The sequence below is a fragment of the Macaca nemestrina genome, chromosome 10 (assembly GCF_043159975.1).
Source record: "Macaca nemestrina isolate mMacNem1 chromosome 10, mMacNem.hap1, whole genome shotgun sequence".
Lineage (NCBI taxonomy): Eukaryota > Metazoa > Chordata > Mammalia > Primates > Cercopithecidae > Macaca > Macaca nemestrina.
In genome coordinates, this window is record NC_092134.1 from 129138157 (window position 1) to 129199104 (window position 60948).

The 60948-nt window shown below is 43.9% G+C and overlaps 1 protein-coding gene and 2 pseudogenes across 1 annotated transcript; 1 reads left to right on the plus strand and 2 right to left on the minus strand.

Annotated features, from left to right (window-relative positions):
- Positions 1-11590: 11590 nt before the first annotated feature.
- On the minus strand, positions 11591-15224 carry LOC139356861 (small ribosomal subunit protein eS6-like; annotated as a pseudogene).
- Positions 15225-23903: 8679 nt separating this feature from the next.
- LOC112426613 (large ribosomal subunit protein eL43-like) lies at positions 23904-24182 on the plus strand (annotated as a pseudogene).
- Positions 24183-34378: 10196 nt separating this feature from the next.
- LOC105482093 (DEAD-box helicase 47) lies at positions 34379-51323 on the minus strand. The gene is made up of 12 exons (XM_071072185.1): positions 51187-51323; positions 50428-50521; positions 42741-42929; positions 42413-42484; positions 42057-42175; positions 41410-41481; positions 40798-40914; positions 40087-40233; positions 39431-39568; positions 38337-38407; positions 36968-37097; positions 34379-34937 (listed from the first exon to the last, which is right to left on the minus strand). The coding sequence occupies exons 1-12, from the start codon at positions 51271-51273 to the stop codon at positions 34806-34808; spliced, it is 1368 nt and encodes a 455-aa protein (XP_070928286.1). The 5' UTR covers positions 51274-51323; the 3' UTR covers positions 34379-34805.
- Positions 51324-60948: the final 9625 nt, after the last annotated feature.

Consider the following 60948-nt stretch of genomic DNA (forward strand, 5'->3'; position numbering starts at 1 on the left):
ATAAGAGAACTGTAGCAATCTTTTGTATCCTACCTCAGTGACTTGATGTATACACTGGGAACAGCACTCAGTCTGAGGAAGGTCAGTTGAAGTCCTTACTGTACAAGTCCAAATTTTAAGGAAAATGAGTCCCACGATGAGTTTCCTCATGCTTCGGCGGTGTGTGGACCAGTCAGCTTCCGGGTGTGACTGGAGCAGGGCTTACTGTCTTTTTCAGAGTCACTTTGCAGGGGTTGGCGAAGCTGCTCCCATCCACGTACATAAACACCAAAATATTGATTTAACTCCTGTAACTATCTGATTTCAAGCTTTAAATTGATCTGGTATTTCTTGTGGGGCTCCAATTGCATCTAAATAGATGTGAGAGTTGAAAGACCTACAAGGGGCTTCTCTCACTTTACGATGTCTTATTATTATTATTATATATTTTTCTGATTGATGAAATGCCAGGGTGAAAGGGACAGCCAAATGGACTAAAGCACAAGTGCCACTCTAGTTATTTGGCGAGTGCCTAGTAAAGGTCCACCACAATACTACCACACATCCACTCGGGGATGAACAAGGGCTGACTGATTAATAAGCTCTTGAAAATTCTTAAGCTCACTGCATCCCTTTAGGTCTCCAAGGAATGCTAAGTCTCCTCCTTGCCGTGAGAGACATGAAGTGAACTTAGTGTTGGGAGACGGAAGCTGGATGGCCCTCGGGGGACTTCGGGATATAGCAGAGAGAGCTTGGCATGACTTACTACTCCAGGCTGTAGGATCCTGGAAAAGAGCTACCATGCAGCCCACGCCTGGTCAACTGGAGGACCACCTTAGTGGAAGGGGACAGTCAGGGCCTCTGGCCTGCCATGTGCACAAGCGTAACAATTGCTTTTGTTTAACATGCAGATGGAATATTTGATCCATTTCAACCAGGCATTTGCATCTTGGTATGCTGTCTTAATTGTCAAAGTTTGTTTTAAGTCTTTAACTTCTATGATCCTCTAGTAAAATGAACATTTCCTTTAGTACCTATTTTTACTAGTTTTTTGACCAAAAAAAAAGCTAAACACCATTTTATATTTAATAATGCTTTTTATATGATTTTTATACCAGATAAGCTAAATTTTATCTTTACTATATTAGTGTATTATTAATATTAAACTTAATTTTAATAAAACCTTGTAGACATATTTATCCAATTTTTTATGTTTGACTATAAGGTAAGATTTTATAGACTCTTTTTAACCTTTTATAATTTTTGTTAAAGAGCAGGTTGATGCTTTAAGAAAAACCTGTTGCATTTTACTTTAACGTCCAGTTCACAGAAAAACTGGATACCTTTTTAACTTTAGCTAATATGTTTGCACACAGAATTTTCTTTACAATTAACATTTTTAAACTTGCTTAAACTTTTAAAACAGTATAATTTTTTAACCTTTTAATGTAGATTAAAAATCCACATTTTTATGCCTCCTTATAATCTTTTTACCAAAGGTATATTTTACTTTTCTTATACACCTTGCACATAACTGTTTCTTCAATAGTACTCAGGAGGCCTTATTACTTTTAAATTATACAACATTTTTTGCGGAAAAAGATTTTTTATAACTTTTTTCTTTTACGACTTTTGCAGACATTTTTTTGACATGTCTCAACTTTTTGACTTATTATAAACATTCTTTTTATATAAATTCAGTCTCCCTCCACTTCTTTTTTTCTTGAAATTTTTTAGCATAGTTCCCAATGGGGTGGGCTTACTTTACGCCTGACCCATGTTTTCCCAAGAGTAAATACCACGCTCACAACACACACACTCACCACAAACAAAGAACGAGTAAAGAGGGCACACACACACGTTTATCGTTTATACCAAGCCAAAATCAGAATACCACGAAATTCAGAATCCGAGTACCAAGAGATTTAAGCCAAGTCAAAACCAAAACCGAAGTATCCAGCAATTCAAGTCAAGTCAAAACCAGAACAAAAGTGCCAGTCCAGGCACACCGTGGGTGATCAGGCCACGCTTCCACTCAAATGGAGTGGGGCAAGTTCCAAAGACTAGTCTTACCAAGTTTCAGATGTCCGGACTCCAAGTGCCAGTTCCTTCCCGGTGTTCAGCCACTATGTTAATCCTCTGCGGGGGCCTGCTACACGCTGCTCTGATGAGGCGTTCCACCGGGACAATTGCCTACCCGCTCTTTGGATCGTGTCACTCAGGCTGGCCGGAGTCCCCGGCAGGGATGCTCCATAGGGCAGGCCTAAGCCGCCTAAGAGGCTGCCTCAGCCGTCCGTCAGTTACCTCGCTTCCCAGTCAGGGAACCAAGAAATGTAGCAGGACGAGCCGCAGACAAAACCTCTCAGACACCGAGTTGTAGAAGGAAGGGCTTTATTCAGCTGGGAGCATCGGGAAGCTACTGCCTTAAAATCCGAGCTCCCCGAGTGCACAATTTCTGTCCCTTTTAAGGGTTCACAACACTAAAGATTTCACATGAAAGCGTCGTGATTGATTTGAGCAAGCAGGGGGTATGTGACAGGGGCTGCATGCACCGGTGGTCAGAGAGAAACAGAACAGGGCAGGGAGTTTCACAGTGTTCCTCTATACAATGCCTGGAATCTATGAATAACATTGGTTTCTACGTTGTGAGTTGATTTTTAACTACTGGGTTTAGGCCAGGCAGGCCCAGGCCTGGTTTTGGGCCTGGCACTGGGCTGCCTGTCTTTGGTTTTGCTACCTTGTTTTTTTCTTAAAACAGGTACTGAGTATAAAACAATAAAAACAATATGAGAGGGTCTCTCTCTTTCCTCAATTTAATCATCAGAATAACTATACTTTACCCTAAGGGAAGGTACATGGTGAGACCAGCCTGGCCAACATGGTGAGAACCCGTCTCTACTAAAAATACAAAAATTAGCTGGGCGTGATGGGTGCCGGTAATCCCAGCTACTCAGGAGGTTGAGGCAGGAGAATCACTGGAACCCCGGAGATGGAGGCTGCAGTGAGCCGAGATCACACCACTGCACTTCAGCCTGGGCGACAGAATGAGACTCTGTCCCCAGCCAAAAAAAAAAAAAATACAGAGAGTTTACCCACCTACTGTGACATAGTCCACATGTAGCACAGTCACATCGTCAAGGACTTTTGGGTTCTGCCATCACCCTTGGGACTGAGCAGGATCTCCCCAGCCTTGTCTCAATTCCTCTGAAGTCTCCTCTACATCACCCTGCACCACAAGCAGCCGTGTGCTGCCCAGGTCAAGCAAGGGTGCATTCTACTCCACCTAGCTAATGGCTTAAAGCAAATTTCCTGAATTCCCCATTTGCTGTCTCCTAGCTAATTTGAAAAACAAGAGATAAAAAGAAGGGGCCCTCATCAGAAATCTACACTTCTGTGATGCAGAATGGCTCAGTGTCGCTGTTCTGCATAATAACCTCCTCCCAACCATTGGGATTGTATCATACAATTCCCTGGGTTTTTCTGGCCTCCACATTCCCACTGCAACCCCTGTAGCTAGGGACTCTGCTTCACGCTGGGCTCTGCACAGTACTTTGTGCATGTTGGCATCTGATAAAAGTTACATTAGAAAACCCTAATGTGGCATCACTGCATTTGTTTTGGCATCTATCTTGCAGGATCGATCCTCATTTTATGATCGGTCTCATATGCATTAGCGTTTTTGTTTTTTTTTTTTTTTTTTTTGAGACGGAGTCTCACGCTGTTGCCCAGGCTGGAGTGCACTGGCGCGATCTCGGCTCACTGCAAGCTCCGCCTCCTGGGTTCACGCCATTCTCCTGCCTCAGCCTCCTGAGTAGCTAGGACTACAGGCGCCCGCCACCGCGCCCGGCTAATTTTTTGTATTTTTAGTAGAGACGGGGTTTCACTGTGGTCTCGATCTCCTGACCTTGTGATCCGCCCGCCTCGGCCTCCCAAAGTGCTGGGATTACAGGCAACATTAGCGTTTTTCTTAATCAGGGTATTAAAAGGAAATCGAGCCAAGCCACTCCAAGGTGAATTGGCAGACAGTTGGAGAAGAAGATAAATGAGTATTGTTAGCATCAACTTCGGTAACTCTTCCAAAGGGAAGTGAGGGGGTCACACACCATTTAACATGTTGGCAAGTTCCAGGCTCAGCTTCAATGCCAACCAATTTGTCTCAGATTTACAAGATGTGGCAAAAGAAGATGCCATATCTGAAGACCTCAGTCGAAAATATCAGTATGAATTCATGATTCTTTTTCCTCTTTAAAAAATAATACGGCCAGGAGTGGTGGTTCACGCCTGTCATCCCAGCACTTTGGGAGGCTAAGACGAGCAGATGGCTTGAGCCCAGGAGTTTCAGACAAGCTTGGGCAACATGCCAAGATCCTATCTCTACAAAAAAATACACAAATTAGCCAGACATGGTGGGGCACACCTATAGTCCCAGCTACTCAGGGGACTGAGGTAAGAGGGTGGCTCGAATCCAGGAGGTCGAGGCTGCAGTGAGCCGTGATTGCACTACTGCACTCCAGCCTGGGTGACAGAGTGAGACCCTGTCTTAAAATAAATTAATTAATTGAATAAATAAAAACTAAAATACAAGACCTGGGTGCAGAGCCTGTACCTGTAGTCCCAGCTACTCAGTAGGCTGAGGCAGGAAGATCACTTGAGCCCAGGAATTGGAGGCTGATGTATACTATGATTGTGCCTGTGAACAGCCACTGCACTTCGGCATGGTCAGCATAGCAAGACTCCATCACTAAAAAAAAAAAGAAACAGAAAAAGAAAAAAATCAAGAAAAGGGAAAACAATAAGGACAGAAAGCAAATGGGCATGAAGAAACTTTTTGGTGTGACAAAAATGTTCTGAAACTGGATTATGGTGATGGTTGCCTAAATGTGTTAAAACTCTTCAAATTGTACAGTTAAAATGGGTGAATTCTATGCTACGTAAACAATATGTCAGTAAGCTGTTAATCTTTTTGTTTGTCTGAATTAAAACAAAAACAAAAACACAGCAACTAAATAATTCCCAGATCAGAAATGGCAAAGGGGTCCGGGCGCAATGGCTCACACCTGAAATCTCAGCACTTTGGGAGGCTGAGGCAGGTGGATCACTTGAGGTCAGGAGTGTGAGACCAGCCTGGCCAACGTGGTGAAACCCTGTCTCTACCCAAAATATTAAAAAAGTAGTCGGGTGTGGTGGTGCACACCTGTAATGCCAGCTACTCAGGACACTGAGGCAAGGACAATCGCTTGAACCCAGGAGGCAGAGGTTGCAGTGAGCCAAGATTATGCCACTGCACTCCAGCCTGGGCAACAGAGTGAGACTCCATCTCAAAAAAAGAAAAGAAAAGAAAGAAATGGCAAAGGGTAGGATGGGAGGCAAAGGGATGGGGAGGAGGAGCCTGCAAGAAAACCAATGTCAGCCTTATGTCCTGAAAAAAAATCAGTAAAAATTGAAATGCCCCAAACCATTAGAGAAATGAGTCATATTATATTATATTTTATATATATATATATATAAAATACCTAAATAATAAGCCATTTGTAGGCCAGGCGCAGTGGCTCATGCCTATAATCCCAGCACTTTGGGAGGCCGAGGCGGGTGGATCACAAGGTCAGGAGTTCGAGACCAGCCTGGCCAATATGGTGAAACCTCGTCTCTACTAAAAATACAAAAATTAGCTGGGCATGGTGGTGGGCACCTGTAGTCCCAGCTACTTGGGAGGTTGAGGCAGGAGAGTCGCTTGAACCTGGGAGGCAGAGGTTGTAGTGAACCAAGATCGCGCCACTGCACTCCAGCCTGGGCAACAGAGCAAGACTCCGAGAAAAAAAAAAAACCATTTGTGAGACAGTGGCTTCCAGGTTTTCCATCTCTTTGATATAGCAATTATCATTGCATCAATTACTTTTTAGTAATTTACATACTTAACTTTCACTCTCATACTCTAATTAGGTGGTCATCCCCTTAAGGGTAGAGACTGTGATTAACCACCTGTTTATATACTCCAAGTCCCTAGCACGGTGCCTACTTAAACTGAGCATATTCAGCCAATGAAGTATTTTTATATTATATTTTATATATATATATATATTTGATAGGTAAATGTATTCACACTGTTCAAAACTCAAAGTTACATAAGGATATATAAGGTCAACAATTTCCCTTCCTTAGCCCACTGAACACCTGGTTTCCCTCCCTGGAGGTATCAGTGTTACCTGTTACATAGTTCTTGTATACTTTTTGAGAGATAGTTCATGAATATTCAAACAAATATTTTAAATATACTCTTTTTTTTTTTCTTTTTTGAAACAGGGTGGAATGCAGTGGCACCATCATGGATCACTGCAGCCTTGGCTTCCCAGGCTCCAGTGATCCTCCCCTTCAGCCTCTGGAGTAGCTGCAACCACAGGCTCATGCCACATTGCCTGGCTAATTTTTGTTTGTTTGTTTGTTTTTGAGATGGAGTTTCCCTCTTGTTGCCCAGGCTGGAGTGCAATGGCATGATCTCAGCTCACTGCAACCTCCGCTTCCTAGGTTCAAGCGTTTCCCCTGTCTCAGCCTCCCAAGTAGCTTTGATTACAGGCATCTGCCACTATGCCCGGCTAATTTTTTGTATATTTAGTAGAGACAGGGTTTCACTATGTTGGCCAGGCTGATCTCGAACTCTGGACCTCAGGTGATCCACCTGCCTCAGCCTCCCAAAGTGCTGGGATTACAGGTGTGAGCCATGCACCTGGCAAATTTTTGTATTTTCTGTACAGCCATGGTTTTGCCATGTTGCCCAGGCTGGTTCCAAACTCCTGGAATCAAGCAATCCACCCATCTTGGCCTCCCAAAGAGCCAGGATTATAGGCTTGAGCTACTGTGCCTGGCCAAATATACTCATTTTAGCACCATGATAGTATATTATACACTGTTCTCTAGGTTGCTTGGACTTCAGGTAGTAACTGAAGTAAAAAAGGATATAAGGCAGGATGGGATTAATCCTAATAGTTTCTATGAGAAAATGGTTAAACAGCTAATAGTTCTCTGGGGAGGCTCAAGATGGTGAGGCAGGCAGAATTATGGCTTGAGGTTGGGGGTGATAATTATTATTATTATTTTGAGACAAAGTCTCACTCTGTTGCCCAGGCTGGAGTGCAGTGGCACAATCTTGGCTCACTGCAACCTCTGCCTCCTGGGTTCAAGCAATTCTCCTGCCTCAGCCTCCCGAGTAGCTGGGATTATAGGTGTGCACCACCACACCCAGCTAACTTTTTTATTTTTAGTAGAGATGGGGTCTCACTATGTTGGCCAAGCTAGTCTGAAACTCCCAACCTTGTGATCTGCCTGCCTCGGCCTTCCAAAGTGCTGGGATTATAGGCGTTAGCCACTGTGCCCGGCCGGGGGTGATAATTATACTAGAAATATGGAACTAGGTGACTTCCCTTACATCTTAGTGTCATGGCTAGGGGACGGATAGGATGATTAAGCCAGACTTGCAACTAACCCTAACAAATTAGCATGTAGCAGCTAAGAGGTTATGGTAACCTCAATGGTCAGCACAGGTCCTGGCACATAGTAGGCACTCCAGAGGAGTTAATTATTTTGTGAATAACTGTTCTCAACCCATCTCAACTGGATCTAATCTAATGATATAATTATTGCCTTTCATCTCTAACACTATAATATTGTCTCATATATATAACCAGGCATGGGACTGGTTTTGAAATTCATGTTGGGTGAAGAGAGTATCCCCACAGGAGAAGAATCTTAATATTGAGTACTGAAGCCCATGCAGAATTAGAAGGATGTCCCTGAATCATGGTGACCCCAAATGGCAAGTCTAAGCCTGAAAGGTTGGGAAAGCATCCATAGAGGGATGGGAGAAGAAGGGAGGGATGGGCCAGCCACAGGAGCTGGAGCCCAAGCATGGCAAGGAGGGCATGCACAGCGGGGATTGGACCGGCACAGGCTGTTGGAGGATCTAGAATATGAGGAAGGTGTCCCACACAAGGGCAGCATGGTGTGAAGGGTCTGAGTGAACGCAGGGTGATGGGGCATGTGTGTGAGGGTGGACTGGCATGGGATGTCGGGGCCCATGCAGGAGAGGAGGATGCCCATGCTATGGGATGGTCTGGCACAAGACGTTGGAGTCTAAGCAGAGTGATAAAGATGTTCCCATAGAAGGGTAGCCTGGAGTCAGGTACTGGAGCCTGAGCAGGGAGAGCAGGGCCACACCTAAGCAACCCGGGGTGACAAGTTAAGAGAGGAAATGGGATGAGCAAGGCATCCCAGCAAGGAGGCAGCCCAGGATGGTGTGTCAGAGCCCAAGTAGAGTGGCGAGACTGTCTATGCAGAAGTGGGGGTAGCAACAACTGTTGGTTATGTAGACAGGGAATGATCAAATAAAAAATTAACACGAAGGATAATAAAAACCATCGTTCTTGGAGAAGAGAGTTAGGAAAGGGGAGAGGAAGAAAATTAGAATAAACCCTGGACTGTTTAATTGGAATTAGAAATATTAAAGTTATGTTTTCCAATTTATTTATTTATTTATTTTTTGAGACGGAGTCTCGCTCTGTCGCCCAGGCTGAAGTGCAGTGGCCGGATCTCAGCTCACTGCAAGCTCCGCCTCCTGGGTTCCCGCCATTCTCCTGTCTCAGCCTCCCGAGTAGCTGGGACTACAGGCACCCGCCACCACGCCCGGCTAATTTTTTTTTTTTTGTATTTTACTAGAGACGGGGTTTCACCGTGTTAGCCAGGATGGTCTCGATCTCCTGACCTTGTGATCCACCCGTCTCGGCCTCCCAAAGTGCTGGGATTACAGGCGTGAGCCACTGCGCCCGGCCTATGTTTTCCAATATAGAGAGATAGATATAAAAATAGGTAAATGTAAATGTATGGATACATGTACGAGTGTATATTCATATGGACACAAATACATACATACATTCCCTAGCTCTGTCCACTGAGAGGGCCTAGAAGCAGTAACACCCCAACACCAACGAGACGGGTTGCCATGATTTGTAAAACCGGTGGCTAGATAACAAGCATAAAGGGATCTCTGTGCCCTTGCAGGTGTCACATCCTAAGCTTTGCTGAGGAGAACATCTTGATCCTGCTGTCAAAACATCTGAAGCCCATGGTGATCAGAATGTAACTAAAACTGCAAAAAAAAAAAAAAAAGCAACACAAAAAAAACACCCCAGGCTCACTTTAACTTCAGATTATACTATTATACTTATTCCGCTTCCTGTAGGATGTGTCCTTTATTGGGAGTAAATATTACTTTAACCTCTACTTTCCATTTTATGAAATGTGCAGCATAAATTTAAAACTACAAAGCACCTAAAGAAACAAGAAAATATGATCTATTATCAAGAGAGGAAATCATCAATAAAAGCTGGCCCCAAGTAGGCCCAGATTTTGCAATTATAAATGGGCTTTAAAATAACATTAACAAATATGACAAAGGACCTGGTGAAAAAGGGAAACATCTTCTATGAACAAACGAGAAATTTTAACAAAGAGCAGACACTTGAAGAATGAAAATACTAGGCCGGGCGCGGTGGCTCACGCCTGTAATCCCAGCACTTTGGGAGGCCGAGGCGGGTGGATCGCAAGGTCAGGAGATCAGGACCATCCTGGCTAACACGGTGAAACCCTGTCTCTACTAAAAATACAAAAAATTAGCCAGGCATAGTGGCAGGTGCCTGTAGTCCCAGCTACTCGGCAGGCTGAGGCAGGAGAATGGCGGGAACCCAGGAGGTGGAGCTTGTGGTGAGCTGAGAGACTGCACAACTGCACTCCATCCTAGGCAACAGAGTGAGACTCCATCTCAAAAAAAAAGAATGAAAATACTAGAAATAAAAAACATATCAGGCCAGGAGCGGTGGCTCACACCTGTAATCCCAACACTTTGGGAGGCTGAGGCAGGCAGATCACCTGAGGTCAGGAGCTCAAGACCAGCCTGCCCAACATAGTGAAACCCCATCTCTACTAAAAATAAAAAAAATTAGCCGGGCCTGGTGGCAGGTGCCTGTAATCCCAGCTACTTGGGAGGCTGAGGCAGGAAAATCACTTGAACCCAGGAGGCGGAGGTTGCGGTGAGCCAAGATCATGCCACCGCACTCCAGCCTGGGCAACAAGAGCGAAATTCCGTCTCAAAAAAAAAAAAAAAAAAAAAATCAGAGGCCCGGTGTGGTGGCTCACACCTGTAATCCCAGCACTTTGGGAGGCCAATGTGGGCAGATCACGAGGTCAGGAGATTGAGACTATCCTGGCTAACACGGTGAAACCCCGTCTCTACTAAAAATACAAAAAATTAGCCAGGCGTGGTGGCGGGCGCCTGTAGTCCCAGCTACTTGGGAGGCTGAGGCAGGAGAATGGCGTGAACCCAGGAGGTGGAGCTTGCAGTGAGCCGAGATCACGCCACTGCACTCCAGCCTGGGCGACAGAGCGATACTCCATCTCAAAAAAAAAAAATCAGAAATGAAGAAGTAATTTGATGTACAATAGACTGGACACAGCAGAGGAAATGAACAGTAAACTTAAAAGCAGATCAGTAAGAATAGGTCATGCATTGCTTAACAACGGGAATACATTCTGAGAAATGCATCATTAGGCAATTTTGTCATGGTGTGAACATCACAGAGTATATTCACACATACCACACAGCCTACTACACACCTAGGTTGCTTGGAATAGCCTACTGCTCCTAGACTACAAAGCTGCACAGCGTGTGACTGTACCGAATACAGCAGGCAATTGTAAATGGTAAATAGTTATGTATCTAAACAAATCTAAACATAGGAAAGTTACAATAAAAATACACCATAAAAGATAAAATACGGTACACCCATAGAGGGCACTTACCATAAATGGAGCTTACAGGACTGGAAGTCGCTCTAAGTGAGCGAGCAAGTGAGTGGTGAGTGAATGTGGAGGCCTCGGACATTACTGCATACTACTGCGGACTTTATAAACAGTGGACACTTACGCTACTCTAAATTTATTTTATTTTATTTTATTTTATTTATTTTTAAAATTTTATTTATTTATTTATTTATTTATCTATTTATTCTTGAGATGGAGTTTCGCTCTTGTTGCCCAGACTGGAGTGCAATGGTACGATCTCGGCTCACTGCAACCTCCACTTCCTGGGTTCAAGCGATTCTCCTACCTCAGACTCCCAAGTAGCTGGGATTATAGGCATATGCCACCATGCCCAGCTAATTTTGTATTTTTAGTAGAGATGGGGCTTCTCCATGTTGGTCAGGCTGATCTGGAACTCCCAACCCCAGGTGATCCACGCACCTCGGCCTCCCAAAGTGCTGGGATTACAGGTGTGACCCACTGCACCCAGCCACTAAATTAATTTTTAAAATTTTTCTTTCTTCAATAATAAATTAACCTCAGCCTACTGTAACTTTTTAACTTTACAAACTTTTTCATCTTTTAGCTTTTTGACTCTTTTAATAAGACTTAACTTCAAGCATACATTGTATAGCTATACAAAATATTTTCTTTCTGTTTATTCTTTAGAGTTTTTCCTTTTTTTTTTTTTTTTTTTTTTGAGACTGAGTCTCGCTCTGTCGCTCAGGCTGGAGTGCAATGGCACGATCTCAGCTCATTGCAACCTTTGCCTCCCAGAGTCAAGCTATTCTGCCTCAACCTCCTGAGTAGCTGGGTCTACAGGTGTGCACCACCATGCCTGCTAATTTTTTGTATTTTTAGTAGAGATGGGGTTTCGCCATGTTGGCCAGGCTGGTCTCAAACTCCTGACCTCAGGTGATCCACCCGCCTCATCCTCCTAAAGTGCTGGGATTACAGGTATGAGCCACCATGCCCAGCTGCTTTTTTCTTTTTTTAAAATTTGTTATTTATGTTTCTGCTTGAGGTTGTTTTACAGTTAACTTTATACATATATATAATGTAATGTTATATATACATGTGAAGTACACTCTAAAATAATGATAAAAGTATGTTATAGTAAATACATAAACCAGTAACATAGTCATTTTTTATCATTATCAAGTATTATATACTATACATTATTGTGTGTGGTATACTTTTATACAACTGGCAGCACAGGTTTGTTTACACCAGCATCACTACAAACACATGAGAAATGTGTTGCACTACAACTTTATGATGGCTACAACATCACTAGCTGATAGGAATTTTTCAGCTTTATTACAATCTTACGGGGCCAACATCATATATGTGGTCTGTTGGCTAAATATATGACAGTGGTCTTGGCTAAACTGTCATTATACAGCACGTGAGTGTAATCCAACTAAAACACAAATAGAAAAATGTTGGGGGGATAAAACAGAGCATCTAAGAACCTTAGGATGATAGCAAATGGTTTAACGTATTTGTAATTGAAGTTCCGTAAGGAAAAGAAAGATAGAGTGAGACAGAAGAAATCTTTGGAGAGATTGTAGACAAGAATTTGCTAAAACTAATAAAAGAAATCAAGTCACAGATTGCCTCAGCTCAGTGAACTCCAAGCAGAATAAATACAAAGAAAACCAACCTCAGATACATCATAGTCAAAGTGTTAAAAATAAAAGATAAAAATAAAGTATTAAAAGTAGCCAAAGAAAAAATTACGAATGATGGCTGATTTCTCATCAGAAACAGTAGAGGACAGAAGACAATAGAAAAGGTTCCCCACCCCCTCATATGGTTTGGCTGTGTCCCCACCCCAATCTCATCTTGAATTGTAGCTCCCATAATTCCTACATGTTGTGGGAGGGCCCTGGTGGGAGGTAATTGAATCATGGGGGTGGGTCTTTCCCATGCTGTTCTTGTGATAAAGTCTCACGAGATCTGATGGCTTTCTTTTTTTCTTTTTTTTTTTTTTTTTGAGTCTGATCTTATTTATTTGTTACTCAAAAAATCTTATTTCTGACTGGATTCAGACTTAGAAGTAGAAGCTCGCAGAGAGGAAAGTCTGTGTCTCTTCACAATTTGTTCCTGGAACTTCTCTTTAGCCTCTTTCATTCTCTTGCCCAAAAGTTTAGCATATTCTGCAGCCTCTTCCTTATTTTTCTTAGTATGCGGCATCTTCAGAGCAATATGCTGCCCTTTGTGCCACAGGAAATGTGGAGTAACAAGACGATGAATCTTGGGTGCTTTGGTCCTAGGTTTCTTACCTTCATTACAACATACTGGTGGACATCATCTTTTTCAGAGAGACTGGAAAGTTTGCGGATTCTGCTAGCTCTTTTGGGCCCCAGGCGACAAGGCACCGTAGTATCCAGTCAGTCCAGGAATATCCTTCTTTCCTTTTTTCCTTTTTTTTTTTTTTTTTTTTAACAATAACCAAGTTGAGAACGCTCAGATTGGCATCCACTATGCAACCACGAACTGATTTTCTCTTTCTTTCTACAGTTCTCCTTGGTCTGTAACAGGAATGCCCCTTACTCAGTAACAGGCGGACACAGCCATGGGTCAAGACACGCTGCATCATGGGGAAACCTTGTTTGTTGTTCCCACCACTGATTCGGACCACATAACCTTTCCATTCTTCACCCAGAGCATCAGCAGCAACTTCTGTGGCCATAAGCTTCTCATAAAAAGTACGAAATTTGCATTCATCATCTACCTTAATGAGTTTCTGGCAGCCAGTGACTGGGAAGGAGATGTTCAGTTTCATCGTGAAGCAGCTGAACACCTCTAAGACCTGATGGCTTTCTAAAGGGAGTTCCCCTGCACTTCTCTCTTGCTTGCTACCATGTAGGAGGTGCCTTGCTCCTCCTTTGCCTTCCACCATGATTGCAAGGCCTCTCCAGCTATGCGGAACTGTGAGTCCATTAAACCTCTTTTTCTTTATAAATTACCCAGTCTCAGGTATGTCTTATTAGCAGCATGAGAACAGACTAGTACACCCCACACCACCCCCCAAAAATAGAAAAACTTTCTTAAACAAATGGAAAAAAACAAGCAAAACCTGTCAGCCTAGATGTCTATTTATATTTCTTTTTCTTTTTTTTTTTTTTTTTTGAGGTGGAGTCTTACTCTGTCGCCCAGGCTGGAGTACAATGGCATGATCTCAGCTCACTGCAACCTCCAACTCCCGGGTTCAAGCAATTCTCAGCCTCGCGAGTAGCTGGAACTACAGGCGCATGCCATCATGCCTGGCTAATTTTTTGTATTTTTAGTAGAGACGGGGTTTCACCGTGTTAGCCAGGATGGTCTCTATCTCCTGACCTTATGATCTGCCCACCTCAGCCTCCCAAAGTGCTGAGATTACGAGTGTGAGCCACCGCTGCGCCTGGCCACATCTATTTATATTTCAACCTAAAGGTAAATAAGGATATTTTCAGGAAAAAGGAGAATTCATTTCCAGGAAACCCACTCCACCAGAAATGATTAACAGAAATAATGTCAATGGAAGCACAGATCTGTAGGAAAAAATAAGAGACCCAGAGAGCATAAATATGAGTCTAAATAGAAAAGAGAGCTATACTTTCTTTTTTTTTTTTTTCTTTTTAGTTACATGATCTCACTCTGTTTCCCAGGTTGGAGTGCAGTGGCATGATCATAGCTCACCACAGGCTTGACTCCTGAGCTCAAGCAATTCTCCTGCCTCAGTCTCCCAAGTAGCTAAAACCACAAGCACATGCCACCATCCTTGGTTAATTTTTTTTATTTTTCTATTTTTTAGAGAGAGGGTCTCACTGTGTTTCCCAGGCTGGTCTCAAACTCCTGACCTCAAGCAATCTTCCCACCTCAACCTCCTAAGTAGCTGGGATTACAGGTATGATCAATGCTCCCGGCTTATCTACACATTTAAAAAAAACAATTGGCTGCCAATACAATAACAATATATTTCAAAGTATGTAACATTTAGAAGTAAAATACAGGACAACAAGAGCTCAAAGAATTGGAAATGGGTAAAAAGAATTGGAAGTGGGTAAATAGAATTAGTGTTAGAACCACAAAAGAGAATAATTTGAAGGTAGACTGTTAAAGATATTTGTAATCTCAGCCAGGCATGGTGGCTCAGGCCTGTAATCCCAGCACTTCGGGAGGGTAAGGCAGGTGGATCACGAGGTCAGGAGTTTGAGACCAGCCTGGCCAACATGGTGAAACCCCATCTCTACTAAAAATACAAAAAATTAGCAGGGCATAGTGGCAGGTACCTGTAATCCCAGCTACTTGGGAGGCTGAGGCAGGAGAATCGCTTAAACCCAGGAGGTAGAGGTTGCAGTGAGCCAAGACCATGCCACTGCACTCCAGCCTGGGCGACACAGTGAGATTCCATCTCAAAAAAAAAAACAACAAAAAAAGATATTTGTAATATTAACAAAAACTACTAAAAATAAAAGATGTTTAGCTAAAAAGTCAATGGTATATTTAAAAATACTCAATTTGGCTGGGTGCAGTGGCTCACGCCTGTAATCCCAGCACTTTGGGAGTTCAAGGCAGGCAGATCAGAAGGTCAGGAGATCGAGACCACAGTGAAACCCCGTCTCTACTAAAAATACAAAAAAAAAAAAAAAAAAAAAAAAATTAGCCAGGTGCGGCGGCGGGTGCCTGTGGTCCCAGCAACTCAGGAGGCTGAGGCAGGAGAATGGCGTGAACCTGGGAGGCGGAGTTTGCAGTGAGCCGAGATTGCGCCACTGCACTCCAGCCTGGGCGACAGAGCAAGAATCCGTCTCAAAAAAAAATAAATACTCAATTTATTGAAAAGAGGGCAGGAAAAGAGAAATAGAGTATATTAGTCCATTCTTGCATTACTATAAAGAAATACCTGAGACTGGGTCATTTATAAAGAAAAGAGGTTTAATTGGCTCATAGTTCTGCAGACTGTACAGGAGGCATGGCGGCATCTGATTCTGGGGAGGCCTCAGGACACTTTTACTCATGGCGGAAGGCAAAGCGAGCAGGCATCTTACATGGCAGGAGCAGGACCACGGACAGAGGGGCAGGACAGAGGGGCGGGTGCCACACACTTTTTTTTTTTTGAGACAGAGTCTTGCTTTGTCACCCAGGCTGGAGTGCAGTGGTGCAGTCTTGGCCCACTGCAACCTCCACCTCCTGGGCTCAAGCGATTCTCTTGCCTCAGCCTCCCAAGTAGCTGGGATTACAGGCATCCACCACCACACCCAGCTAATGTTTGTATTTTTAGTAGAGATGGGGTTTTACTAGGTTGGCCAGGCTGGTCTTGAACTCCTGACCTCAGGAGATCCACCCACCTCAGCCTCCCAAAGTGCTGGGATTACAGGGGTGAGCCACCGCGCCTGGCCGGTGCCACACACTTTTAAATAACCAGATCTCACGAGAACTAACTCATTATCATGAGGACAGCACCAAAGGGGAATCCACTCCCACAATCCAGTCACCTCCCACCAGGCCCCACCTCCAACACTGGAGATTACAATTTGACATGAGATTTGGGCAGGGACACAGACCTAAGCTATATCACAGAGAAACAAACAACAGATGGAACAAGTAGAAAAAAATATTATGGGTTTTTTAAGATGTTAAAAGTAAACCTAAAAATACAAAAAATCATATTAAATACAAATGAGACAAGCCTGGGCAATGAAGTGGGATCCCACCTCTACAGAAAAAGTTTGAAGATTAACCAGGCATGATGGTGCACACTTACAGTCCCAGCTACTCAGGAGGCTGAGGTGGAAGGACTGCTTGAGCCCAGGAGGTCAAGGTTTCAGTGAGGCATGATGGTGGCACTGCACTCCAGCCAGGGTGACAAGAGTGAGAGCCTGTCTCAAAAAAAAAAAAAAAAAAAAAAAATTTGCTAATAGACTAGCCCCTCCAATTAGAAAATAGAGAACGAAAGTCTCAGGTTACTTTGTTTACAAGAAACACATTAGAAATATAAAGACACAACCAAGTTGAAAATAAAATAGTAAAAAATTATATATTGTACAAACACTAAACTTAAGAAAACAGAATTTGGGTTGTGCGCAGTGGCTCATGCCTGTAATCCAAGCACTTTGGGAGGCCAAGGCGCACAGGTCACTTGAGGCTAGGAGTCTGAGACCAGCCTGGCCAACTTGGTGAAACTCTGTCTCTATTAAAAATACAAAAATTAGACAGGTGTGGTGGTACACATTATAATCTCAGCTACCTGGGAGGCTGAGGCAGGAGGATCACTTGAACCTAGGAGGCGGTGGTTGTAGCAAGACAAGATTGCACCATTGCACTCCAGCCTGGATGACACAGCAAGACTCCCTCTCAAAAAAAAAAAAAAAAAAAGCAATGTTTGACTTGTTTGTGGCTATATTAATATCAGATAAAGCATCTATCTTTCTTTCTTTCTCTTTCTTTCTTTCTCTTTTCTTTCTTTCTTCCTTTCTCTCTCTGTCTCTCTTTCTTTCTTTTTTTGACACAAGTCTTGCTCTGTCACCCAGGCTGAAGTGCAGTGGTGTGATCTCGGCTCACTACAACCTCTGCCTCCCGGGTTCAAGCAATTCTACTGCCTCAGCCTCCAGAGTAGCTGGGATTACAGGCCCCTGCCACCGCACTCAGCTAATTTTTGTATTTTTAGTAGAGATGGGGTTTCACCATGTTGGCCAGGCTGGTCTCAATCTCCTGACCTCCTGATCTGCCTACCTTGGCCTCCCAAAGTGGTGGGATTACAGGTGTGAGCCACCACGCCTGGCCCAGAGAAGATACCTTTCAAGCAAAGAGTATTCTAGAGATAAAGAATATTTCTTAATACTAAAACATTTAATTAGTTAAGACATAAAAATCCTAAATCTGTATATACTTAATAAGAGAGCTTTAAAATATGTAAAGCAAAAATTAACAGACTAAAAAGAAATAAATGAATCCACAAACATATGGAGATTTTAATAGCCCCTATTAGTAATTGTTAGAATAAGTTGGGGAAAAAAGTGAGGTCATAGAAAATTTGATAGCATTACCAATTAGTTTGACTTAATTGACTACAGAATATTATACTCAAAAATTGCAGAGTACACATTCTTTTGAAGGCTCATGGAATATACAATGAGATGGGCTATATGCTAGTCCATAAAACAAGCCTCAAAAAATGGCAAAGGATCAAATTAATTCAGGTTATGGTTTTTCTTTTTTTTTTTTTTTGAGACAGAGCCTTGCTTTGTCACCCAGGCTGGAGTACAGTGGCGCTATCTCAGCTCACTGCAACCTCCACCTCCTGGGTTCAAAAGATTCTCATGCCTCAGCCTTCTGAGTACCTGGGATTACAGGTGTGTGCCACCATGCCCTGCTAATTTTTGTATTTCTAGTAGAGACAGGGTTTCATCATGTTGGCCAGGCTGGTCTTGAACTCCTGGCCTCAAGTGATCTGCCCACCTTTACCTCCCAACATGCTGGGATTACAGGTGTGAGCCACCATGCCCAGCCCAGGTTATGTCATTAAGTAAAATGTTTTTAAGATCTTCAAATATTCTTTTTTTTTTTTTTTTTTTTTTTTGAGACGGAGTCTCGCTCTGTCGCCCAGGCTGGAGTGCAGTGGCCGGATCTCAGCTCACTGCAAGCTCCGCCTCCCGGGTTCGGGCCATTCTCCTGTCTCAGCCTCCTGAGTAGCTGGGACTACAGGCACCCGCCACCTCGCCCGGCTAGTTTTTTGTATTTTTTAGTAGAGACGGGGTTTCACCGTGTTAGCCAGGATGGTCTCGATCTCCTGACCTAGTGATCCGCCCGTCTCGGCCTCCCAAAGTGCTGGGATTACAGGCTTGAGCCACCGCGCCTGGCCAAGATCTTCAAATATTCTGAAATTAAGCATCACTCTTCAAAATAACCTTGAATCGAAAAAGAAATCACAAAAGATATTACAAAACATTTCAATCTAAATGATAATGAAAACACAGTGTATCAATATGTGCAGGACGCAGGCCGGGTATGCTGGCTCATACCTGTAATCTTGGCACTTTAGGAGGCCAAGGCAGGAGAATCACTTGAAGCCAGGAGTTCGAGACCAGCCTAAGCAACCTAGCAAGACCCTGACTCTACAAAAAATTCAAAAAGTATCCAGGTGTGGTGGGACGTACCTGTAGTCCCAGCTACTCTGGAGATTAAGGTGGGAGGATCGCTCTCAGGAGGGAACCCAAGAGGTTGAAGCTACAGTGAGCTGTGATTGTGCCACAGCACTCCAGCCTGGGTGATGAAGCAAGATCCTGTCCAGAAAGAAAAGATAAAAAGAAGAAAAATGATTTAACAATTAAAATCCCAAATCCAAATGGCTTCACTGTTCAATTCTATCCAACATTTAAGGAAGAAATAACAGCAATTTTACACAAACCAGACTCTGGTCAGTGTGATCATGTGGTGTGTCAGAGGGGGTAGAAAAGAAAGGTGCTTGCTGAAAAAAGAAAAAAGAATGCCCCAAAGGTGCTCAGCTGACTTGAAAGTATTCTCAAAGTAGACAGCGATGTTTTAAGGAAAGACGTTCAAGAGACAGCACCTGTGGTGATGCCAGACACTGCCAAGAGGAAATGCATGTGTGGTGAAAGATGAAAAAGATGACACAAAAATGGAGGCTGATATTAAGAGGATAAAAGGGTTTTCTAGACCAGTATGGGCAGTAGCCAGTATGGAAGAGGTAGAGGTAAAGAAAAAGGCTGAGGGCGGGGGCGGTGGCTCGTGCCTGGAATCTCAGCATTTTAGGAGGCCAAAGGCAGGCAGATCACTTAAGGCCAGGAATTTGAGACCAGCCTGGCTGACATGGTGAAACCCTGTCTCTACTGAAAATACAAAAATTAGCAGGGTGTGGTGGTGCACGCCTATAGTCCCAGCTACTCAAGTGGCTGAGATATGAGACTCACTTGAACCCCAAGAGGTGGAGGTTGCAGTGAGCCAAGATAGGGCCACTGCACTACAGCCCGGGTGACACAGCGAGACTCTGTCTCAAAAAAAAAAGAAAGAAAAGAAAAAGTCTGAAGGTAAAATGAAAGGAAAGAAAAGAGAAGAGCAAAGCAAAGGTGGAAAGCAGTGAAGTGTTCAGCTAGCAGACTCTTAAAAATTTGGAAAATGCCACATGGCACAGATGTCTGATTAGAACGCAAATATTCATTTCAGCTCCCACCAAATAAAAACAATCTGCTTTCATATTTTCACTTGGCCTTTTGCTTCCATTCAAACCCAACATACTCAAGTTTGTTTTGGGAACTTGAGTAAAATACTTTATTTAATGCATGAAAGCTACACTGATGTTTCAATTGGATGCTGTCCAATATTCAGGTATTATCAGACGTCAAAATTCTGCCAAGAATGTGGTTGTAATTGTTCGTTTTTACAACTTGGTAATTATAGTTAGTAAAGATAAAACAAGGCTGGGAGGGTTGGCACACGCCTGTTATCCCAGCACTTTGGGAGGCTGAGGCAGGTGCATCACCTGAGGTTAGGAGTTCACGACCACCCTGACTAATATGATGAAACCCCGTCTCTACTAAATACAAAAAAATTAGCTGGGCATGGTGGTGCATGCCTGTAATCCGAGCTACTTGGGAGGCTGAGACAGGAGAATCGCTTGTACCTGGGAGGCAGAGGTTGCAGTAAGCCGAGAATACACCATTGCACTCCAGCCTGGGCAACAAAAGTGAAACTCCATCTCAAAAAAAAACATCAAATGTGAGTGAACTCAGATTTAAAGAAAGCTATTATGTAATCATATTATTTAAAAATATAACATTAGTGGATCTTATAAACAGTACTTGTTTGTCTGAAGTTTTGATTTTGTATAATTCAGAATGAAAAATATTTTGTTTATAAAAAAATTTTTACACAAACCTTTCAGAAAATAGAGAATGCCTGTAATCCCTACACTTTGGGAAGCCAAGGCAGGAGGATCACTGGAGCCCAGGAGTTCAAGACCAGCCTGCACAACATGGTGAAACCCCATCTCTTAAAAAAAAATGCAAAAATTAGCCAAATATGGTGGTGCACACCTGTGGTGCCAGCAACTTGGGAGTCTGAGGTGGGAGGATAACTTGAGCCTAGGGAAGTGGAAGCTGCAGTGAACTGTGATCTTGCCACTGCATTCCAGCCTGGGCGATAGAGCAAGACTGTTTCAAAAAATGGAAATGCCAGGCGCATTGGCTCATGCCCTTAATCTTAGCACTTTGGGAGGCTGAGGCGGGTGGATTACCTGAGGTCAGGAGCTCGAGACTAGCCTGGCCAAAATGGCAAAACCCTGTCTCTACTAAAAATATAAAAATTAGCTGGGCATGGTGGTGAGCGCCTGTAATCCCAGCTACTCAGGAGGCTGAGGCAGGAGAATCACTTGAACCTGAGGGGTGGAAGTTGCAGTAAGCCAAGATCACGTCACCTTACTCCAGCCTGGGCAAAAGAGTGAAACTCTGTCTAAAAAAAAAAAAAAGAAAGTAGAGAATGAAGAAGCTTTTTTCTTTTTTTTTTTTTTCTGAGACGCAGTTTCACTCTTGTTGCCCAGGCTGGAGTGCAATGGTGCAATCCTGACTCACCACAACCTCTGCCTTCCGGGTTCAAGCAGATTCTCCTGCGTCAGCCTCCTGAGTAGCTGGGATTACAGGCATCAGCCAGCGCCCCTGGCTAATTTTGTATTTTTAGTAGAGACTGGGTTTCTCCATGTTGGTCAGGCTGGTCTCAAACTCCCGACCTCAGGTGATCCACCCGCCTCAGCCTCCCCAAGTGCTGGGATTACAGGCGTGGGCTACTGTGCCAGGCCGAGGAAATGCTTCTTAATTGATTTTATGAGGCCAGCATAACCCTGATACCAAATCTTGCCAAAGACATTACCAAAAAAGAAAAGTATAGACAAATTATGATAAATCCATATAATGGAATACTACTGAGCAATAAAAACGAATGAACTATTGAAACACACAACATGGATGAAACTCAAAATAATTATCCCAAGTGAAAGAGGTCAGATTTTAAAAAGAATACACTGTATTTAGCCAGGCGCTGTGGCATATATCTGTAGTCCCAGCTGCTTTGGAGGCTGAGGCAGGAAAATTGCTTAAGCCTGGGAGGCAGAGGTTGCAGTGAGCCGAGATCATGCCATTGCACCTCAGCCTGGGTGTCAGGAGTAAAACCCTGTCTTAAAAAACAGAAAACACTGTATGATTCCATTTATACAAAACTCTAAAAATGCAAACTACTTTGTATATTGACAGCAAGCATATCAGTGGTTTCCTGGTGTCGGGCAGGGAGGAGGAAGGAAAGGCAGGAGGGTGGGATGACGAGGAGCACGAGGAAATTTTGGGGATGATGGATGTGTTCATTATCTTCATCGTGGTCACAGCTTCATGGATGTATACGTATGTCAAAAGCTATCAAATCAAAACCTATCAAATCAAATATGTACATGGGTTTTTTTTTGAGACAGCATCTTGCTATGTTGGCCAGGCTAGTCTGGAACTCCTGGCCTCAAGTGATCCGCCTGCCTCAGCTTCCCAAAGTGCTGGGATTACAGGTATGAGCCACCACACCCAGCCATGTTTTTGATACCTCAGTAAATGTGTTGTGGGGAGGAGACAGGAGCGGGGGGGGGGGGGGAGAGAGAGAGAGAAAAGGTCAGCAAGAGAGAAGGAAAGAGAGAGACAGAGAAGGGTAAGAGAGAGACATACACAGAGAGAGATTTCCCATGGGAAAACATATCCACAGTGAAGAATAGCTAAAATCACAAAAGCCTGACAATATCAAATGTTGGAAAGGCTGGGAGCAACTGGAACTCTCTTGCCTGCTGGCCCTGGCATGTCCCAAGCACAGAAGGGAAAGCTGGAACATTTTGAGAAACATACTCCAAAGTGTGGAGACTCCTGAGGAGCAGGCCTGGGGAAGGCTCTCACTTGCCCAGGTCTAAAGTCAGTGCTGTCCAGGGGCTATGGGAGGTGGTGTTCCCCACGTTTCCTTCCGCAGAACTCCCTCACAATAGAAGGGGGTTGGGATGCAGGTCAGGCCCCAAAGCAGCACCTGCCCACTCCACACTCAGGCCATAACCACACATTCTGAACAGCATGAGAGGACCACTCCAAGTTCCTAACATTTCTAATGAATGCAAAACACCTGACCTTAAAGTTGGCCTGTGCAGGCTTATTTGGGGTACATAGAAGGTTTCTATTAGGCTCTGGAAACAGTGAAAATAGCTCACACACCTATTAGCTCACAAACTCTCAAGGAACTGGAGAATCATCCGGGTTTGAAACCAGAATTTGAAGCTCCCACTCAGTTCGAACGTGGGAGACGGAGGTTGCAGGGAGCCAAGACTGAATCACTGCACTCCAGCCTGGGCAACACAGTGAGACTTCATCTCAAAAAAAAAAAGGCCAGGCACAGTGGTTCACGCCTGTAATCCCAGCGCTTTGGGAGTCTGTGGTGAATGGATCATGAGGTCAAGAGATCAAGACCATCCTGGCCAACATGGTAAAACCCCATCTCTACTAAAACTACAAAAATTAGCTGGGAATGGTGGCGCATGCCTGTAATCCCAGCTACTCAGGAGGCTGAGGGAGGAGAATCGCTTGAACCCAGGAGGTAGAGTTTGCAGTGAGCCGAGATCACGCCATTGCACTCCAACCTGGCGACAGAGTGAGACTCTGTCTCAAAAAAAAAGAAAGTTGGGCCAGGCACGGTCACGGTCACTTACGCCTGTAATCCTAGCACTTTGGGAGGCCGAGGCGGGCGGTTCACGAGGTCAGGAGATCGAGACCATCCTGGCCAACATGATAAAACCCCGTCTCTACTAAAATACAAAAAATTAGCCGGGCATGGTGGTGCACTCCTGTATGTAATTCCAGCTACTCAGGAGGCTGAGGCAGGGGAATCGCTTGAACCCGGGAGGCGGAGATTGCAGTGAGCTAAGATTGCACCACTGCACTCCAGCCTAGGGACAGAGCAAGACTACATCTCCAAAAAAAAAAAAAAAAAAAAAAGTTAATTTCATAATGAAACATAAAATAATGCTTTTAAAGACTATTGCGGGCTCAAACCTAGTTTGCGCTGACATGGCTAAATGCACCAATAAAGTTGGAATTGTCGGTAAATACAGGATCCGCTATGGTGCCTCCCTCCGGAAAATGGTGAAGAAAACTGAAACCAGCTAGCACGTCAGGTACATTTGCTCTTTCTGTGGCAAAACCAAGACGAAAAGACGAGATACAGGCATCTGGCACTGTGGTTCCTACATGAAGACAGTAGCTGGCGGTGGTTGAATCTACAATACCACTTCTGCTGCCACAGCAAAGTCTACCATCAGAAGACTGAAAGAACTGAAAGACCAGTAGATGTTCCTCCACCACTGGAAACATCACTAGCCTTTAATAAATGGGTTAACTTATGTAATAATAAAAAAGGACTATTGTCAGCATAATTCCCTAGGGCTATAGTCCTAAACTTTCTTTTTTTTCTTTGAGACTGAGTCTCGCTCTACCGCCCAGCCTGGAATCCAGTGGCACCATCTCAGCTCACTGCAACCTCCACCTCCTGGGTTAAAGCAATTCTCGCACCTCAGCCTCCTGAGTAGCTGGGATTACAGGTGCCCACCACCATGCCAGGCTAATTTTTGTATTTTTAGTAGAGATGAGGTTTCACCATGTTGGCCAGGCTGGCCAAACCTTCTTGATATGCATCCCTATTCAACATAATATCTTTAACATACTTGCACGTATGTTAAACAATTTACATACATTATATATATATATAAATATGCCATATCCATATGTATTTATTGTGAATTGTTTACAGCAAAACTTTACACTACAAAACATAAAAAATAGACATTAGAAATGGATGGGTTAAATACAGATAAATGTTCTAGTGTCTTCCACACCCCAACAGACCGCCTCGCAGTATGTTGTCCCTGGATACCCGTACCCCGCTTTGGAAACAACTTCTCTAGACCATAGGGAAGAGAAATGAGCCCTGGCTGCAGGCCACTGGCCAAAGAGTGACTCAGGGACTCTGGAGAACACAGTAGGAGAAAGGGCAGGAAATGACTACCCAGCTGAGTACCATAAAACCACGAAGTTTGCGGACAGGCTGTAAAATTGAACATGACACCCTTCTTCCCTTTACCCTCTCTCCCAGCACCCCGCCCAGGTGGGCTGCCCTTCTGTCATCCCTGTCAGCCAGAGGCTTGTCCTTGTAAGGCCCTTTCGTCCCCTTCAAGGCTGCCCTTGGTGATCACACATAATTCTGAGTTCACCCAGACAAAGATGCTAAAGAGGTGAGGTACAAAGTGTGACTTACCCACATGCCACACTGGCAATAGACACTAGTGCCTGGTTAGGGGCATCACTGGCATTTACTAGGAAAATGAGTTAGGCTGGCCAGCCTTCTCTACAGCATACTTCTGTCGCCCAACTACTCCCACTACTCTTCTCTTTTTTTGAGATGGAGTCTCACTCTGTTGTCCAGCCTGGAGTGCAGCAGCGTGATCTTGGCTCACTGGAACCTCCACCTCACTTGGGTTCAAGTGATTCTTATGCCTCAGCCTCCCGAGTAGTGAGATTAGCAGGCACAAGCCACCACACCCAGCTAATTTTTGTATTTTTAGTAGAGACGGGGTTTCACCATGTTGGCCATGCAGGTCTCGAACTCCTGACCTCAAAAGATCTGCCCACCTTGGCCTCCCAAAGTGCTGGGGTTATAGGCATGAGTCACTGCACCCAGCCCCCACTACTCTATTCAAAAAGGAGACTTAGGTCTTCAAGACTGAAAAGCAGGGTCTGTTTTTTTCTCAGGCAGATATGATGAACAAAATTCCACTAGAACGTTTTTTTGAATAGAGGGAGTCTTCAGTGTCTGTCTTTAAATGGCTAAAGCTTGTTGGCACACTCTAAAACACATACAAACCTATAAACACACACATACTTCCCTTAAGCATCTTCAAAGGAAAAATGAACAGATTCCGGTGATCACCAACATCCTCTCTGTCCTCACATGCTGATTTTGTGTGAGGTTTCAACGCGCATCTTCTGGCAGTCCAAAGGTCACATTTATTTTCTGGAGATTTAGTAAAAACACAAAACTATGGTGCTCAACTTCATTTTGTCAGCATAGGCTCACCCTCCAAAATTCCTGAACACCCTTGGATGAATTTAAGAAATCACAGAAGACAGAATAAGGAATAACTGGGCTGTGCCCGGCACGGTGGCTCACGCCTGTAATCCCAGCCCTTTGGGAGGCCGAGGCAGGCGGATCGCCTGAGGTCGGGAGTTAGAGACCAGCCTGACCAACATGGAGAAACCCAGTCTCTACTAAAAATACAAAATTAGCCAGGCGTGGTGGTGCATGCCTGTAATCCCAGCTACTCAGGAGGCTGAGGCAGGAGAATCGCTTGAACTTGGGAGGCAGAGGTTGCAGTGAGCCGAGGTCGCACCATCGTACTCCAGCCTGGGCAACAAGAGCAAAACTCAGTCTCAAAAACGAGAAAGAAAAAAAAAAAGAATGACTAGGCTGTAGTTTTAAAATATGACAAACAAGCTTTTCTGATTCGCGGTTTCCTTGAGAAATAACTCATGACCTCCAGTAAAAGAAATAATACATGCCAGTCACCTGGCAAATACCTAACACACAGGAGGCTCTCCTCAGCCCTATTGTAAAGAATCACTGGTTTACTATTTATCTTTTAGAGACAGGGTCTCGCCCTGCACCCAGGCTGGAATGCAGCAGCACAATCATAGCTCACTGCAATCTCATCCTCCAAGGCTCAAGTGATTGTCTTGTCTCAGCCTCCCAAGTAGCTAGGACCACAGGCAGGCTCCGCCATGCCCAGATAATTTTTTAAATTATTTTTTGTAGCAGTGGGGTTCTGCTGTGTTACCCAGGCTGGTCTCAAACTCCTGGCCTCAAGCAATCCTCCCACCTTGGCCTCCCAAAGTGCTGGGATTATAGGCATGAGCCATCACGTCCCATCCAAGAATCACTTATTTAAAACCAAACCAACAACCATTACGAATGTACAAATAGACATATGCCAAATAAGAAACCTTTGGATAGTCCCCACTCTTGACCCACCCAGAAATCGCCACAGGGATGTTGGTTTTAAGTTGGCACTGGATTTAATAGCTTGGGTAAGAGGGTTTCTAAGATGTCAGGAGTAACCAGTGGACTCCTCCCCCAAAAGATGTCTGAGGACAAAAGCCAGCATCACATCAGTGAGAGTCAGCCCAGTATAAATGACCACCAAGCTTGACTGCTGCTACTAGTCTTTTGGACCCAGAAGGACAATTCCCATTACTTTGGGCTGAAGGACACGTCTCTAGGATAAAATGAACAAGCAGCTCACAGGTTACCCAGCACCAAGTTTATTTGATACAGGAGCGCGGGCTGTGGACCAAGCCTACTGGATGGATACGCAGTTAGGAGAGAGGGAAGCAGTGAGGGGGGCCAATGGCTCACAAACAACATGTATTGGGAGAAGCAGGGAAATAGTATTCCTAGCTTACAGACTGGGGTAGGGGGCGGGGAAAGGAGCAAACAGGGCAAGTGGCTTCATCAACATCCCAGAGGGAAGGGCAGGCTTTGGAAAAGAACCAAGTGTCTGGAAGCTGATGAGGAGGGCCCACAGCCAGGGACCATGCAGTAGAGATGATAGGGGAACGTGACCTTTTTTTCTAACTGCGTCTGAACTTGCCTTTACTTCGGGGCTCCCAGTCCCCATCCTCTGGGTCAACCTAGATCTTCTTGAAGGCTGACACCCTTCACATACCTGTAGGTAGTTCTCCTGCCCACCCAGACCCCTGACCCCTAGTCCTGGTGGGGCTGTCCTCCACTGTAGTCATACAAGGAGTCTGACTCATCCGCCCCTGTGCCTCAGCCACAGCCCACTGTGAATCACTCCCTCTGAATTAAAATTCCTTCCCTCTCCGGAGTGGCCTTTTCTTCCTTCTGCCATCTACTGGTGAAAACAAGAAAGTCATATTTTCTTACCTGCCTGTTGCCGATTTGAAAATAGCTTGGAACCTGAAAGCTCATTTGCATAATACTTACTTGTTGCGTGGAACATATTGAATGAGTAATATAATACGGAATTACACATATATACATACACACACACATAACAGTGTATTTACCGCAAACGGCACAGGCCTGGAATCCAATTTTGGCTTCAAATTTTTACTTAGCCCTTTACCAGCTGTATGATCTGGGCATGCTGCCAGTCTTCATCTACGCTAATAGCCACAATTAATGATCATTATAATGACTACCACCTACTGATTGTTATCATGAGCCACAGTATATAGTTCATTTAAACTTCACAATGCTGTACCATAACTGTGTGTCTTCAGATAAGAAGACTGAAACACAGGAAGGTTGAACAACTTGTCCAAAGTCTCACAGTCAGGGGCCCATTTGGCAAACTGGCACCATGGCTCATACTGGGAACAATAATATCCACTGTTCGGGATTGTTCAAAGAACTAGAAACAATACAGGTCAAGCCGCCTGACACATCTTAGGTTTCAGAAAGTGACAGATATTGAACATTCACTGCGTATGGGCCCTGTAAGATATTAGTTATATCCACGAACTAGGCATGGTCCCTGCCCAGTAGGAAACACAATCACAATACAATACTAAGGCTAAGTTCAGCAAAAATAGCATCTGACTCTTTCTTCAGTACTGCTTTCCTAGTACCTGGCACTGTGGCTAGGATATGGTGGACACTGGAAGGGAAGGAGGAAAGACACAGAATTTTAAAAACTAGGTTCGAGATTCTGTGAGGCAGGCCAGGTGTGGTGGCTCACGCCTGTAATCCCAGAACTTTGGGAGGCCGAGGCAGATGGATCACCTGAGGTCAGGAGTTCGAGACCAGCCTGACCAACATGGCATCCTGCCTCTATTAAAAATACAAAAATTAGCCCAGCATGGTGGCACGTGCCAGTAATTCCATCTACTTGGGAGGCTGAGGCAGGAGAATCGCTTGAACCTGGGAGGTGGAGGTTGCAGTGAGCTGAGATCACACCATTGCACTCCAGCCTGGGTGACAGAGACTCCATCTCAAAAAAAAAAAAAAAAAAAAAAGATTCTGTGACAGGGATAGGTTCCATGGTCTTCTTTCCATATTAACAAATGAGAAAACTCAAGGTTCAGAGAGGTTTAGTAACTTGCACAAGGTCACACAGCAACAGTGAACTTACACTTTCCCTACATGTTCCCTTCCCAATCCCTCCTGCCCCTTCCAGCCTCTTTGACGGCACTGGCAGATGATTGAAGGGTGATAGTGACAGGAGACATCCTTTGGGTTTAGATGGCATCAGGGGATGGATGGCTATGAGCAGACAAAAGCTCCAAGACTCTGAGTGGACCTTGGGGCCCACCTCTTAGAGACCATGGCTCCAGAGGAGCCCATTTTCTTCCTGTCTCGTTCGCACTTGGCACCAACCAGCTCTTCACTTCAGGTGAGACTGTTCAGTGCTATTTCCCAGACTTCAAGTTTCTGCAGTTATTTTTAGCGGTAGTTTTCGTGCATACCTGGGACAGGTGAGGCATGAAAAGGAATGTGGGTGTGGGTAACCCTTGAATCTCTAGAGTTATGGTCTGAGTCTCTTGTCATTCCAGCTAAAGAGGGGTGACTCACACCCTGATTTCTTATCTGCCCAGAGGCTAGATTTCACCCTACAAACCATGTGGATCAGAATGTCTTTATTCTCTCAGTTTTAAGGACATAGTTTCTTGATGTTGCTTTGTTATCTGCTTTTAATAACTTGGATCCCTTCATTTTCTGTAACCAACACCATAGCCGGTGGTTCTTTCTGGTCCTATTTCCCAGGGTTTTGAGGGCTCCGGGGTAGATAAAGTCTCCGATTTAGGTTTGTGGATGCCTCTGCAGGCAGGAAGCTACTTGGAAAACACTCTGTCTGCAAGCAAGACGTCCTTAAAGAGCCAGCCAAGTTCTGGGATATTCATTGCACGTTTTGAGAGACTGAGAAAGAATAATCATGATCTAGTTGCGTCTAGGCCCCTCTTAGCTACTAGAATCCCCTCAGAGTGCCCTTAGAGGACTTCTTCATAGTTCCCTGGAATTCTGGACCTGCTCTAAGCCTGAAACAGCCTATCCAGTTGAAACCCTCTCACTAGGATCCTAGGACCCCTTCATAAGACAGAGAGCTGTTTTCCTCATTCTCACTCTCACTCAGCTCTGTACGGAGGAAGCAAAACTAGGCTAGCTCCTACCATGAAGCCATTGTTACTGCAACTGCAGACAATGAATACCATGTAAATCAGTTTTACAATTCAGATGAGAAATAAGGAAGACATTTTCTCTGGGCTGATACCACATGACTATTCCAAGATACTCCCTTTATTAAGTCATAAAAGTTAGACGTATCTGTTCACAACTAGGGTGGGAGAAGATTGTTTTGAAGCTCACAGTTTCTTAAATCAGGAAGGCAGAACTAAGGAGCTGTACCAAGAAGGGAATAGCAGAGGGGTCAGGCACCTCTTTCCCCACTCCTAAATCTGGAGCCTTTTGGTATCTTGACTGCAAAGGCAATTTACATGTCATTTAAGAGAATGACATTTCAACATTCTTCTATCCTTCTATTAATACCTATCCAAACACTTCTGAAGACCCATCTCCCGTCTTCTCCACACTTTGTAACTAGTTCTCCCCACCATTTCTATTCCATAATTGCAACCTTAAACCCCGCAGAATATAGCAGAGTCCGCAAAGATGCCTTGTACTGGGCTGAGCAGTATCCCACAAAAAGTCATGTCTACCCATGTATTAATCTGTTTTCATGCTGCTGATAAAGACATACCTGAGACTGGGTAAAGAAAAAGAGGTTTCATGGACTCACAGTTCCACACGGCTGGAGAGGCCTTACAGTCATGGCGTGAGGTGAAAGGCACGTCTTACATGGTGGCAGCGAAGAGGGAGTGAGGGCCAAGCAAAAGGGGAAACCCCTTGTAAAACCATCAGATCTCTTGAGACTAATTCACTACCATGAGAACAGTATGGGGGAAACCGCTCCCGTGATTCAATTATCTTCCACCAAGTCCCTCCCACAGCACGTGGGAATTCTGGGAGCGACAATTCAAGATGAGATTCGGGTGGGGACACAGCTGAACCATATCAACCCAGAACCTCAGGGTGACCTTATTTGGAGATAGGATTCTTGCAGATGTAATTAGTTAAGATGAGGCCATGGTGGATTAGGGTGCACCCTAAATCCAGTAACTAGTATCCTTATAAGAAGGCCTTGTGAAGACACAAAGATACATGGGGTAGAAGGCCATGTGTAGATGGAGACAGGGATCGGAGTCATGTTGCTACAGCCAAGAAACACCAAGGACTGCAGGCAACCAAGGGGCAATGCTGGCTAAGAAGCCAGGAAGGACTCTTCTCTAAAGGTGTCAGATGCAACATGGCCCCGCCCACACCTTAATTTTGGACATCTTAAAATCCAGGACCATGAGAGAATAAATTTGTTATTTATTTATTTATTTATTTATTTATTTTGAGATGGAGTCTCGCTCTGTCACCCAGGCTGGAGTGCAGTGGCCGGATCTCTGCTCACTGCAAGCTCCGCCTCCCGGGTTTACGCCATTCTCCTGCCTCAGCCTCCCGAGTAGCTGGGACTACAGGCGCCCGCCACCTCGCCCGGCTAGTTTTTTGTATTTTTTTAGTAGAGACGGGGTTTCACCGTGTTAGCCAGGATGGTCTCGATCTCCTGACCTCGTGATCCGCCCATCTCGGCCTCCCAAAGTGCTAGGATTACAGGCTTGAGCCACCGCGCCCGGCCTAAATTTGTTATTTTAAGTCACTCAGTTCCTGGTACTTTGTTTCAGTAGTCCTAAGACATTAAAACATACTTCCGTAACGGTTTCAGCAGCACGACCTCACTATCTCAGCTTAGAGGACAGGAGAGCACAGGAATGACTAATAGAGCAAACCTACACACCTTGTTTTTATTTACTGGTGGATCACATTGGTTTCTGTGCCTCCTGCCTTTTGCAATAGCATCTGTGCATTTTCTTCTTTGGACTCCATGCTCTGGACCTGTTAATATACCTGAAGACACACCCGTCCACATTTCTTTCACTAGTGTCCTTTCTTCCCATCCTAGCAAAGCATAATTATGCACATACATTAGAGATGGCAGTTAAGCTTTAGTGCAGTGGTTTTTAACCTTTTTAGTCTCCCCAGAAATATGCATATTCCTCAGGGGTCCACAAACCCCAGGCCAGAGACCACTGCCTACTTGGAAAGTTGAGACATCCTTGAGGATGATTGCAATCTCTCCTTCTTACCCCCTACTGGTACACCAGTTCCATTTCAGCTTGCTTCTGAAGTCCTCCACTGAGCTGAAACAGCATCCATGAGCTGACTCGGAGAGAGCTGCTCTCCTAAGCCACCCTGGAGTGTGCCATAGGGAAAACACGATGTTAATGGAGAATTAGTCCCAAGTGGGAGGCACAACTCAAAACAAATAGGAACGGGTACGCCCCGCTCAACCATTTGCCTCCCTATTCTGGTACCCCTTTCTCCTTTCCTTTCCCTTATGTCTCTACCTCCTCTAAATTATCCTTCACACAAAGGTACCATAATAAGCAGCAACGAAATTCAGAGCAAACAAAACAACAAGTAAGTCGTGCACGGTATTTCAATTCATTGCGAATGCCTTGCCCACAGGCGCCCATTTTAGAATGCATCCGTGGTAGAAACTCCCCCCCACCGATATTTGCAAAGCTCTTCCTGCAGTGAAGGAAGTCCACTGAACAGTCCACCCTGGACTACCACAGAGAATTTTACTGCTTTGTACTCTTTACTCCTCACCAGATACTTTGACTTAGATGGATACGGGAAGTTTCTTTTCTGCCAAACTTCATTCCAATCTTAATCCATCAAAGTGTTTCTTTAGACCCTCTTTACCTTGGTTCTGCCACTTCAGACACACTCTTCTAATAAAACTGTTATAGACAACAAAAAGTATTAGGCATCTTCTATGTGTAAACATCCTCAGAACATGAGACTGTTCGTGATTGGGAATTTCAAAGTTGCTTCTGAATTCCAGCAACCCTCCCCCAGCATCCAGCCCCTAGAGTGCCAATGCCCTACCTCCTCCCCTGGAGCTGAGGCCCCAGCTCCACATCTCCTGCATCGCCTAATAGATGGGGACAAAAAAGACGAGTGGCCAGTGGGCACCAATGACAAGTGGATGAAATTAGGTCTTATAATTATACATTTCTGACGCATACTGATTTTATTCTTGTCACCTGGGGATAAGAGTCTACATAAGAGGCAGAGTGGCCAGGTGTGGCGGTGCACGCCTATAATCCCAGCACTTTGGGAGGCCGAGGCAGGTCGATCACCTGAGGTTGGGAGTTCAAGACCCTCCTGGCCAACATGGTGAAACCCTGTCTCTACTAAAAATACAAAAATTAGCTGGGTGTGGTGGTGCGTGCCTGTAATCCCAGCTACTCGGGAGGCTGAGGCAGAATTGTTTGAACCAGGGAGTTGGAGGTTGCAGTGAGCTGAGATCACACCACTGCACTCTAGCCTGGCAACAGAGCGAGACTCTGTCTCAAAAAAAAGAGGCCGGGTGCAGTGGCTTATGCCTGTAATCCTGACACTTTGGGAGGCCGAGGTAGATGGATCTCTTGAGCTCAGGAGTTCAAGGCCAGTCTGGGTAACATGCCAAAACCCCATCTCTACAAAAACACAAAAATTAGCTGGGTGTGGTGGTGAGTGCCTGTAATCCCAGCTACTTGGGAGGCTGAGGCAGGAGAATTGCTTGAACCAGGGAATCGGAGGTTGCAGTGAGCCGAGATCATGCCACTGCACTCCAGCCTGGCAACACAGCAAGATTCCATCTCAAAAAAAGGAAAAAAGAAAGAGGCCGGGTGCAGTGGCTCACACCTGCAATCCCAACACTTTGGGAGGCCGAGGCAGGTGGATCTCTTGAGCTCAGGAGTTCAAGGCCAGTCTGGGTAACATGCCAAGATCCCATCTCCACAAAAAATATAAAAATTAGCCAGGCGTGATGGCGTGTGCCTGTAGTCCCAGCTACTCAGGAGGCTGAGGTGGGAGATCACCTGAGCCCAGAAGGTCAAAGCTGCAGCGAGCTGAGGTCATACCACTGCACTCCACCCAGGGTGACAGAGTAAGATAGTCTCAAAAAAAAAAAAAAAAAAAAAGAGTCTACATAAGAAACTAGTCTTCCTAACCACCTGCTTAATTGAGGGAATGAAGGAAATAAATCTATTTAGGGATTTTAAAGACCTCTGCTGTCTTACTGATGGACTTTGCTCCATCTGCAAGAAAAACACAACCTCCTTTCAAGTAGGACTTCCCTTTCAAAGCCATCTATCATCTTGTTTCCTTGTTGATTTTTTAAGTAATAAATATTTATCTTAATTAAGACAACCAATGAATGTGCCATGTAATCAACACTGTCAGGTTCTTACCTATTAACAAGATCTTACTTAAATCTACAAGGCCCTTTAACACCAAGGTCTTTAAGGAGTTTGAATCTTTTAAAAATAATGTTTAAATTTATTGTTTCACATTAGTTTGAAAAAAGTACAAGCCAAGATGGCTTAAATATTATTTGCAGATGTCCAAGCTTCTTTACAATTACAGGTCGTGGACGTCATCAACCTAGTCCTCGACTTGCAGCTAAAAAAGGCAACAGGTCTGTGTGAGTGACAGAAGAGCACATCCTACTCATGTCATGAGCAAAGAGTCAAAGTTGAAAAAACAGTAACGGTCTTGACATCAGCACTGTAAGAATTATTCTGCAGTAAACTCCAACCCAGAATGGGGAAGAGTACTGAATTCACTGAGCACATTCTGGACACAATTCTGACAGATTTCAGTCTCACGATCTCTGTCGGAGCAGGTTTCATTCTCCAGTTCTCTTTCACAGAACAGCAGAACGTGAGCCTTCATAAAAGTGATTAGCGGCCTTTCCGCTTCTTCATTTTTCCTCCAGCCACCTTGTTCCTGACACCAATAGCGCCCTCTGTATCATCATTATCTCCAGCATCCTCTCGCGAGCGTTTCTTCTTTTCTCCATGCTCCCTTAACTCCTGCAAGAAAAAAAGAAGATGGGATTGAAAATGAATTACTGGCACTGAAGGTAACACATTCTACTCCCCTCTCCTTAAGATCAAGTATCAAGTAACTTCCTGATGCCTGACATTAGCAAAGGAATGAGATCTAACTCCAAATATACAAAGATGTTAACCTTATTGGTAATCAAAACGTGAACATTAAAATAATAAGGTTTTATTTTCACATGGCAGATTGGCAAAGACTTAAGAGAAGGGTAATCCCCAGTATTGGCCAAGGTGTAGAAAAATTCACATATACTGTCACTTACAGCGCAATCTGCTATAGCTTTTCTTGGGGGAAGGGGCAATTTGGCATTCTGTATGAGTTCAAATTTTAACTGTGTACATCCCTTGGCCCAACAATTCTACTTCTAGGAATTGATTCTAAGGGAGTAAGTATGCAAAGCTATACGAAGTAGGGAGTTCAACACTGTACCAAAGTAGAAAAAAACTGGAAAAAAGCATAAGCATCCATGAATGTAAGTATTTCATACACATGATGGAATTCTTTGTAGCTGTTAAGAAACGATCACATGAATCTATATTTGTTGAAACAGAAAAATGTTAATCCTATATAATTAAAGTCTAATTATGGCTAAAGAAAGAAAAATAACCACATGTTATCAATGGTTTTCTGTGGGGAAATGTTTACCTTTTCACTTACTACTTTAATCTTTTCTGTATTTTTTGAATTTTTTTCCCAATGCACATGTAATACTTTAACAAACAAAAATACCAAACAAAAAAATCCCATGTGGGCAGAATAAAAACCAAATCTGTACCTCAGCTACTCCAACAACCACCTATGGGCAAAGTTTCTCCATCCCTCAGACCAGAACTCCAGAAAGCAGGCAGCACTTCCGAGTGTTTTCCTCTAGAATCTTCTCATCACCCCTATTACTGTTACTACTACTACAGGGTGAGTATCCCTCATCTGAAATGCTTGGGACCAGCAGTGTTTTGGATTTCAGATTTTTTCTAATTCTAGAATATTTGCAGATACATAATGAGCTATCTTGGGGATGGGACTCAATTCTAAACACAAAATTCACTTGTTTCATATATACCTTATACACATTGTCTGAAGGTAATTTTACACAGTATTTTTAATATTTTTGTGCATTAAAAACATTTTGACTGTGTCTTGGTAGCAACCTGTCACATGAAGTCAGGCATGGAATTTTCCACTTGTGGCAATCCTTTTGGCACTCAAAGTTTTGGATCGCCAGGCGTGGTGGCTCAAGCCTGTAATCCCAGCACTCTGGGAGGCTGAGGCGGATGGATCACCTGAGGTCAGAAGTTTGAGACCAGCCTGACCAAAATGGAGAAACCCCATCTCTACTAAAAATACAAAATTAGCTGGGCATGGTGGCACATGCCTGTAATCCCAGCTACTTGGGAGGCTGAGGCAGGAGAATTGCTTGAACCTGGGAGGCGGAGGTTGCGGTGAGCCGAGCTTATACCATTGCATTTCAGCCTGGGCAACAAGAGTGAAACTCCGTCTCAAAAAAACAAAAAGTTTGGATCTTGGTTTTGGATTTCAAATGTTTGGATCAGGTATGATCAACCCCTACTAGTAACTATGTAGTTTATATTGGCTTCTCTGGTGCTTGTAAAACCCCATAAGGTATTCAGGCAAGTGTTATTCCCAATTTACAGGTGAGAAACTGATTCTGATTCTGAGAAGTCAGGCACATTTCCCAAGCTCACACAGTTCACAGCTGCATCTTCTGACCTCAGGTCTGATGAATTATCTCACCACAGGTGACACGTGAACAGTTGCTATGAATGTGTAAATGTCAGAATGAGGCCAAACCCTGAATCCACCATTTGGTTGGATGGTCTAATGCAAATTACCTACCATCTCTGCACCTTAGTTTGTTCATCTGAAATTTGGAATAAAATAATACCCAGCTTCTGCAGTCTAGTGTGAGGGTTAATATGATAAAGTGGCACACAGTTAACATGGTTTGCACAGACACTGGTGAGAAAAGAAAGATGCATACCATTCGGGCAAATCTTTGGGCTTCAGCCACGCGTTCTGCCAGCATCATAACCTCATCATCCTGTGTTGGAAAGACTGGTAGTTTCTTCCCAATTAAGTGTTCTATGCGCTGGAAGAGTTCCACGTCATACCTGAGGAAGGAAAACTGCACAGCTTTGGTTGCCTGGTAATGCAAATGCCTGTCCATTCCCAAACTATTATTATATGACGCAACGCAATAGGAGCCATAGGTTTAAACAATATTGAACATATTATTTCTTTTCTAAGGATGGGTTAAGTGCAATCTCTGTGCATAGCCCATTAGAAAATCACTCCAGGGAGGCCAGGCGTGGTGGCTTGCAACTATAATCCCAATGCTTTGGGAGGTCAAAGCAGGAGAATCACTTGAGACCAGGAGTTCCAGACCAGCCTGGACAACATAGTGAGATGCCATCTCTATAAAAAAATTAAAAATTAGCCAACCGTGACGGCCTGTGCCTATAGTCCCAGCCATTCGACGTTGAGGCATGAGGACTACTTGAGCCCAGGAGTTTGAAGCTGCAGTGAGCTATTATCGAGCCACTGCACTCCAGCCTGGGCAACAGAGTGAAACCTTGCTGCTTAAAAAAAAAAAAAAGAAAGAAAGAAAAATCGGCCGGGCAGGTGGCTCGTGCCTATAATCCCAGCACTATGGGAAGCTGAGGCAGGTGGCTTGCGCCTGTAATCCCAGCACTATGGGAGGCTGAGGCAGATGGATCACTTGAGCTCAGGAGTTCAAGACCAGCCTGGCCAACATGACAAAACCCTGTCTCTGCTAAAAATATTTTTTAAAAAGCCAGGTGTGCTGGCATGCACCTGTGGTCCCAGCTACTTGGGAGGCTAAGGTGAGGTAGGAGGATTGCTTGAGCCCAGGGGGTGGAAGGTGCACTCAGCCAAGGTCGCACCACTGCACTCTAGCCTAGGCAACAGAGCGAGACAAATTAAAAAAAAAAAAAAAAAAAAAGAGGGAAGGAGGGAGAAAATCCCTCAAGGTATTTATTCACAGGACAGCCTTGGGCACATAAAAATTTGTTCCTCAAAAAAAAAAAATTGGAAATAGTTATTCTAATACTTTCTGAGTTGACACAAAGACAATTGCTCTCCAGCTCTAGGTACCACTTTACCATTCTACATGCCAAATACTATACTAGATCTTTTACATATATCATCTCCAATTTTCACCAAAACCCTGCTAGATAGGTATTACTATTCCCATCTTTCAACGCCTTCATCCTGGTTTTCAGTATGAAAGTGAGTAGTGTAGTAAATGATAGCGCCAGGTTCCCAGTCAGTGGCTCGAAAGTTCTGCTCTTTTCTCTACGTTGCTCTGCCCCTAAAGCTGATTTACTTACTGCGTGACAAAAGTAATAGCCTTTCCGGAGCGCCCAGCTCTAGCTGTTCGACCTACTCGATGGATGTAATCCTAAAACCAAAAGGGTACATAAATTCAAGTTATATGGATTATAAGTAAAAAAACAAAAAAAAAACAAAAAAACCTACGTATGCAAAGTCTTGCCATAAAACTTTGAAAAAAAATAGATTCATGTCATAACATGGAGAAAATAAATGGCCTGGGCAATCTGTTGAGACAAATCTACTTCATCTTTTTTATTCTCCTTGCAGCACAAAATGGATCCAATGCTTTCCCCTCTTTCATAGAAAGATAAATCTACAAAGCATATATACATGGTCGCAAGCTGCATGGTGTTTTAAAAAACAGCACTGGATCTCGAGGCAGAGCTAGGTTATAGCTGTGGTCCTTCCCACCTGCCGGTTACACAATTACCTGCAAATTATATAACCTCCCTGAATCTTGGTTTCTATTTATTGAACAGGCATAGAAATACATGCCCAAATTATAGAGTTGTTATGAAAATCAAATGAGATAGCACCTCATCTACAGCAGTTAAATACAAAGACAAGAGACACACCAGTCTCATCCAGGGGTGCTTCTGTCATCCTCAAGGGACACTGGTAATGTCTGGAAATACTTCTGATTATCACAAGTGGAAGAGTGTGTGATGCTGTCATCTAGTGGGTAGAGGCCAGGAATGCTACTAGGAATCCTTCAACTCAAAGAACAACCCTTCAACAAAGAATTCGACAGCTTAAAATGTTAATAATGCCAAGGCTGAGAAACCTTGAGATACACTGAGAACTACAAGTTGTCATTCTCAAGAAATGACAGTGACATGATCAGTATGTGGTGCACCTGCCACTACTATGAGCATCTAATAACTCTCCTTGGCTACCTCTTTCATATGTACTAACGTTACATACACAGGCCTGTGCAAGATGATGAGAATGAACTAATCAAGGGCTTTCTTGTTTTTTGATACTTAATTAACCAGGAACAAAAAAACTGCTGTAACTAAGGAAAGACAGAAGACACTCCATTAAGAAACACACTTTAGGACTAGAAAGGCAAGTTAGCAACAGGACTCACCTTGGAATGGGTAGGAATGTCAAAGTTGACAACTACATCTACATGAGGTATGTCCAAACCCCGGCTGGCAACGTCAGTTGCTAGAAGAATGGAACGGGCCTTGGCCTTAAACTTATTAAGGGATCCTAGGCGCTTACTCTGAGGTAATGAGAAAGAAATGATGGAAAACTTAACATACATTTTGGAATACAAAACACAAAACAGACAAACACAAGAACAAAGAGACATAAATTTTTTAAAGTTTTTTTCCCCCCAACTTTTGAATGGGGCTTCACAGGTCAAAACAGAAATATGAAGCAACAAGAAATAAAAAAAAAAAATGATACAAAATAAGGGTAGCCTGACACAATAGAAAAGTAACTGTGAAATAATTAATTAATGTTTTTAGAGACCAGAGTCATTATCACCATTAGGGCTGAATACATCAACTCAACAGCTTGCAAACCAGACAGCTACATATGCAATATTCTAATGGGAGCCTCTTGCTACCCTGGGAGAAAGTAAGCATCTAGAGCAACACTTCAAAGCCCATAAAATGAGAACAATTATGGAAACAGGCATCAGTGCCCTATGTCCTTATTGTACAAATCTATTGTTAGGAGGTTTATCTCGCTCATGCCATCAGTGCATGGCTGATGATGACGATGAATCCTTACCTGACTCATTTGTCCATGGAGGGGGATGGCAGTGAATCCAAGATTTCGCAGTAGCAAAGCTGTTCTCTGGGTATTATTACAGGTGCTGCAGAATATCATAAAGGAGTTTCCCGCCAATTCATTTAGAATATAAACCAGGTAGGTATCCTAAGTTACAAACCCAAAACAATATATGTCATCGAACCTGGGAGAAAGGATTGGAGACCTGGCATATACATAAGGTAAAAACTAACCCTATAGTTGCTTCTCAATTATCCAGACCTCCATTATCCAGACCTCCAGCTGCCAGCTTAGGATTCCTTAACCAGCATTATCATCTCCGTGAACCACTATTCCCCACAGAGCCTAAAGGCAGGCAGGAGATCTGTCCTCAGAAAACAGGAGAAGTCCTTATATCAAAGCACAAAACCAGAGGCTTCATCCTAAATAAAAGCCACATTATAAGCGAACAAAGGAAAAATTACCTCAAGGATGGGGATGGGAAGGAATTATATGATTACATCATGACCTCATTATTGTGGTTTAATATGTTGTGAATTCCTGGCATGTCTAGTTTATCGGTGATAATATAAGCACAACACGCCCTCTAAAGCAAACAGACAGGATGCCAATCTGCATTACAGCTCTTGGCTAATCAAGGGTTGACACATTTTCAGATGCTTTGGTGAAAAGAAGAGGGAGAGGCAGGAATGATCAAAGTAAACACTTTACCTTGAATTTAGAGGGAATAAAAATATAATATTGCTGTAATTTTTCAACTGTCTGGTATTTAGAGGAAACGGCACATTTCACAGGATTTTTCAGAGCTGCTCGCTGAAGCTTTTGCACCTGGAGGAAGAAGATCCAGAACAGCACACTGATGCCTAAACACTCTTTATTTATATGGTTTGACTCTGTGTCCCCACTCAAATCTCATGTTGAATCGTAATCCCCACATGTCACGGGAGGGACCTGGTGGGAGGTGACTGGATCATGGAGGTGGTTTTCCCCCATGCTGTTCTCATGATAGTGAGTTCTCACAATTTCTGATGGTTTTAAAGTGTGGCACTGCCCCTACCTCCTGCCACCATGTAAGACGTGCCTTGCTTCCCCTTCGCCTTCTGCCATAATTGTAAGTTTTCTGAGGTCTCCCCAGCCATGTGGAACTGTGAGTCAATTACACCTCTCTTTTCTGTATAAATTACCTAGTCTCAGATAGTTCTTTATAGCAGTGTGAAAATGGACTAAAGCAATTTATTTTTACTTATTGTTATTATTGTTGTTACCATTTACTTTATGTATCAATTCTCATAAAGAAGAAACAAAAGTCCTAGCAAATTTCACCTTCTTGGTCATGGTGGCAGAGAAGAGGAATGTTTTCCGATCTCGAGGGATCACTTTGAGGATCTTGTCAACCTAAGGCACAAAGAAGAAAAGATGCCAATATGATATTCAGACTGGAAGAGCTGCAAATCCTCTAGGTAATGAAGGAGGTAGACGTTAACAAATTAAATATATCACTGTGAAGATTTGGTACTCGAAAATTCAATTCGATTCAGCTAAAGTTTACTGAATATTTACTGCCTGATACCCCACCAGACACTATTAAAAAAATACCTTTCTAAGAAAAGAACAGTTTAAATTAGTAGACCAGAGTTGATCTAAGAGAAAAGTCAAGAATAAGTATTAATCAACTAAGTAAGCTGGGATTAGTGGGTCATCAAAGAAAATAAAGATATTTCAGGGTATATGTCAAGGTCTAAATTAAATGAAATGGAAAAGAAAATCCAGTTTTGATATTTCCCATTTCTGGAGTCAGAGTCAGACTATATTCTAAAGATAAAAGGGTGCTGAGAAACTGCAATTTGAAGAATATCAAGAATGAAACTGATACTGATGCAATGTTCTACATAAAACAAGTGGGCAATGAACCAAATTTTGAAACAGGAACCTGAGATGCTCTAAGAGGAGGAAAGAAATTGAGAGCTCACCTCTGTCTCAAAATCCATATTCAGTATTCGGTCGGCTTCGTCCATAACCAAGTATTTGAGAGCTCTCAAGTTGAAACCTTTCGTATTTTCCAAGTGGTCAATCAGTCGACCAGGAGTTGCTACCAAGAGAGGTTGAGGAGAAACAGTGATGTTTCAGAACAGGACGAAAAACAACAACAACAACAAACAAATAAAGTTACCTGCCCCACCCCACAGCTCTCCACCAAATTTAACTTAAGAAATTAAAAAATTTAACAGGGTTACAAAATCTGTTTCTCAAAGTCTTCCTATCCGATATTGGTAGATTTTCTCCAATTCATCACTGCCAGTGTCTTTTACCTTCGTCAGTTACTCACCTATTATTATATGTGGTTTTTTTGCAAGGGCCAAAGATTGAGACATTGAATCAATTCCACCCACAATCACAGCTACAGAGAGAAAAAGAACATAGAGATGAGATCCTTAATTTTTTTCCACGGTCCACTGAACATCTTTTAGAGCCAATGCCAGATTTCTACTTAAACTTGTTCTTCCCTTACAATTAATACTCTTCCCAAAGCTAAAATACAGCATTAGCTCTTTGGGTCAATGAATTATGCTAGCAATACCTTCCTCCATTCTCCTTTCACACTCATTCTTCACTTGTGATGGCAACCTAGGATCCCTTCCCTCTCAGACACTTACCACTCTGCACTCCAATAGAGGACCCCAGGGCTTCAAACTGCTCTGAGATCTGAAAGGCCAGCTCCCGAGTCGGGGTAAGAACTAGGGCAAACAAACGCTGTGGGGTCTCCAGCAGTGCATTCAGAATGGGCAAAGCAAAGGCGCCTGTTTTTCCAGAGCCAGTTTCTGCCAGCCCGATGATATCACGACCTAGAAGAAAAAGAAATTCAACAGCCAAGTTAATTCTCTCTGCAGTATTTCTGTGTCTTCTACAATGACACAATGCTGGGCACAAAGTAGACGCTTAATAAATATCTGATGAACTGGGGAGAGAGGAAAGTTGAATAAACAGAAAAGACATGGTCTCTCTCTTAGATAAGCTCAAAACCCAGTGGTGAGACAGTCTGATATACAAATTCATTATAATGTGATAAGAGTTTTAATACAAGCCCCTGCAAAATACGTGAGAACACAAGGAAAAGTAACTACTGCCCAGAAGAGTAAAAAAAGGCTAACAGAGATGATTAAGTGAGTTAAACCTAGAAGTAAGCAAAGAAGGGAAGAAATGATATTCCTGTAAGAGGAAAGATAATTATAATTAAGGCTTTAGAGAACATAGCATGCTGGCCAGGCGTGATGGCTCACACCTGTAATCCCAACATTTTGGGAGGCTGAGGTGGGCAAATCACCTGAGGTTGGGAGTTCGAGACCAGCCTGACCAACATGGAAAAAACCCGGTCTCTACTAAAAATATAAAATTAGCCAGGCATGGTGGCATGCCTGTAATCCCAGCTACTCGGGAGGCTGAGGCAGAGTTGCTTGAACCCAGGAGGCGGAGGTTGCCGCGGTGGTGAGCGGAGATCGTGCCATTGCACTGCAGCCTGGGCAACAAGAGCGAAACTCCGTATCAAAAAAAAAAAAAAGAACATAGCATGCATAGTTAGGCTGAGGAGTGTAATGTGGCTGGAACATAGAAGTGTTAAGGGAGAAAGAGAGAAGAATGAGGCTAGAGTTTTGATGTTTTCCTATAAGAGAGAATTGAAGGATTTTAAACAGGGAATATCATGATCAGTATTACTGTTTAGGAAGATAAACTCTAGGCCTGATGACATAAGGAGGAGCCAAGGAACCTTACAGTGCATGCCATTTACTGCTCCTTCTGAGGGAAGAATGCTCTAAGTAATTCTTTAAGAACAGGTCACCACTGTTTGTTATCACCACTCAAGCCACAACTTATAAGATCTGGAAATTAACTCCTGGGTGGAGATCACTATCTCCAGGCTGGCTGTAGTGCATAGGCAGCTATGCACTACAACAGTGTCCACTGAGAACACTCCCTCTTAAATCACGACCCCTACAGTTGCTGCCCCTGTTCTATGACCGCGTAACAGCTGAGAAGTCTTCTTTTTTTTTTTTTTTTTTTTTTTTTGAGACGGAGTCTCGCTCTGTCGCCCAGGCTGGAGTGCAGTGGCCGGATCTCAGCTCACTGCAAGCTCCGCCTCCCGGGTTTACGCCATTCTCCTGCCTCAGCCTCCCCAGTAGCTGGGACTACAGGCGCCCGCCACCTCGCCCAGCTAGTTTTTTGTATTTTTTAGTAGAGACGGGGTTTCACCATGTTAGCCAGGATGGTCTCGATCTCCCGACCTCGTGATCCGCCCGTCTCGGCCTCCCAAAGTGCTGGGATTACAGGCTTGAGCCACCGCGCCCGGCCGAGAAGTCTTCTTTACCTAGAAGATAATCCTACAATAAACAAATCCCTTTCCCCTGACATAACCTGAACATGACTTACAATCTGAAATGACTTAAATGACCAGAACAGGGAAAACAAAGGCTCAACCGGGACATCAGATATAATTCAGGGGAGATATGATGGTGGCCCGAACCGAGGCCAGGAATGAGCACAGGAATGAGTGAGATTCAGAAACTAACAAAGGGGAATGTGGGTGACGCACACATTTTTAGTACAGGACACTCAAAAGCCAAAAACTGAGATATAGGCAACAGAAAAATTAGTCCTGGTTAGGAAAATAAGGACTTTGGTTTCCACACAGGGAACTTAGAACTTAAGATTCCTGCAGTAAACTCAAAGAGGTATGTCTAAAAAGCAGTTGGACATACTTGTTTAGAAATACGTCTAAAAACCAGTTGAACATACTTGTTTGGAGCTCAGGAAAAAAGTGGGGTTAGAACAGACATGGGACATAAATATCCTACCACTGGTACTCCCTCAGGGGCAGATGCTTCAGAATAATCCATGAGACATATATATATATATGACCGGTCCCATGCCTGGAAATTCTGATTCAGTATTTCTCACCCAAATCTCATCTTGAATTGTACTCCCATAATTTCCACATGTTGTGGGACGGAGCCGGTGGGAGATAATTTGAATCATGGAGGCGGTTTCCCCCACACTGTTCTCACAGTAGTGCATACGTCTAGTGAGATCTGATGGTTTTGTCAAGGGGTTTCTGCCTTTGCATGTCTCTAATTTTCTCTTGCCGCCACCAGGTAAGAAGCGCCTTTTGCCTCCTGCCATGATTCTGGTGGCTCCCCAGACACACATGGAACTGTAAGTCCAATTAACCCTCTTTTTCTTCCCAGTCTTGCGTGTGTCTTTATCATCAGTGTGAAAACGGATTAATACACAGTGTATCCTAGTGAATTATATATTTTAGCCTTCTTTTCATTAACATCAGTGTTTTCCATTCAAAAGCAAATGCACAGATGTGAAATACAAGTCAAACCAGACAACAGACTGATTTTTTAGAGATTACAGACAAATGACAATCCAGGGATAAAACGTCTCACTCATCTACTTATTGTAATGTTCCCCAGTGGCAGGGTAGGTAATAATGAATTGCAACAGCATCTACCTATCTGAGAAACAAAGGTCAGTGTAAGCAAATGATTCCCAAAGCTTTTTAGTCTTCAACTCCTTGGGGATACTGCTGTCCTGCCTGTGTAACACAATACACCTTCGGGAACAGGGGGCGGGGCAGCTACGATTTGTTCTTTTTTTGTCAAGGGAAATCTTAACATTTCAGAAGAAAGGAGTACATAAGAAAGATTTAGGGAAGTAAAGGAGCCGAAGTTGCTTGGTTCACGAAGCAATAAGCACTGCTCGCTGCCCACAGCTGAGGCCTGCACTGCTTTCAGTTTTTTGAGTCCCTCAGAGCAACCTTCAGTTTGTGAAACTGATATATTTTTCTATGTCATCTCCTTTCTTCATCTCTGAAGAAACCTCTGAGCCTTTTCAGTGTTTATACCTGTAGAGAATATACCAGCATGCATAAACTCCATAAGAGCAGAATAAATTTTGCCATATAGACCTGCCACGTTGCTAGCACTGAACATAAGTGCTTGCTACATGGCAGCCATTAATAAGCTGTTTGAAATTCCTTGAGGACAACTCTAAGTGATCTCTGAAACAGAAATAAATAGATGGTGTCTCACTATGTTACCCAGGCAGGTCTCAACCTCCTGGTCTCAAGCAATCCTCCCACCTCAGCCTCCCAAAGTGCTGGGATTACAAGCATGAACCACCATGCTCACCAAACAACTCTTAATCTCTTGATAGTAACACATGTTGATGCAGATCCATTAACAGAGGTTTTCTGAGCTATAAGATTCTATGTTCAAATTCCAGCTCTAGCAATAATTAGTTAGGTGACTCTAGCCAAAGGACTTAACTCCCTGAGCCTCAATTTCCTCACTAATAAAATAATTATCCCTACCTACTATTCAGCATATTATAAGGTTTAAGAACAGTGGACAATCTGGGCTCAGTAACTTTGCAGAAACTGAAAACGTCATTAATCCCAAATTCAAATTTAGAGTTATTTTAATCAAATAACAACAGCAACAAAATCAAACATTATTTGAATCGTTTCTATAGATTCAAATGAAATATTTATAAACTACTCATTAGAATGAGACAAACCCAATAAGGATAAAGACATTTTCCATGGTGATCGTGTCTGCCAGTTCCTAGCAATCTTCCACTGACCCCTCCCTATTCTTTTCTGCATCAAATTTAAACTTATGGCTGAAAGCATTAAAATAATTTTAGGATGGCCGGGCACGGTGGCTCAAGCCTGTAATCCCAGCACTTTGGGAGGCCGAGATGGGCGGATCACGAGGTCAGGAGATCGAGACCATCCTGGCTAACACGGTGAAACCCCGTCTCTACTAAAAAATACAAAAAGCTAGCAGGGCAAGGTGGTGGGCGCCTGTAGTCCCAGCTACTCGGGAGGCTGAGGCAGGAGAATGGCGTAAACCCGGGAGGAGGAGCTTGCAGTGAGCTGAGATCCGGCCACTGCACTCCAGCCTGGGTGACAGCAAGAATCCCTCTCAAAAAAAAATAATAATAATAATAATAATTTTAGGATTACTGCCAGCTGTTTTGACTCCTTTTTCTCACCTATGCTGTAGGGCAAGCTGGAAAAGTTAAAATGCACGAACGCTTCTTGCTGTTTTTTTTTTTTTCTTTTGAGACAGAGTTTTGTTCTTGTTGCCCAGGCTGGAGTGCAATGGCACAATCTCGGCTCACCGCAACCTCCGCCTCCCGGGTTCAAGTGATTCTCCTGCCTCAGCCTCCCGAGTAGCTGGGATTACAGGCATCTGCCACCACCCCGGTTAATTTTGTATTTTTAGTAGAGACAGGGTTTCTCCATGTTGGTCAGGCTGGTCTTGAACTCCCGACCTCAGGTGATCCACCTGCCTCAGCCTCCCAAAGTGCTGGGATTACAGGCGTGAGCCACCGCGTCCGGCAACTTCTTGCTATTTGAAAGTAATGCTGGGCCGCTGATACTTCTTTCCCACCACTGGCCTTTATATGGTCCTTATCCTTCAAACTTCTCTGCACAGGCTGGAAGTGTTTATTAGCCCCTCCTTGAAACACTTTCCCTTCCCTAATTTGTGTGAAACTATACTCTCATGATTTTCAACCCTCTACTGAATCTTCCAATTTTTCCTCTGTCATCTTTGCCAATCTAATCCATTTCTAATCTCAGCTATAACTGCTCTTTGGATACAATGTCTATATCCACCTCTGGCCTCTCAATCAAGTTCCAATCCCAGGATTCCAACTGGGTATTTTTTTTCCTTTTTTATTGTCCCTCAGTTTTATTAATTGACAAAAAATTATAATATACTTATGGTATAGAATGCAAAGTTTAGATATATGTATACTTTGTGAAGTGATTAAATCAAGCTCATTAACCTATCTGTCACCTCACATACTTGTCATTTCTGTGGTGAGAACATTTAAGATCTACTCTCCTAGCAATTTTCAAATACACAAAACATTTTTTTTTTTTTTTTTTTTTTGAGACGGAGTCTCGCTCTGTCACCCAGGCTGGAGTGCAGTGGCCGGATCTCAGCTCACTGCAAGCTCCGCCTCCCGGGTTCACGCCATTCTCCTGCCTCAGCCTCCCGAGTAGCTGGGACTACAGGCGCCTGCCACCTCGCCCGGCTAAGTTTTTGTATTTTTAGTAGAGACAGGGTTTCACTGTGTTACCCAGGATGGTCTCGATCTCCTGACCTCGTGATCCGCCCGTCTCGGCCTCCCAAAGTGCTGGGATTACAGGCTTGAGCCACCGCACCCGGCCACAAAACATTATTAACTGTAGTCATCATGCTATTCAATAGATCTTCAGAACTTATCCATCCCGGCTAACTGAAACTGTACCCTGAGCAACATTTCCCCATTCCCCTCCCACAAGGTCAACTCTATCTCATTGATATCCAAAATCAATTACTTCCAACTGAACTCATCTTTCCTGAATTCTCCCCCCATTCCCTTTTTGTATCAGTGGTACACAAATAATATGCCCTGAACATAACAGCCCACAAACTTAGCGATAATCTTAGATTTTCCCCACCCCTTCCTTGCCTTCCACTTGCTTAACTGGTTGTAAAATCAAGGATTATTTTTCTAACATTTTCTTTTTCATTCTACCACCACCCTACCCATTATTTATTGCTAAAATCATTACAATAACCTACTAATTGGTTTCCCAGACTCCAGTCTCTTGTCTCTAATCTTTCACAGCTATGAGATTAATGTTCCAAGAGTACAACTCTAAATCCTTAAGCTCCAAAAATGCCCCACTGCCTATGAAACGAAGACCAAATTCCTTGACTCAGCACTCAAATCCTTCATAATCTGGCCCCAGTCACCTTACTAAACTTTTTCACTACTCTGCTAAGTACTTGCAAATCTCCATACGTGCCTATGGTTTCCAGACTGGCTTTTTTTCCACGCTGTTCCCTATGCCTAGAAAGTTCTCCCTTCCCATCATATCTGAATGTCTAAATCCTTCTAAATTCAGTCTTCAAGGTTCAGCTCACATGTCTTCCCAACCTCCCCAGCCAAAAATAAAATGAAATAAATCTTCTCTAATCCATCCTAATTAGAAGTAATCTTTTCTCCCTCAGTGCACTCTGAATGTAACTTTCTTAGGTCCCTGTTCAACTTGTAATAAATTTATAATTATCTCTTTAATAGATTATGGACTCTAGGAGAGGACAGACTATTAACCTCCAGTGCCTTACATTTACAACAAATAGTAACTATTTATGGAAAGAGCAAATGGAATTTTGTAGAGTAAGTCTAACCTCTTCTCCACATGACAGCTCTTCAAATCATTAAATCTTTCAATTATTATCAATAGCTAGGTTAATTACTAATAATTAGTAATAATTATAGCTTACATTAATCACTAATATAGTAATAATAGCTACATTAATACTAACAATAATTAGCCACATTACCCCTCTTATAATAATAGCTAAGATTACATTCACTTTTTCTGAGGATCTTAATAGATTTCAGTTAACTAAGACCTCTGGGTGTCTTTTATCACCCACCCGAATCCTGTAAAGTTGGTACTTTAGGAATCTAAGAGCAGGTCTTTATTTCTATTCCTATTAAAGTTCATCCTGTTACGGCCAGGTGTGGTGGCTCACGCTTGTAATCCCAGCACTTTGGGAGGCCAAGGCAGGTGGATCACTTGAGGTTAGGAGTTCGAGACCAGCCTGGCCAACATGCTGAAACCCTGTCTCTACTAAAAATACAAAATTAGCCGGGCATGGTGGTGGGCCTGTAATCCCAGTTACTCGGGAGGCTGAGGCGGGAGAATTGCTTGAACCTGGGAGGCGGAGGTTGTAGTGAGCCAAGATCGCACTACTGCACTCCAGCCTGGGCGACAGAGCAAAATTCTGTCTCAAAAAAAAAAAAGCTCCATCTTAAAAAAAACCTCAAAAACAAAAAGTTCATCCTGTTAGTTTCAGTTCCACTAGCCATCAATCAGCACTTTAACCACTCTTTTACAAATCCGATAAACATGGCTCACAGCAAGAATGCTCAACTCCTCAAGACACACATATGTGTTCCAGGCATCCTTCCCTGTCTAAGTGTGCACCCATTGATGTATAAAGTCTACCAAGATTGTCATTAATATACTTTAATCCAGGGCTTCCTTAAAGTCAGCATCTGTGGCAGAGAACAAACCCTTTTAGTTATTAAGACAGAAAGTAAGCTCTGTAAAACTGGAGAATGACATTTTCAAATGCCATTACCCAAACTTTGTACCTTTAGTGACCATATCCTTATTTCACTTGAAGTATGCAAGCAACAGCTTTCAAAAGGGGTATCTAATTGAGATAACTTTATATTAAATCTGTACGAAATCACACAACCTACCTTGTAAGGCCAAAGGAATAGCTTCAATCTGGATCTTGGTGGGTTTTGTCCATCCCAACTGGTCACAAGCTTCACACAACACATCTGTCACACCCTTAGAATTCAGAAAAATATACCTTAGCCAAGAACAGCACACCCCTACCTCCCTCCTACTTAACTGACTTTGTCAGAACCATCATGTACAACCAATATACTTGCTTTAAAAGGTATTTGCTGTGCATCTCAGAGCTTACTCTTTATACCATGAGACAGTAGCTCAAGACTTAACGAACATTTTCTGCTCACCAAGGCCAAGGCCAAGTGCTTTACATGTAGCATCTCATTTAATCGTCACAACAATTCTGCGAGGTAAGTACTTATTACTATCCCCAATTTACAGATATGAAAAGAGAAACACAGAGAGATAACAACTTGTCTATAGTAAGAGACTGGGTCAAAATTCAAATCTGGTTGGTTCATCTGACTCCAAAGCTCCAGCTATAAAGAGACCAATTCCCCATATGTACAACCTCCTGGACACATATAAACGTTGCCACACTAAAGTGGCGAATAGGGCAAATGCGGCTCTCAGGGCCCAGCAGCCCTCCCACCACCCAAACTCAGAGCACGCCCGAAACCCAGCCCTCTGAAATTCTGGGGAAAACCCAAGGTAGGCCCCGAGATGCTTTTGTGCACTATCAGAGCGGGATCTAAGGTAATTGGGTCTGCCTGAGCCTAGCACCAGAGTACATAAAAGAAGCCAGCGCCATCCATTCTCACCAGGTCTTTAAATGTTTTAGTTTCCTCCTCTTCCATCACTGGCTGGGACGCTTCGGTCGGAGAATCGCGTTCCTCGGGCGCCGCCATCTTGTCTGAAGTCTCCGGAAGTGGGTCTGCGGCGCGCGGGATGCTGGGAAATGTAGTTTTAGTTCTCCCCGGACGGCTTGCTCTGGGCGCCCCCTGCGGGCTTGCCGGGGATTGCACCCGTCCGCTAGGCGGGTGGAGCCCAGTGAATACGCGCGCGTAGGCAGGCGGAATAGGTCCGATTGCAGAAGGGGCCCATCACCGGGGAATCGAGTTGACCTTTAGATCCCTTTTAAAGCTCCTTCCCTACGTGTGTCGCCAGTTATGTTCCCCGCTTTTCTAACCATAAAGTTTGGAACGGATTGATATCACAATGCCATTTTTTAATTATAGTATTACCTTATTCAATAATGTTGAGAGCCTACCATATGCTAAGGCTGTGCTAGATGCCTAGTGAACAGGACAGCGACCCCTGCCCTCGTGGAGAAAAAGGAGACAGAAAAAGGAGATAAGCTATCACGGATCATTTCAAATTGTGAAAAGTAGCTGGGTGTGCTCATGCCTGTAACCCCAGCACTTTGGGAGGCTGAGGGGAGTGGATCACTTGAGCCCAGGAGTTCGAGACCAGCCTGGGCAATATGGCAAAACCCTGTGTCTACAAAAAATACAAAAATCAGTCGGGCATGCACGGTGGCATGCGCCTGTAATCCCAGCAACTCAGGGGGCTGAGGTTGTGGGATCACTTGACCCCGGAGGTTGAGGCTGCAGTGAGCAGAGATCCTGCCGCTGCACTCCAGCCTGGGCGACAGAGTGAAACCCTGTGTACATAAAAATGACAGAGTAACCTGCCGAGGGTGGGTTGTGGGGATAACTGTGGATTGGGAAGGCCTCTCTGAGACGGTGATATTTGAGTTAAGACCTCACTGTTGAGCAGGAGAAAACGTTTTAAGATCCCGGGAGATAATTATTCCAGAGTGAGAGAATTCCAATACCAAGACTGTGAAGCTACTGAGGCTATTCTGGAAAGCAGCAAATTCAGAGCTGTACGTTGCATGCCCCAAGGCCAGCAATGCCCTCCCATGGCCTGTCACTTGGGTCTCACACTGCACAGGGTGCTCATTGCAGTCTTATTCCTGAGGATGGGAAGTTGGAGGCAATCTGGTGTCCATCATTGGGGAAATGCATAGTTAAAATGTGAACATGGTGTCTACAAACATGCCCTTAACAATATGATGAGAATCTCAAAAACCTAGCGCTGAGTAAGAAAAGCATAAAATATATCAAGTATATTAAAATATAGGCCCACAGATATCACATTCTGCTAAAATACATCCAACAGAAGATACACTTGAAATATTTTAGAATGGTTGCCTGCAGAGGGAGAAGAATTAGAATAAAATTGGGAATTGGGAATAAAAGAATTAAGTGTAAAAGATAATAGGCCGGCCACGGTGGCTCACACCTGTAATCCTAGCACTTTGGGAGGCCAAGGCCGGTGGATCACTTGAGGTCAGGAGTTCAAGACCAGCCTGGCCAATATGGTGAAATCCTGTCTCTACTGAAAATACAAAAATTAGCCAGGCGTGGTGGCGGGGACCTGTAATCCCAGCTACTTCGGGGGCAGGGGCAGGAGAATTGCTTGAACCCGGGAGGTGGAGGTTGCAGTGAGCCAAGATCCTGCCATTGCACTCCAGCCTGGGTGACAGAGCAAGACTCCATCTCAAAAAAAAAAAAAAAAAAAAAAGATAAGAAATACACAAAGCTAGAGAGGGGACTTGTGATGCCAGTGTGCTTGACCTGAGAATTGTGATGAACTCAACTCGAGGTCTCAATGTGCCTGCCAACCTTCCCACCACCACAACTAAAAAAGAGCCCTGATTTAGGCATCAGGGTGGTGTCTGCAACAAAAAGGGTAGGATGCGGTCAGAGAAGTGGGCTCAGGTCAGACTCTGCAGGGCCCTGTTGTAAAGGGCCTGGGGTTTTGGATGTTATCCTAAATGCAGAAGGAAGCCACTGGGGGTATAGAGCAGGGAAGAGGTATGACCTACACATTGAAAATATTACTCTGCCGGGCGCGGTGGCTCAAGCCTGTAATCCCAGCACTTTGGGAGGCCGAGACGGGCGGATCACGAGGTCGGGAGATCGAGACCATCCTGGCTAACATGGTGAAACCCCGTCTCTACTAAAAAAATACAAAAAACTAACCGGGTGAGGTGGCGGGTGCCTGTAGTCCCAGCTACTGGGGAGGCTGAGGCAGGAGAATGGCGTGAACCCGGGAGGTGGAGCTTGCAGTGAGCTGAGATCCGGCCACTGCACTCCAGCCTGGGCGGCAGAGTGAGACTCCGTCTCAAAAAAAAAAAAAAAAAAAAAGAAAATATTACTCTAACTCTATATGGAGATAGGTTGTAGAAAGAGTGGGAAAAGGAGACCGTCTAAGACAGTGGTCCCCAACCTTTTTGGCACCAACGACTGGTTTCGTGGAAGACATTTTTTGCACAGAATTGGGGCGGGGATGTTTTCAGGATCATTCAAGCACATTACATTTATTGTGCACTTTATTTCTATTATTATCACATTGTAATATATAATGAAATAATTATACAACTCAGCATAATGTGGAATCAGTGAGAGCCCTGAGCTTGTCATGCTGCAGCTAGGTGGTTCCATCTGGGGGTAGTGGGAGACAGTGACAGATCACCAGGCATTAGATTCTCATAAGAAACCTGCAACCTAGATCTCTTGCAATAGGGTTTGTGCTCCTAACAGAATCTAATGCCGCAGCTGATTTAACAGGAGGCAGAGCTCGGGTAGTAATTCTTGCTCACCTGCTACTCACCTCCTACTGTGCAACTTGGTTCCTAAAGGGCAACGGACTGGCACCAGTCCATGGCCCAGAGGCTGGGGACCCCAATCTATGTTGGGAAAAGGGCGTGTGGGGTGCCTGCATAAACTGGCCATAAAAATATGGGACAATAAGTTGTGGAAAGTCACTAAAGGGCTCTGAGGAGGAAAGCCTTCTTATCGCCATTATGTTCCCATGCTCTGAGCGCAACCTGCTTTCTTATCTATAAACACTGTGTTCAAGGAGAAAGACACTCCTTTGAAGCATTGAAATGGACAGACGTTCAGGCTCCTAGTTAAGCCCACTCCCACTAGCTACTTTTCGATAAGTTAAAAGTATGCTGTTTGAGCACAAAGGAGATTCATTTAAACCACTATTGCTATAGATTACGCCTATGACATACTGCCTCCCTTTCACTGTTTCGCCCTGAACATCTGCTTCTTAGATCTGTGACTGTCCTCAATAAACAGTGTGGGGACCAGAACTCTGGGCCTTTCGCAGCCTCCATCTTGCAATTGGCCCCCTGGCCCCCACTCTTTATGCACTCTTAACCTATCTTTTCTCATTCCTTCGTCGCCACTGGACTTTGGGTACCCTACGGGTGGTGATGAGGCTGGTCCCCAACAATCTAAGAGAGAAGGGATGCTCTTCATACCCCTGGCTCTAAGCACAGGGCCTGGCAAAAAGTGGATGCTCTGTAAATGCTGCCTGGCTGAAGTAAAACAGTAAAGCGTTGGGATCAGGAAGGACAGCAGACCGGAGAGGACTTCACTGTTTGTTTTTTAGGGAGTGAGGTTTTTCCATATTTAAGATTACATTCCTGGCCGGGCACAGTGGCTCACACCTGTAATCCCAGCACTTTGGGATGCCAAAGCAGGTGGATCATTTGAGGTTAGGAGTTCAAGACCAGCCTAGCTAACATGGTGAAATCTCGTCTCTACCAAAAATACAAAAATTAGCCGGGCATAATGGCAGGCGCCTATAATCCCAGCTACTTGGGAGGCTGAGGCAGGAGAATAACTTGAACCTGGGAGGCAAAGGTTGCAGTGAGCCGAGGTCGTGCCACTGAACACCAGCCTGGGTGACACAGCAAGACCCTGTCTAAAAAATATATATATATATACACACACATATATATAAAAGATTACACTCCTGCAGAATGGGCTGGGGTCTTTGGCCTTTTTACATTAGTTCACTCCAAGTTAAAGGAAAGGAGAGCAAATACACACTGCATAAGACAACAGGTCACCCTGAAATTGGTTCTATCGGGCAATCACAGGCATACAATTATGCTAGCCCAGTCTAAGGCATTCCATCTCTCTATTTAGCCCTCCTCATGGCTACCTTCTCATTCTCCTATGACTTGGAATTGGGCCACTCTAGATGGTCTCCAAAGTGAATACATATGCTTTGCGATAAGGGGAAGTCAACTTCTCCCAAAGAGCGTCTACCCAGCTAAACTGGGCTCTTCCTCTTCCTCTTCTCTGTTACATAGACCTGCTGGGGAGTTTGTTCTCCTCTTTTGACAGAGAGGAACTCTAGTCCCAGAGAGTAAAGAGACACAAGAGTAAAGAAAGAGTAAAAATCACAAGAGACAAGACTAGAAGCCAAGCCTCTTAGACCAGGTGTGGTGGTTCACTCCTGTAATGCCAGCAATCTAGGAGGCTGAGGTGGGTGGATCACCTGAGGTCAAGAGTTCCAGACCAGCCTGGCCATCATGGTGAAACCCCATCTCTACTAAAAATACAGAAATTTGCTGGGTACGGTGGTGTGCGCCTGTAATCCCAGCTACTCGGGAAGCTGAGGCAGGAGAATTGCTTGAACCTGGGAGGTGGAGGTTGCAGCAAGCCGAGATCATGCCACTGCACTCCAGCCTGGGAGACAGAGCAAGACTCCTTCTCAAAAAGAAAAAACAACAACAAAAAGCCAAGCCTCTTGAGACCAGACCAAAGCTTTTACCAAAGAGAACATCGTCTTACATAATCGAAAGCAGCTTCCTTCTTCAAAAGCAGCCACACAGACTTTTCTGTAAAAACAAAGAGAGAAAGCAGCTGCAGTATTTATTTTGCTTCCCCTTGACTCATCCTCTGATTGCATTTAGGAGAGTGGAATGAGAAAGAAGAGCTGAGAGAAGGAGAGGATCCTAACTGGGGAGTGAGGGGAAGCAGAGATAAAAGCCTGAAAAGGGGACTCAGATGGAAATAACTGGAAGGTCTATAAATTTGTATATCATATATGATCTAAAATTACGTGAGTTTTGTTCAAATGTATTACAGAAAAGAAAAAGGAGTCACCCGTAAAATGTCTGGGGGTGGCTGCTGCTTTAAAGGGAACTGATTTAAGCCTTTCAACTGCAGTTATAACATAAGACCCTGTTGATTTTAGCCAAACAAATCTTTTCTGTTCTTTCTTGGATAATTCAGACACAGCGTGTTTTTAAAACTTCCTCTGGTGTCAGTGTCCTCAGGGTATCGAGGGCCATGAAGAGGATGTGGCATGCGGTGACAGCAGCATCAGCACTGCTCGATTCTTTGGTCCGTTCCTGCCAGCAAGGTTTGGGCCTTGGAAGAGCACCCACCCCAGTGACCAGATTCATGTCAGACTGACAGGATGACCATAGGTGGGTTCCAAAGAGGAAAGCCTGCAGTAGCTGAGATGATTGTCTGCTTTTGACTATTCCTATCTGGTTGGAAGCAGTTTGGATATTTATATTCTGGGAATGGAAATAATAGAGGTCCATTCTGGTCACTGAGCCATGTCATATCCTGTACTTTCAGAACAATGAGAAAGGTTAAAGAGGAAATATAAATAAACACTCTAAATGATGAGGGAGGAAGAGCAAGCCTGAAACAATACATGGGCTCCAGAAGGAGAGGTCGAAGGGCCTGACCCCATCTTACGCAAAGGTTTTCATGAGCCTCAGGCTCCTTTGCCTTCACGCACCTCTTCTTCCACAAAAAGGTATTAAAAATTGTATTTTACAACTGCATTAGTATACAGACAAATATATTAATGTTATGTATTAAAACCTGTTCTTTGACTTAACAAATTTTTATTTTATTTTATTATTTTCCGTTTTTAGAAACAGGCTCTCTCTGTTGCCCAGGCTGGAGTACAGTTTCCTGGGCTCAAGTGATCCTCCCACCTCGGCCTCCCAAAGCACTGGGATTATAGGCGTGAGCCACCTGGCCTTTTTTTTTTTTTTTTTTTTTTTTTGAGATGAGGTCTCCTTCTGTCGCCCAGGCTGCAGGGCAGTGGTATGATCTCGGTTCATTGCAACCTCTGCCTCCCAAGTAGCTGGGACTACAGGCACATGCCACCATGCCCAGCTAATTTTTGTACTTTTAGTAGAGGTGGGATTTCACCATGTTGGCCAGGGTAGTCTCGAGCTCCTAATGTCAAGTGATCCACCTGCTTCGGTCTCCCAAAGTGCTGAGCCACTGTGCCCTGCCCTGGCCTTCTTTTGATTTGAAAAGAAATGAAAACCTGTCTTTGGAGATCTGTAAAAGCATTGTTGGCTCCAGGCATTCTGTCTCCTGCACCCCACAGGTAAGGGAAAGGTGTGAGGAACGTAGGGGAAGCCTACCACGGGCCAGGAACCCAGGACCACTGTGGAGGTGAGCAGGTTGGGATGTTGGTGGTTCCTGGAGCAAAAGTAAAGTGAGCCCCCAACTTAGGGACAAGAGTTCTGTGGAGGACTCAAACAAAAATTGGTGATCTGTTTCCGCACGAAATGGCCAAGAAGTTGCATACCCGGAGGTCTGTTTTGGAGGAAGCTCGCTTATGACAAAGTGCCCTTTATTCAAGAAGGAACCCATACAAAATGTAATCAGTCAGGAAATTATCTTTAGACTTGTGAGTGGTAACTTGTTATGAATATGTATGTTCAGATGAAGAAAGGACAGACACAGATGATGTAATAATGCGGGCAGAGAGAGAAGACAGCAGTGTACATAAAATCTAGAAAACAGACAGTTCAAGTACAATTTACGTAGTTATCTAACCAATTCTTGTCTAGAGAGAAAAAATAACTAGTCCTTGTTATTTGTTGTTTTCTTTTTCTTTTGGCTTTTAATTTGAAACTTTTTCTTTTTTTAAATGTTTGTTTGTTTATTAGTTTGTTTGTGTTTTCGAGACGGAGTTTCACTCTTGTTGCCCAGGCTAGAGTGCAGTAGCAAGATCTTGGCTCACTGCAACGTCAGCCTCCCAGGTTCGAGCAATTCTCCTGCCTCAGCCTCCCAAGTAGCTGGGATTACAGGCACCTGCCACCACACCCAGCTAATTTTTGTATTTTTAGTAGAGATGGGGTTTCACTGTGTTGGCCAGGCTGGTCTTGAACTCCTGATCTCGTGATCCGCCTGCCTCAGCCTCCCAAAGTGCTGGGATAACAAGTGTGAGCCACCGTGCCTGGCCCTGTTTTGTCATTGTTTTTGTTTTTATCAAGACAAGGTCTCACTATGTTGCCCAGGTTAGTCTCGAACCCATGAGCTCAAGTGATTCTCCTGCCTCAGCCTCCCAAAGTGCTAGGATTACAGGTGTGAGCCACCACTCCCAGCCCCACGTGTGTTGATACGACATCGTCACTATGCTATCCCCGGTATGACGAATGGAAATATCAGTAATATGCTCATAACATTTTCAATTAACTTAAGCCAATTTGTTTTGTCTCCTGCATAGTCTACGCACTTCAAGGGGTGTCTCTTCTGTGGGTAACTCCTTTGGAGCCTCAACTTAGCCATGTCTTCCAATGAACATGAAAACTTTAGCATGTGGATTTCTCCCCAACACTTGCTTTTCTCTCCATCTTCTTCATCTCACCTCTTTCTTTTCCTGAAGGTTCCACATCAGCAAGTCTTACAGACTCTGCTGCCGAAATGCATCTGGAGTCCCACTACTTCTCCTCCTTTTCCACCACTACCATCATAGTTCAAAATGAGTTTGATTGTTGTTTGATTTCCCACCCAACAACAAGGGTTACCATAACAGTGACTAGAGCACGTCTGTGGTGTGCACTCATGCACTTCCCATTGCCTAGCCAAGAATAGGAATTCAGAAAATACTTGCCCAATGGGTGAATGAGACTGGTTTGTAGATTGGTCTCCTGTGACTGTGCTTAGCATGAATAAATCCCCAGAGCCTATTTATTTATTAATCATAGGGGTCATAGGGAGTTTCTGAATCTGAAAAAAAAAAAAAAAAGAGAGAGAGAGAGAGAAACCGACCTAGGACCGTGGTAATTTAATAAGGCTGTGGCCACTTCCGTGGTGAACACCCGCCCATAGGCAGTGGCTAGGAGCAGCAGAGCAGGGTTGGGGTGGGAGAGTGGCAGAAAAGCCACTACCAAACCTGCCATTTGGCCCCTTGAGCCCCTAGGTCCACTGGGAATAACAGATTTTTATGTCTAGTGCTCCCCCAAAAATCTGGTGTCTCAGACTGAGAACTAAACTGAAGAGGACAAATGATGTTCTATAACGCAAATAAAATTTATAAGGAATGGGTTTAACCTAGAGTCAACGATAAGCAGGAAGTTCAAATGCTATGTTACAGTCTTACGTAGAAAGCACGGCGGCTAGGGTTTCAAGGTCAGTTCATGCTATGGACCAGGTAGTGAAGGAAAAGGCAGCTCTGAGTCATTTCCTGGTTTCCTGGTTTCCTTGTATTCCCTTCATACAAGTGAGGTTTTTTTTAATGTACACACTTTTTTTTTTTTTTTAAGAGAGTCTCACTTTGTCACCCAGGCTGGAGTACAGTGGCGCAATCTCAGCTCACTGCAACCTCCCCCTCCCGGGCTCAAGAGATTCTCCTGCCTCAGCCTCCCAAGTAGCTGAAATTACAGACGTGTGCTAATGTTTTGGTATTTTTAGTGGAGACAGGGTTTCTGCATGTTGGCCAGGCTGGCCTCAAACTCCTGGCCTCAAGTGATTCGCCTGCCTCAGCCTCCCAAAGTGCTAGGATTACAGGCATGAGCCATCACACCCAGCCTTAAATGTATACACAATTAAAAAAAAATTACTAGAAATGGAAGTGTTTATAAAGTTCCTTGGCAATCCTGATACCATGGCTACAATGAAATGAGTGCCACACACAGCAGCTTCCGGCTGCACTGAAAATAGAAGCATGTGAATTTCATATAGTAAGTTTGATATCTAAATGTTTAAAATAAATAAAACATTAACTGCTATCCTGGACATTTCTCATGCTTGATGATAACCCAACATCTTTTAATCATCTTTTCCAATGATGGGCAAATTTCTCCCATTCTAAGTTCACCTCCTTGAAGTAGAAACAAGAAACTCACTCCTCACCCTCCCTTGCACCTCCCAGACACATGCCTTGGTCTCTGTCAAACAGACACACCCACACCAGAGCTTAGTTCAGATGTGGGTCATGCAAGGAAGTAGACACAGGCATTGGTAGAGGTGTCCTGCTTAAGGGGCAACAGCACAAAGGCTGTGATGTCCAGTGCCTGTACCAGTCGTGCGATAGGAGGTGCCCTAGCCTACCAACAGCAGCAGTGGGGTTTCTGCTGGAGTGGTGATCTCACAACAGGCTGTGGGTGTTGTTCCTGGCTGCATTGCTCTTGAGCCTGACTTTTGCTTTCTTGGAGATTCTATGACCTTCCTAATATGCTTTAATAAAGTCCTTCTCTGTTTAACTAGAAGAGGTTCTGGTGTTTGTATCTGAGAACCCTAACAGCTGCTAAAGGAAAAAAAACTATACTTCTCTGATCTTTTTTTTTTTTTTTTTTTTTGAGATGGAGTCTCACTCTGTCGCTCAGGCTGGAGTGCAATGGTGCAATCTCTGCTCACTGCAACCTCCACCTCCTGGGCTCAAGCAGTTCTCCTTTCTCAGCCTCCCGAGTAGCTGGGATTACAGGTGTGCACCACCACACCTGG

What these genes read in the sequence shown, in the direction of transcription:
- LOC105482093 (XM_071072185.1), bottom strand. Translation starts at nt 51,273, where the DNA reads ATGGCGGCGCCCGAGGAACGCGATTCTCCGACCGAAGCGTCCCAGCCA. An exon ending in CTAAAACATTTAAAGACCTG is followed by an intron (nt 50,522 to 51,186) that starts GTGAGAATGGAT and finishes CTGAATTCTAAG; the next exon opens with GGTGTGACAGATGTGTTGTG. An exon ending in CCCAAAGATTTGCCCGAATG is followed by an intron (nt 34,938 to 36,967) that starts GTATGCATCTTT and finishes TTTTTCTTGCAG; the next exon opens with GAGTTAAGGGAGCATGGAGA.